The sequence below is a fragment of the Caretta caretta genome, chromosome 24, assembly GCF_965140235.1.
Source record: "Caretta caretta isolate rCarCar2 chromosome 24, rCarCar1.hap1, whole genome shotgun sequence".
Lineage (NCBI taxonomy): Eukaryota > Metazoa > Chordata > Testudines > Cheloniidae > Caretta > Caretta caretta.
The window spans coordinates 17,146,274-17,211,881 of record NC_134229.1 but is presented as its reverse complement, the minus strand read 5'-3'; the positions used below and the strand labels follow the sequence as shown (position 1 = coordinate 17,211,881).

The window sequence follows — 65,608 nt, the reverse complement described above, 5'->3', positions numbered from 1 at the left end:
TTTATGGGCATCTCAGGTGACCTCCTGTATAACACTGACCAGAGAACCACACCCAATAATTCCTACTTCAAGCCCAGACTTTCTGTTTGATCTAGGGCACAATTTATAAGCTGAATGAGTCAAAAAGCCCTTCACTCCAGACTGACTGGCACCTGGAACCAACAGCATCCTGCAGGGGATTAGAACTATTGTTGCATTGAATGAAGCTAGAATGAAGAAATTGTGCTGAGAATAAAGATATTTAGCCAGAATGAACCCTGTATTCAGAATCTCGATGTCTTGTGTTAATATGGAATCTAGAAGAAGTCACACTGTCAAAGAAAAATCCCATGTTCTAGACCATCTGGAAAGTGGAATCTATGTCATTCAGAGGGGGCTAGGCTTAATCTAGAATATAGATGTCTCGCTGCTCTAAAAGAAAGATTTTTATATTCTAGGTCATATGAAATCTTGGAACCATGTCATTCAGAAGGGGATTAGAACCACTGACAGCTTGGATTGATTTAGAATCTAGGAACTCCCCAGCTCCACGAGAAACACCCTGCATACTGGATCAAAATGACCACTACAGCCCACATTGTTCCGCAGAACAACAAAATCCCATGTCTTGCATTACTCTAGATGTCAGCCATCTTCGAAAGCAAACTGCAGATGGTTCTAAATTCTAGATGCTTTCAGTGGATATTTACAACATTTCTGGAACCTGTTTGATTACTGAAGATCACTTTAGCGGGGTGGTCATCCCACTCCGGCCCTGAAGGGGTTAAAACAGCCCCGAGAAACCACTAGGAAAAGCAGCCCTGGAGATGGCTGCAGCTGGGGGAAGAGGACTGAGTCGCTGACCACAGGTGTGGCCAGCTCAATTAGGGCCCAGCTGGCCCTAACGAGGGGGCTGTGGGCCAGGAGCTGGAGGAGTCTCCCTCTAGCCCTGGAGTGGGAAGGGCTGGCTGCCTGCCTGGGAGTGAGGTACCTGAACCGGAGCTGGGGAAGGGCAGAGGGAACTGGGGAGCTCCAGCCTGGTAAACCCCCAGGCTGCAGGCCTTGGTGAAGGCCTACATAAGTCCTGGGGTTGCAGAGGGGCAGCCCGCAGATAGGCAAAGGCAGTAGGTCCTAACCTCTTGCCAATGATGAGTGGCCATTACACTGCAGTCTGCCCCAGTGAGTGGGGGGCTAGATGAGGACTGGCAGTAGCCACTGAGGCAAGGTGGGTTTAGAGGGTTGGGGGTTCCCCTGGGAGGGGAGCCCCAGAGAGCAGGGGTACTGCTGGGGCAGAACCCTGAGGTAAAGGGCACAGGGGTCCAGGAGGGACATGGGGCCTGAGGCAGGATGCTCCGGGTTGGAATCGAGCTAATTCCCAGGATCACCAGCAGGAGGCACCATGCCGGTGAGTCATCGCACCGCTACAGTCACAGACAATCCAGAACATAAATTGTCTTAGCACTAGTTACTCCTCATCCAGATTAGTTTTTATCTCTGTACTTAGGTTTGGAGTTTATCAGGAGTTTTTGGCTACAATCTCTCCTGCAATTGTCTCTCCTCAAATCTGGATCATCTAGAATGCTAAAGAGGGTCCCAGTCGCAGCTGTTCTTCAAAGTGGTCCTGTACCAGTTTTAGAGAGAGACGCTGTCTAAAACTGGGGGAGTTCAATTGTCATGGAGAAGCTTCTAGATACATAAGAAGAGGTTGCTTTTGTAAAAGAAGCTCTTGGCTCTGGCTCCAAAATTGTCAAGAGGTCTAGACCCCACAGCCAGCTACAGACTGGCAGGTGGAAATCTAGAACCCATGGGATGTTGCTGGGTTTGAAAGCACTCAGAGAGCCGGCACCTGTGAAATTCTAGACTCAATAAGGAATCTGGCACCTAGAAGTTCACCTCATGATGTTAAAAAGGAGAGAGATCTAGACCCATGGAACCAGCTAGGAGTCTAGCACACATGGGGTCTGTGACGCATGGCTAGAAAGGGTTAAACAGCCTGCAAAATAAATAACCCACAGAAGACATGTGGGGAGATGATTACGTTGTCCACCCTACTCATTCATCAATAGTCCCTGTCTGTGCTGTATTCTGATCATTCAGAGGTCAAAAGACCATCCTAGCATGTAAATGAATTGTAAACATGGGATATCTCAGTATTCATCTCTCTTTGAACTGTACTGTGAATGGTGGAGAAACAAGCAAATGGCCTTGTGTTAATTCATATAGCTAAGTACCACTGATGGACCTCCTTCAAAGTCATCCTAATGACCTTTTGTTCCCTGAGGAACTCCAACTTGTCAAAGGACATGAAATTGTATAAAAGATCCTTGGCTCCTGGTTCTGTCACCTCAGATCTGCTTAAGCTTCTTCAGGGGAAATTTGAGTCACAAGATTGAGATCCCAGTTATGCTGGTATGCGCAGAGTATGAGATTTGGACTATGACCTATGATCTGAATTCTAAAGGAAGATTTTGTAACTACAAAGCTCTGCTGTGAATCTGAACCTCAATGGATTGAACTCATCTCTGTAGGTACATTGATCTTTTAACCAGACTCTCTCTTGTTTGTTAATAGAGTTTAGCTTAGTTAATAAGAACTGGCTGTAGTGTGTATCTGGGTGAGATCTGAAACATTTGTTAACCTGGGAGGTGACGTGTCCGATCCTTTGGGGTTGGTAGAACCTGTTCTTTTATACGATGAAATACGATTTACAAAAATTTTCATCATATTTGATGTGGGTACCTGGATGGAGGCCTGAGGCTGGATCACTTTAAGGGAACTGTGTTGTTTGCACTTCTGAGTAACCAGTAAGGTAATAAAGAAGCTCTTTTATGCTGGCTTGGTGAATCTAAGAATTGGAATATCCCCCAGCTTTATGGAGAATGGCTGCCCCATTCTTTGCAGTTCACCCTAATTGAGTGACCATAGTTGGCTCCCCACTGGGACCCCGGTCACAGTGGCGTAGTCGTGCTTGGATACACATTACAACAGGGTAATTGGCTTTTTGGATCAGAACCACACGCTTGTCAAAATTTAATTTTGATATTGGAGAGTTTACGGGTTAAAAATCTATTAGAGTGAGTGGCCTGTGATCGAGATCCTGAAAGAAAAAGCCTGGAAGAACTGTGCTTACAGAGAAGGCTGTATTTTAAGCAAAAGGCCCCAGAGCACGAACTGAAAAATCTGTTAATTGCCAGCAATAAGGAAGCAGACCCAGGGAAATGTTTGCAGTGAGAAACCAGCAGCTCGAACTTGAACAAAAGCAAAAACTTGCTGATATGGCAGGAGAAGCTGCTGAAAGAGAACACCTGTGTTTTGAACACGAACAGAGAATGGCATATATTCGATTGCAGGAACTAGAAGCTAAGGCAAAAGTGGACAGACTTAAGCTCCAACTCCTGAGAATAAAGGAACAGGAACTGTATCATTCTGAAAAGCCAGCTCCTCTCAACAAAGATGGGGAAAGACTCTATCCAGTTTGTAACAATGTTGGTATGATGTTTGACTCTAAGCAGCTGTCTGTGTGTAACCAAATTTACCCCAACACTATCACCTTCTATGTAAATGTTTTTACTGTGAGCTCAGGTGAAGGTAACCCCATAACTTGTGCAGAGAATGTAAAAGTCAATGGGAAAAGCTGTTTAGGGCAAATGACAGCTTCTAACATCACTCTTGTTAAAACATATTTTGTCAAAGAGGAAGATTATTTACCAAATCAGAGTGTGAATATTGTAATCCTCTGAGTTTACTGTAAGTGTGCCTTTAGCCAGAATCCATCTAAAATGGAATGGTGTTAAACATGAAGTTATCACTGATGTAAGGAAGTTATTGCCTAAGGATCTTTTGATTGGGGATGATGTTAAACCTTTGTTCGGTCAAGTTGATGACATAAACCAGCACAAGAAAGAAATAATCCTGAACCTGTGTCTCCGAGGGCAAGGATTTGCCTATGGAGGGTTTCTCCAAATGTTTGTCGGAGGAAGATGGCTGTTCGTCTCTCCAAAGAAGCACTGCACATGTGGGAAAAATTCCTAATTGCCTGTCTGGTATTTCAAAAGTGAATCTGGCATTAGATCATAGAATCATAGAATCATAGAATATAAGGGTTGGAAGGGACCCCAGAAGGTCATCTAGTCCAACCCCCTGCTCAAAGCAGGACCAATTCCCAGTTAAATCATCCCAGCCAGTGCTTTGTCAAGCCTGACCTTAAAAACCTCTAAGGAAGGAGATTCTACCACCTCCCTAGGTAACGCATTCCAGTGTTTCACCACCCTCATAGTGAAAAAGTTTTTCCTAATATCCAATCTAAACCTCCCCCAATGTAACTTGAGACCATTACTCCTCGTTCTGTCATCTGCTACCATTGAGAACAGATAAGGCTCAGGAAAAGATTTCTCTGGAGCAAATTAAAGTTGGTGATTAGGTTAAAGCCCTGATTGAGGAAGAAACGAGTAAATTTTTTATGGGTGATGGAATGTTGGCTAGTAAAGCTTGGGAAAGTAAGCCTGGCCCAGGTAAAAGTGATGTGCTTTAAGTAGCTTAGTGTAATAAGACACTATTTGTGGGAAACAGCAGTTTATCTGTTAAGGGAGGGGAAGGCAAAGAAAGTTTGGGTGAGCCTAGGCAGCCTTCTGAGCTGATGGCTTTGTCTAATCACCAGTTTGGGAAGGCAAGGTCAGTCGAATGTGAGTATCCCTACACCTTACCTGGTACCAGTGTGGAGAACTGTGACAGTGACGGAAATGTTTCTGTGTCTGTCAGGGGTAATGACTTGCCCATGCAGGGAGCTACCTCAGTCTCCGAGCAATTGTCCGTGAACAGCCATGTGTGCTGGGACAAGGGAAAGGATATCCCAAGCTGTGTGTCTGTTAAAAGGGAATGTTTCTCCAACTCTTTTCTGTCTGTAAAGCAGACAGAAGAAGCCTGTCAGCCTATTATGGTTGAAAATTTATTAATTGACCCAGAGCTGATTCTGGATACAACTAAAGCCCAGGAAGGAAGTGGTCCTGAATTTGTGTCTGCTAGGGATGATGACATTGTAACTAGGTTTCATCCAATTAATGTCATAAATAACTCCCAGAGACCAAGCGATTCTGGTGCTTCTATTTTGCCTGTTGCTAGTGTGTTGCTAGGTAAAGATATGACAACCTTGTCTGATCACAATAATATAGCCAGGGCACAAGGAAAGCATGAAGGTGATTTGACTGTTACCCACTGACAGTGTGGAAACTTGTAACAAGGAAGAGAATGCTTCTAATCTTGTGACTATGAATTCTAGCAGTTTACCTGAAACGGGGGGTTGTGAAAATCCTCCTGATGGGACAGAGGTGATTCTGGATTTAAGTGAAACCCAGAGTCTGTTCTTGCTCAGGAAAATGTTCCTTTAGTGCAAGCCCAAGGTGAACTAAACTGGGAGGAGAGGTAGATATGCTGGAGGGTAGGGATAGGATACAGAGGGACCTAGACAAATTGGAGGATTGGGCCAAAAGAAATCTGATGCGGTTCAACAAGGACAAGTGCAGAGTCCTGCACTCAGGATGGAAGAACACAATGCACCGCTACAGTCTGGGGACCGAATGGCTAGGCAGCAGTTCTGCAGAAAAGGACCTAGGGGTTACAGTGGATGAGAAGCTGGATATGAGTCAACAGTGTGCCCTTGTTGCCAAGAAGGCCAAGGGCATTTTGGGATGTATAAGTAGGGGCGTTGTCAGCAGATCGAGGGACATGATCGTTCCCCTCTATTCGACACTGGTGAGGCCTCATCTGGAGTACTGTGTCCAGTTTTGGGCCCCACACTACAAGAAGGATGTGGATAAATTGGAAAGAGTCCAGCGAAGGGCAACAAAAATGATTAGGGATCTGGAACACATGACTTATGGGGAGAGGCTGAGAGAGCTGGGATTGTTTAGTCTGCAGAAGAGAAGAACGAGGGGGGATTTGATAGCTGCTTTCAACTACCTGAAAGGGGGTTCCAAAGAGGATGGTTCTAGACTATTCTCAGTGGTAGAAGAGGACAGGATAAGGAGTAATGGTCTCAAGTTGCAGTGGGGGAGGTCTAGGTTGGATATTAGGAAAAACTTTTTCACTAAGAGGGTGGTGAAACTCTGGAATGCGTAACCTAGGGAGGTGGTAGAATCTCCTTCCTTAGAAGTTTTTAAGGTCAGGCTTGACAAAGCCCTGGCTGGGATGATTTAATTGGGGATCGGCCCTGCTTTGAGCAGGGGGTTGGACTAGATGACCTTCTGAGGTCACTTCCAACCCTGATATTCTATGATTCTATGAAAAGGGTAAGGGCAGAATTTCTGTGGAAAAAAGTTGTTGGTTAGAAAGATTCCTAAAGAGAAAAATCTTCAGAGTAGTTTTTGCAAGCAGTTTGCTGCAACTGATGGGTGTGGAAGTGATTTGATCAAGTTAACTCAGGATGAATCACTGTATCCAGAAATCAACAGTTTGTTTGGGAGACTTGTTCCAGTTCCTAACTGCCAGAGTCTTTCTGAGGTGTGTAGATCCACTGACTTTGCTTTAGAAAGACCCAGAGTGGATAGCTTTGAAAAGGCTTCAAATGGAATTAAAATGGTTAGGGAATTTAAACAGCACCCACGGAGTCAGCCCCCACCCCCACCCCAGCTCACCTCCGCCTCCTCCCCTGAGCGCACCGCTGGGTCCTGCTTCTCCCCGCTCCCTCCCAGCGCTTGCACCGCGAAACAGCTGTTTCGTGCGGCAAGCCTTGCGGGGGGGGGGGAACAGTGCACGCTTGTGGGAGGAGGCGGGGCCAGGGTGGGGATTTGGGGAGGGATCCAATAGGGTCAGGGAGGGAGGAGTTGGGGCGGGGCTGGGAGGGTGCGAGCACCCACTTGCACCGACAAAAGTTGGCACCTGTGGCCATTAGCAAAGAGGACGCACTCAGCCAGCCAATGCATTCTGTTACACAAAAGAGTTCAGATTTTGACCCTCCAGAATAGGGAGAAAGGGAAAAAGTTGATCATGTAAATAAAAGCCACAGGTTAACCCTCAAATACCCAAACCCCAAGGAAGTGGTTAAACTGAAAGCCGGTGTTAAGGAAGACCCTGAGGTCAAGAAAAAGCTACAAAAGTTCAAGAAGTGACCCGGAACAAGCTGACCTAAGGAATGGTTTGTCAAACCCAAAGGCTTGGCGTGACAAAACTGATTGTAGATGTTCACATGTGATAGACCTGATGTCATTGCTAATGACTGTAACTAACTTGTCGCTGATACCAAAACCTGTACAAATGTACAGTGTGCAGGGGTTTGGGAAAATCCCTTGAACGTGCTGGGGGTGATACATAAGAATTCATTATGTTGTACAAGTCTGCATGGGTTAGACTCTTTCATGAGATGACAACACAAACTACATTAAAAGGCCTGGTGATGCTGATATTCCACAGTTAGTGCCTGTATCTAAACTTCAAATTGTACACATCAGAAAAGCCACTGCAAGCTTGAACAGCTGTGCACAAAGGGAAACTGAGGTACCACACCTCACAGCCTTCATGGCTGAATGCCGGAGTAAGTGCCCTCTGAAGAACATTAATGACTAGGTTAAGTTAACACAGAGACCAAACCCTGGAATCTCGAAAGTGTTTCTCAAAGTATGGGCTAAGTTTTTAACTTTAACATGTCTTCTGTGGGTTATTTATTTTGCAGGATGGTTAACCCTTTCTAGCCATGCATCACACCCCCAACATGAGACTGGTGTGGAAGGGTGAAATGAGAGCTCCTGTATACACCTTACATGCATCAATAATTTGGCCTCACTAAGAATTCAATATAAACACAGCTCATATCAATGTTGTAAGGTCCTTAAGGTGTATACAGGAGCTCTCATTTCACCCTTCCACACCAGTCTCATGTTGGGGGTGTGATGCATGGCTAGAAAGGGTTAACCATCCTGCAAAATAAATAACCCACAGAAGACATGTGGGGAGATGATGTATGAGTAGGGTGGACAATGTAATCAACAGTCCCTGTCTGTGCTGTATTCTGATCATTCAGAGGTCAAAAGAACATCCTAGCATAAAAGTGAATTGTAAACACAGGACATTTCAGTGTTCATCTCTCTTTGAACTGTACTATGAATGGTGGAGAAATAAGCAAACGGCCTTATGTTAATTCGTATAGCTAAGTACCAGTGATGGACCTCCTTCAAAGTCATCTTAATTACCATTTGTTCCCTGAGGAATTAATTCCAACTTGTCAAAAGATATGAAATTGTATAAAAGATCCTTGTGTCCTGATTCTGTCATCTCAGATCTGCTTAGACTTAATCAGGGGAAGTTTGAGTTGCAAGACTGAGGTCCCAGTTAAGCTGGCTCAGCCCAAATATGAGATTCGGACATCGGACTATGACCTATGAACTGAATTCTAAAGGAACTCTTTGCAACTACGAAGCTCCCCATCTCTGCTGTGAATCTGAACCTCCAATGGATTGAACTCATATCTGTAGGTATATTGATCTTTTAACCTTACTCTCTCTCTTGTTTGTTAATAGAGTTTAGTTTAGTTAATAAGAATTGGCGGGAGCATGTATCTGGGTGAGATCTGAAACATTCGTTAACCTGGAAGGTGATGTGTCCGATCCTTTGGGGTTGGTAGAACCTGTTCTTTTATACGATGAAATACGTTTTACAAAAAGTTTCATCATATTTAATGTGGGTACCTGGATGGAGGCCTGAGGCTGGATCCTTTAAGGGAACTGTGTTGTTTGGACACCTGAGTAACCGGTGAGGTAATAAAGAGCTGGTTTATGCTGGTTTGGTGAATCTAGGTATTGGAACATCCACCAGCTTTTTGGGGTTTGGCTGCCCCTTCTTTGCAGTTCACCCTAATTGAGTGACCACAGCTGACTCCCCACTAGGACCCTGGTCACAGGGTCACACCAGGGTTTTAAAGGGTGAGTGATCTAGAATCCATGTACTTCTAGACTGAACTAGGAACCCTTGAGTTATTGAGTATTGTGAGATCTGGGACATGCACATGTCACGGGGTCCCTGGGCGATGCTCTAGAACTGCTCCCCACGAAGCCAGTCAGGACTCTGGGGAAGTCTCCTTTCTGGGAGCAGCCTGTCTGCAGGACACACGCATCCTCTGCCCCTCCGGGCGCTTCCCACAGTAAGTTCACTCAGGCGGGGTTCCTGGGGAAGCCAGAGGATCCTGCACCCCAACTTCGGCAGTCAGACATGACTCTCAGCCAGCCAGTAAAACAGAGGTTTATTAGACGACAGGAACATGGTCTAAAACAGAGCTTGTAGGTGCAGAGAACAGAACCCCTCAGCTGGGTCCATTTTGGGGGGCAGTGAGCCAGACAACCACGTCTGCCCTTCACTCCATGTCCCAGCCAGCCCCAAACTGAAACTCCCTCCAGCCCTTCCTCCTCTGGGCTTTCCCCTTTCCCGGGCCAGGAGGGCACTTGATTCCTTTGTTCTCCAGCCCTTTAGCTCTCACCTTGCAGGGGGGATGGGCCCAGGCCATCAGTTGCCAGGAAACAGGGTGTCGGCCATTGTCTGTGTCCAGACCCCTGCACACACCTGCCCTCTAGGGCTCTGCAATGATCATACACCCTTATCCCACCCCCTAGATACTTAAGAACTGCCAAGGGGAAACTGAGGCACCCGCACACTATTCAGAGGAAACATTAAGAACAGTCCCACTTCGTCACATCTCTCCCCCCTTCGAGATCGAACTGAGCGGGGTCACTTTAGCCGGTGACCTGGGGAAGTTCGAAGCCACCAACGTTCCCATGGATGCCCCAGCATCTCTCCCATTCCTTGGTAGGAGTTACACCAGGCCCTTCCAGTTTCACGCCCTCCTTTAGGTCGGGGGTGGTCAATAGCACTCGCAAGCTGCATGTGGGAAGGTTTCTGCGGCCTGTGCCCTTTGGCCACCCCAAAACCCCAGGGGGTCAAACTGGGATTGGGTCTTTTCTATGCAACAATTCACCCCTCACAGAAATTCTGCTCTTACCCTCTTCACCGAGGGCTTGCTCTAGAGGAACACTTTCCTGAGCAACAACAGACTCTTTCTGGGTCTCCCTTACATCCAGAATTACCTCTGGCCCATCCAGCGGATTCCTCCACAATCCCCTTTCAGGTAAACTGACAAACTTCCTAGAGAAAAGGTCAGAAGCATTCTCCTTCCCTTTGCCACCCACAAGTTCAGGAATCTTTTCCTTTTTGCTACAGGTTTCCACACCCTCAGTAGGTAACACAATCACATCACCTTCATGCTCTCCTTGTGCCCTGGCTAGGATCTCACCCTGATTAGACAGAGTTGCTACGCCCTTTCCCAACAACACACTAGCAACGGGCAAAATACAAGCACCAGAATTGTCTGCTCTCTGGGATTTTACATAGACCCTAACTGGATGCGACCTAGTTACAGGGCCATTCTCCCGAGCAGACACAAACTTAGGACCCTTCCCTTCCTGGGCTTTAGCTGAATCCAGAACCAGCTCTGAGACAACTGCACGACCCTCAACCATCACAGGCTGAAAGGCCCCTTCTGTCTGCTCCACAGACAAAGAAGAGCCGGACACACTTTCTCCTTTCCCAGACACACAGCTTGGGACCTCTCTCCCCTTGTCCCAGCACACAAGGCTGGTCACAGACAACTGCTTGGAGATCAGGGTAGCTCCCTCATTAGGCAAGTCAACACCCCTGACAGACACAGGCACGTTTCCTTCACTATCACACTTCTCCACCCAGCTAACAGGTAAGGTCCAGGGACACAGACTAGGGACCGACTGGCTAGGCAGCAGTTCTGCGGAAAAGGACCTACGGGTGACAGTGGACGAGAAGCTGGATATGAGTCAGCAGTTTGCCCTTGTTGCCAAGAAGGCCAATGGCACTTTGGGATGTATAAGTAGGGGCATTGCCAGCAGATCGAGGGACGTGATCGTTCCCCTCTATTCGACATTGGTGAGGCCTCCTCTGGAGTACTGTGTCCAGTTTTGGGCCCCACACTTCAAGAAGGATGTGGATAAATTGGAGAGAGTCCAGCGAAGGGCAACAAAAATGATTAGGGGACTGGAACACATGAGTTATGAGGAGAGGCTGAGGGAGCTGGGATTGTTTAGCCTGCAGAAGAGAAGAATGAGGGGGGATTTGATAGCTGCTTTCAACTACCTGAAAGGGGGCTCCAAAGAGGATGGCTCTAGACTGTTCTCAATGGTAGCAGATGACAGAACGAGGAGTAATGGTCTCAAGTTGCAGTGGGGGAGGTTTAGATTGGATATTAGGAAAAACTTTTTCACTAGGAGGGTGGTAAAACACTGGAATGCGTTACCTAGGGAGGTGGTAGAATCTCCTTCCTTAGAGGTTTTTAAGGTCAGGCTTGACAAAGCCCTGGCTGGGATGATTTAACTGGGAATTGGTCCTGCTTCGAGCAGGGGGTTGGACTAGATGACCTTCTGGGGTCCCTTCCAACCCTGATATTCTATGATTCTATGATTCTATGACACTCATCTGCCACTCTCCTCGCCTTCCCACACTGCTGCCTAGACGCAGCCATCAGCTCACAAGGCTGCCTAGGCTCATCCAGACTTTCCTTACCAAGCACTTTGCCGCTCCCCACAGATCCCCTGCCCTGCCTGTGTCTCCCCCCACTCAGCTGGGGTCAGCGCTGCCCTTGATGTCCCAGTGGGGGTAGGCAGCGAACTCGCTGCTTTCCTCACTGCATCAGAGCCAGTGTGAGCCCCCACTCTGGTGTGCAAGTGGGGTGGGGAGCCCCAGGGCTCTGGTTACAGGCAGGCAGCTCTAGCCTGAGCCTAGCCGCTCCTCCCTGCTGCCAGCCAGGTCATCTGCCTTTTCACTGACCATTTCCCTCTCCGCCGATTGGTTCCCTGGATTCAAATTCAAACCCTTGGCAGTTACCGGAGGAAGGCCTGGATCCTGCCCCAAAGAGACACAGTCACCCCACAACAGGGTCTCGCAGCCGGTGTCCTGGAGACCCCAACGACCAGCCAGCCCGACCCCTCCTGGGTCTGCACAGGGATCTGGGCCATAGGCAGGGCGAGGGGCTTCGTCCCTGGGACCCTCACCCAGCTCACACAGCCCCTCAGCATCTGAGGCTGCACCACCCAGGGCCTGACACCAGTTCTCTCTGTCCCAGGATCTCGCCACCCCAGGAATGTCTCCCCATTGACCATCCCCTTCCGCTCCCACTGGGGGTCCGAGGGGCCTGGCCCCAGGAAACTCCACACAGACAGATAGGTTGGGGTCAGGAGTGGGAGCGTGTCCACCTCCCCACCCATCTGGCTGACGGAGTCTATGGCCTTGGGACCCAGCAAGGGAGCTAGACACCGGGGCTTTTCCGCAGGGTCCCCCTGGTTCAAATCTCCAGCCTGCTCAAAGGCAGTGAGGTGGCATCCACATCCCCCCCCCACCCCCCTCCTTAACCAGGGGCAGCAATTTAGTCTCGAGGTTCCCTGTGGAACTGGCCCCCCAAGGTCTAGCCCCACTCGCCCCTGGGAGGTGCCCTAGGCCTCTCCGCTCCACCACCGCCAGTTCATGCTGCTTCTGCAGCTCTTTCTCGGGCTCTCGCTGTCTCTCACAGTCCTCTTGCTCTCTCGGACTCAGCTTCAATCCCGTCCGTCTCCGATCCCCCGATGGGGAACCCGATCGTGAAGACCCCCGTCTGGTCGGGGACAGGAGTCTTGGCGATGCCTGGCTCCCGCTCCAGCTGCTCCCAGATCCTGCTATAGCCCCAGTTGGGGTCAGGAATCTGCTCCTGAGAGCCGTCATCCTCCTCCAGCTGCACAATGAACTGTGCCTTGGTGAACTTTCCAACGCTCAACCCTCTCTTTCTGCACAGGGTTACAATGTCCTTCTTAAGGAGACGGTGACAGGCCGTCACTCCGCTCTTCCCAAGTTGTTGTGGACTCACAGGCCTTTGTGCTCACAGCTCCCCACGCATTCAGGGAGAACCCCTAGTTTGCCAGCCCTTCTCCAGGTCACCACCTCTTTGCCAGGGTGTAGCTGCAGGCTCCTTCGCCCCTGAGACAGCTCACCGCCGTCCCCAGGGGGACCCCATTACTGCACAGTCCTTCTCGCTGGTCACACACTCCCAGGCGTCAACCACCCCCCGAAACCGCTCCTCTCTGAGCCTTCAGCACACCTGGTCCTCGTCAATCCCCCTTCGTTTTACTGCTCCCCCGTCACTTACTGCAGGAAGTGCCATCCGCGGGGTGCAGTACATCCCACCGCTGCCACCAGTTGTCACGGGGTCCCCGGGCGATGCTCTAGAATGGCTCCCTACGAAGCCAGTCAGGACTCTGGGGAAGTCTCCTTTCTGGGAGCAGCCCGTCTGCAGGACACACAGCTCACACAACTTCCACCTTCCTGGGTCTGACCTCGGAGCATTCAGCATCCTCTGCCCCTCCGTGCGCTTCCCACAGCGAGTCCGCCCGCGCGGGGTCCTGGGGAAGCCAGAGGGTCCTGCCCCTCAACTCCACAGTCAGACGTGACTCTCAGCCAGCCAGTAAAACAGAGGTTTATTAGACGACAGGAACATGGTCTAAAACAGAGCTTGTAGGTGCAGAGAACCGGACCCCTCAGCTGGGTCCATTTTGGGGGGCAGTGAGCCAGACAATCACGTCTGTCTTTCACTCCATGTCCCAGCCAGCCCCAAACTGAAACTCCTTCCAGCCCCTCCTCCTCTGGGCTTTGTCCCTTTCCCGGGCCAGGAGGGCACCTGATTCCTTTGTTCTCCAATCCTTTAGCTCTCACCTTGCAGGAGGGAAGGGCCCAGGCCATCAGTTGCCAGGAAACAGGGTGTCGGCCATTCTCTGTGTCCAGACCCCTGCACTCACCTGCCCTGTAGGGCTCTATAATGATCATACACCCTTACCCCACCACCTAGAGACTTAAGAACTGCATAGGGGAAACTTAGGCACCCCACACTATTCAGAGGAAACATTAAGAACAGTCCCACTTCGTCACAGCACACTTCTAAGAAACGGTCAGGAATCCATAACCAATTAGATAACATCTGGGTTTTAAAGCATGAGTGACCTAGAACCCATTAGACCAATCATAAAACTAGAACATACAGAGAAACTGTGGTTTTTAGATGAGCTAAAATAGGTCAGGAACTCATGAAGCTATATGGCAAAACAGGAAGCTAGAGCATACAGGGCTATATCAGGAGTTTAAAGGAGGAGATATCTAGAACCCACTCTGTTATAGAACACACTGAGAATTTAGAACATGCAAAATCACACCAGGGGCTTGAAGGGGGATGATCGAGAACCCATGATGTTCTTGACTCAGTCAAGAACCTTTTGGATTTTTGTTAAAGCATCAAGAAATCTGGAACCCGTGACATTTTAGAACATACCGTTATTCTAGAACCTGCCACATCACACCAGACTTTCTGATGCCGGGAGAGCTAGAGGCCATTAACCTCTCCATCAATTAATCTAGAACCCTGGGTTCTAAGCTCCCTGACCCTGAATCCAGAGGCCCCGTAACTTGGTCAGGCAGCTCCCATTTGCAGGCTGCTACCCCGGAGCTCTCATGGGAGATAGCGCCGTTGCCACTGAGGTCGTCAGCAAAAGTCTCCCGAAGCAGAGCAAGCAGGGATGTCTTGAGCACCTGCTGGAACCGCCGCCCGACGAAGAGGTAGAGGACAGGGGTGAAGCAGGCGTTGAAGCAGGAGGTGAGAGTGTAAATGACAAGGATGCTGTCCAGCTCCCACCCGTCTTTGAAGAACTTCAGGCCATGATAGAGATGGTAAGGCAGCCAGCTGAGGAAGAAGGAAACCACCGCGGCCCCCATGACTTTGAAGGGCTTCCTGCTCCGCGCCAGCCCCTTCTCCTTCATCTCCAGCCCCACGCAGCCGTAGCATCCCGCGATGGTGCAGAAGGGCAGCAGGAAGCCCAGAAGGAACCGGACCATGAAGACGGCCAGGCGGACCCATCTGCCCAGGTCCTGCATCTCGACTCCATTCCAGTCTCTGGAGAAGTTGTAATTGTTGATGCAGATGATTCTGCCCCCGTCCAACATGCGGGTCTCCCGGAAAGCCAGGTAGGGAGCACTGAGAGCTAAGGAGACCAGCCACACACCCACAACCAGCTTCCTGACCTGGGGCACGGTGCGGTGATGCCGGCACCAGATGGGATGGTGAGTGAGGATGTAGCGGTCCAGGCTGATGAGGGTGAGAAGGAAGACCGAAGTGAACATGCCCAGAGAGATGCAGGCATTCAGGAGTTTGCACATGGCCGTGCCAAATACCCAGTGGAAATCCAGGAGGACATAGACAGCAAAAAAGGGGATCAACAGGGTGAAAAGAAGGTAGCAGGAGACCAGGTGCAGGAACAAGAGCGTGGTCACTGTCATCCTCATCTTCAGCCCCAGCACCCACAGATACAGCCCGTTCCCCACCACACCCACCAGGAAGGTAATGAAGAGCAACACGGCTGCGGCGAGGTGAGAGGCGATCACAGGTGCTGGGATCTGGCTGGAATTTGCCCCAGCGGTTGGTTGGAGAGTCGTGTTGCCTTGGTCCATGGTGCCCTGGGGAGAGACAGAAGAGGGGTTAGAAGGGACAACAGACTAGGGTAAAAGGGAGAGTGGACGACAAGGAAGGAAGAAATACCAGAGAGTTAGGAACGTACCATTGGAGAGGACCTCTCTGGGCACCCTCTGGTCCTCCAGACTATCCAGGCTGGGTATTCTCAGAGCAACTGGGAAATGGCCAGTGGAACTCACTGCTACAAGACAGAGCTATGGGCCACCCCTTGCACTGAGCGTTCTGTGCCCAGGATTTCTGCAGTATCAGCACCCTCGTACGGCCCTTTCCTTCCTAAGTGGGAGCAAGGACCCTGGCGTAATAGGGAAATGGATGGAGCCAGTTGGACATGTCAGCCATTTATCACCAGGAATTGCAAACCAGGTCAGGTTCCTTTTCAAAAATTGAATGCAATTTTTGTTGTTGTTAATGGAAAAAGTAGAAACTGGATTTTTTCAGGTTTCAGAAACTGACTGGGGTCAAAATTTAGGAGTTTCAGTAAATGTTTTGGGGGATGGATAAAAAATGGCAGTTCTGGTAAGAAAAAACGTGGGGTTTGAGTCAAATGTTCAGTTTTTATAAACTCTTTTAAGCCCAAATCTCGGGTTTTGAAAATGGATTTTTGGTAAGGGAAAAAAACCCAATCAGGTTCCAATAACTGTATTTGTGGTTTGATTCAAACCATCAGTTTTGATGAAAACCATTCGGAGGCTTCGTAAACGTCTTGAGTTTACAGAAAACAGCTTTTAGCACAAGCTTCGATTTTTGAAAACTGGTTTTCGGGGGGAAAAAACAGTGATTTTTATGTTTTAAAAAATCCACTTGCCAGGCTGGCTGTTTGGTTAAAAACAGAACAAGTTCAAGGTTTTTTAAAAAACGATTCTTTTTAAACTGCAAACTCAACACTTTTACCCCCCAAATTTAAAAGTTTGTACATTTTAGGTCAGATGTTAGGAAACACTTTCTAATTCTCATGGGGGAGAAGCTCTAGAATTGGCTTCCAGGGGTGGTTTTGGGATCCCCATCACTGGAGGGTTTTAAGAACAGCTGGACAAACACCTGGTGGCTTTTCCGGAAGATGCTTTTGGCAAATGAGAATGATTGGGCTCAGTATGGGGGGACTAATTGAGAACTCCTAGCCTGGGCTGTGCCGGAGACGAGACTGGAATGATCTAGGGGCCCGTCTGGCTTCCAGACAGACGGATTTATGAATTAGCAGCGGCAGGAGGCTGAGAGTTCAGAGCAACTTTGCCCTCAGGTCAGAGCCCTCTCCACTGGGTTCTCTTCTCTCTGGGGATAAATGCGTGTGACATCTGGCCAGCCAGATCCCCGGCACAGATCTGAGTGTAACTGACACACGTGAGGCTCGGGAGGCTGGGGGCAGGCAACGGGAAGGGGAACTGCCGTCTGGCTGATGCAGAAAACCTCAAAAGCTGAAGTGGTTTCACAAATACACACTCCTAACCCAGCAGGAGAAAGTGCCGTGCTTCTGTGCCTGGAAGGGGCTTTCCACCTGGCAGCCTTGGGCCTTCTTAAGGGCTGGGACTCAGGACCCCTGGGTTCTATTCCTGCCTCGGGGGATGGGGTCCAGTGGCTAAAGCTGGAATGCCCAAGGACAGAGAAACTGCTCAACGGGCCCATCTACCCCGGCGTCCTGTCTCTAGCAAAGCCCAGCTGCTTCCGAGGAAGGTGCAAGACACCCCCTAGTGGATGAGGATGGAATAATCTCCCTGTGGGGGAAATTCTCTGCCAGCCCCTAATGCCTCGGGGTTGGTTCCTGGTCTAAGCAGGTAGGTCTAACCCCTTTCCAAGCATCTTGCTCCGAGTTTTAACTCCTGGCTCTAAAGGCTCCGCTTGTCCTCATTACTCATAGGTAAGGCCCAAGGTTTAGTCAGGGGTATATAGTAAAAGTCATGGACAGGTCACGGGCAGTAAACAAAAATTCAGGGCCTGTCCATGACTTACTATATACCCCTGACTAAACCTTGGGCTTAGGGTGCTCGGGGGGGGGGGTGTGCAGCAGGTGCTCAGGAGTGGCCCAGGACCCCCACTAGCGCTGGGGGGTGGGGTTGGCGGGGCTGGCAGTCCACTGAGCTCCCTGGCCTCTCTGCCTAGGAGCTGCAGGGACATGCCGGGGGGAGGCCCCCCACCAGGTAAGCACTACCCTGCACCCCAACTGCCTGCCCCAGCCTTGAGCCTCCTCCCATACCCAAGCTGCTGCTGCTGCTGGCCCAGGGGTTGTCTGGCCCGGGCAGCCCCTGAGCCAGCACCTGTGGCTGCAGAAGTGACGGAGGTCACGGAAAGTCATGGAACCTGTGACTTCCCTGACCTCTGACAGACACGCAGCTGGCCTCATAGGAACACCTCTTGCTTTCTTCTGCGCTGTGACTGGCAATGAGTTTCCTGTGGCACAGAGTCCCCCAGGCCACCGCTTTAATTCCAGGCATTCCCTGTCGTCTGACCCAACATCCTTTCCTTTGGCTGAGCAATTGGCCATGGCAGCATCCAGCGGCAAGGTGTTCCACAGGTCGATGGTCTCGAAATTGGATTTGATTGGTGTCAGATTTGCCACATGTCAATCACACCCCCTGGCCCTTCCTGCTTGGGTCATGGATTTGATTGGGGGGGCATGAGGCTGGGAGTCCGGACTTTTGGGTTCTATTCCTGTTCTGATCATCCCATCTGACCTCTTGCGTAGCCGAGGCCAGAGAACCAGGGACTCCTCCATCCAGCCCATATCTGATGGTTGAGCTTGCCGCAAGAGACACCTGCTCTCGATGGAAAGCACAAGAATGGAGAATCTGCCTGTCCCTGGGACAGTCGCTCCAAGGATCTGTTCCCCACTCTGGGGAAAATCTGCCCCTTATTTCCAGTCTTGATTCGTCTGGCCTCACACCCCAGCCATCGACTCTCGCTCTGCCTGGCCCAGCTGGGCTAACCAGCCCTCTACTCCCTGAAATCTTCTCCCCAGGGAGAAGCTGACAGACCGGGATCTAGTCCCCTCTGAGCCGTCTCTGGGACAAACTCCACAGATCGAACTCCTTCAGTCTCTGCTCTCAGACAGGTTTTCCAGCCCTCGGATTGTCCCCGTTGCTCTTCTCTGAGCCCTCCATGATTTCCTGACTACCTGTTTGATGTGTGGCCCCCCATAGCTGGGCGCAGTCTCCAGTCATAGCGTTCCCCCATACTGTATCCAGAGAGGACCCCACCTCCTGGCTCCCACTCGCTATTCACCGGCTTCTCCAGCTGAGGAGTGTGCTCGCCCTCTTAGCCACAGCATTGCTGGGGGAGCTCATGGGCCGTTGGTGCCCCAGGACTCCTGGGTCCTTCCCAGCCGGGAGATGCGGGGAATCAGCCTTCTTGGAGCCATGAGACATGGGTGGCGGTTTTCACGCCCACCCCTGCACCCGCCTTTTCTTTGCCTCCCTGTCCCCCCGCCACCCAACCCAGTCCGCCTGTCTCTTGCCAGGCTTCGAGCCTTCCTACCACCCACCCAGGAACCTGCCGGCCGGACTCACCTCCAGCCAGGCGGTGGGAGATCAGGGCCCTTGGATCTGTCCCTGCCTGACCCAGCTCTGCAGCTGCGGCCCCAAGCAAGGCCTGGGAAGATGTGAGGAACCGGAGTCCAGGTTCCCCCTTTGCTGTAACTTGAAACTGAAAGTGAGCTAAGGGGCTGGCAGGAGCAGGGCTGGGGCTAGGAAACAGCTGGCCTGGGCTCTGGGGCTGGGGGTGGGAGTGTCCTTTAAACAGGGCCTGTGAGAGGCAATAGGTTTGGTTCTGGCAGTCACACCGCGTAATGCCCCCCACTCCTGCCCCGCAGCCCCCGGCTAGCCCAGCCCTGGGCTCCCCCACCCAGCTCTGCCGGTGCCCCTCACTCCCGACCTGTAGCCCCCTGCCAGCCCAGCCCTGGGCTCCCCCCTCCCCCCAGCTCTGCCGGTGCCCCTCACTCCCAACCCGCAGCCCCCCGCCAGCCCAGCCCTGGGCTCCGCCCCCCAGCTCTGCCGGTGCCCCTCACTCCTGACCCACAGCCCCCTGCTATTCCTGCAGGGGTACCTGAGCCTGGGGTCTGAGAGGTATAACCTGGCCGTGTGTGTGTGTGTGTGTGTGGCACTCCCGCACCTCACAACCCCCCCCCCACCTCAACCCCATGACTCCCCCCTCCCCAAGTCAATCACCCCAGGGCTTCCAGTCAAGATGAAACCAGCACGGCGATGCTCCCAATTATTCCTGGTTGTTTATATTTGCTGTTTGTGGGTAATAAACGTAATTGAATTGAGTGCCGCAACGGGAGACAGAATGGATCTGAGCTGGGGGCGGGCTGGAAGCCAGGACTCCTGGGTTCTATCCCTGGCTCTGAGAGGGGAGTGGGGGCTAGTGGGTTAGAGGATTGGGGGCTGGGAGCCAGGACTCCTGGGTTCTATCCCTGGCTCTGAGAGGGGAGTGGGGGCTAGTGGGTTAGAGGATTGGGGGCTGGGAGCCAGGACTCCTGGGTTCTATCCCTGAGAGAGGAGTGGGGGCTAGTGGTTACAGTCACAGGGAGCCAGGACTCCTGCATTCTGTCCACAGCTTTGGGGAGGGAGTGGGGTCTAGTGGTTGGAGCAAGTGGGAGCTAGGCATCAGGACTTCTGGGTTCCCTTTGGGGCTCCTTGGGTGACCTGCAGCAATTGCTTCCCTTTTCTGTGCCTCCAGTTCCTCAGCTCTAGGAGGGGGAGGCTGGGTTCAGTCCTGCCTGGTGACTGAGCCCCCCCCCCGGTGCCAGGATGCCGGGAGCTGCCGGGCCACCTGCCGAGGCCCATTTCTCATCTGGGTCAGAGAAATAGTCAGGGCCGAAAACTGGAGCAGGGAAGCTGAACACGCACCATGGCTGTTAGGGGAACAAAAGCTGGTGGAACTGCTGCACAGAACTGGGGCTAGAACCCAGGAGTCCTGGCCCCCAGCCCGCCCGCCTGTCTGCTCTAACCACTAGACCCCACTCCCCTCCCAGTTCCCGGTGCTGTTGTGTACCCTGTGGTTGGGGGGCTGTTTTCCCAGGAGCATTGGGGTCCTGTTGGGGGTCGCAGGGTCCCAGCCCCAAGGCTGGGGTCTGGGTAACAGACCCGCCGGGGAGAGCCAAGAATTACTGGGACAGTTAAACTAGAAAGGGAAGTGGTAGCAGTTCCATAAAGTCCTTCACCAAGGGACTTACCATGAACATGTAGGTGAAATAAGAATCCTCACTTCTCCTTAGCTCTAACCACTACCCTCCGCCCCGTTCCCAGAGCTGGGGAATGAACCCAGGTATCCTGACTCCCAGCCCTCCCCTGCTCTAGCCTACTAGACCCCACTCTGCGGCCAAGCCAGGATAGAACCCAGGAGTCCTAGCTCCCTGCCCCCCACCCCAGTATGGGTAACCGACTTCCCCCTACGGCAGGACATCTGATTACCCTGCCTCCATCATTAGCCTTGTTGCCATGGTAACAAATGTTATTAACGGTCACAAAATTGGACTCCCTGACCCACTGCAGCTGCTGGGAGGGGCGGGGGGTCTAGTGGTTAGAACAGGGGGTCTAGGAGCCAGGGCTCATGGATTTTATCCCAGCCAGGGAAGGGGAGAGGAGTGGGGTTTAGGAGCCAGGACTCCTGGGTTCTATTCCTGACCACGGGAAGGGAGTGGGGTCTGGGAGCCAGGACTCCTGGGTTCTACTGCTGTCTCCTCCACAGACTTTTTGTGTGACCTTGGCAGATCACAGCATCACTCTGTGCCTCAGTTTCCCCACCCATAACGCAGGGAGCATACTCCTGCCTCTTTCTATTTGGGGGCTGGCTCTCGCTCTGTCTGAGCAGCATCCTACATAGGGGGCCCGATCTCAGCTGGGGCAGGGTCTGTCTCTGGCCCAATGGGGCCCCAGCACCACAGGGCCCAATCGCGTTGGCAGGGCTACTGTAATACACCTAGTAAACAGGACAGTTAAAATCTTCCAGCCTGCATCCTCCTGGGAAACATTCACCCCTCATCAGTGTGTGGAAGTTGCCCCTCTTGAGGATCCTCTGCCCATCCCCCTGGCCTCCCGGCTCAGGAGCGGGGTTAGGAGGCGGAGTTAAACCCCAGGTAATTAGCATCGCCAGCCCCCGCGTAGGCAGAGAAAGAACAATCAATATGCTCCCCTGGCAGTCAGCCCCTGGTCTCCGGGGGGTGCCGCAGGGGGCGAGGTGTGGGGGGACGATGCTGCAGGGGGCCTGGTGGGGCGAGGGGGGCAGTCAGCCCCTGGTCTCCGGGGGGGGGGTTCCGCAGGGGGCGAGGTGGGGGGGGCAGTCAGTCCCTGAGCGGCGGTGTGGGGGGGGGGGGACGAGGATGGCGCAGGGGGCGAGGTGGGGCGGGGGGCAGTCAGTCCCTGAGCGGTGTGGGGGGGGGGGGACGAGGATGGCGCAGGGGGCGAGGTGGGGCGGGGGGCAGTCAGTCCCTGAGCGGCGGGGGCTGGGGGGCGATGGTGCAGGGGATGTGGTGGGGGGGCAGTCAGCCCCTGGTCGCCGGGAGGGGGGGTTCCGCAGGGGGCGAGGTGGGGGGGCAGTCAGCCCCTGGGGGGCGGGGGCGCTGTGTGGCAGGGGGTGGGGGGGGCTCTCCCCTAGCAGTCAGGGCTGGCCCCCATGCCCGGGGGGGGCGCTATGCTGCGGTGGGGGGGAGAAGAGGCTGGAGGGGGCAATGAGGTTCCCCCCAGCCCCTGTGACGCTGGGGCTGGCGATGGGGGGAGGGGCTGCGGGGGGGGATCCCAGGTGCGGGGAGCTCCCCCGGCCCCTCCCCCCAGCAGTGCTGCAGTAACAAAGAACGCCTCATAAATCAGCGCCCCCCCCGGCCCCCCCCGGCTTCTCCCCTCTCCCATTGGTCCACTCCTCTGGCTTCATTTGCGTGCCTGGCCCCGCCCCTCCTGCTCCTGGCCCCTGATTGGTCGCTCCCCCTCGATCAGCTGTCTGTTAACATTCCAGCCATTCCCCCCCTCCCCCCCGCAGCCCCGGATTTGGTGCGCCAGGGCTGGTGGGCTGGACCCCGCGGGCCCGTCCCGTCCCGTCCCGTCCCGTCCTGCCGCATCCCCGGGGCCGGGGCCGGAGCCGGAGCCGGAGCCGGAGCGCGCGAGGGGGAGCCGCCGGCGCGATGAGCGGGGGCGCCTGGCCGGGCTGGCTGCTCTGCAGGCTGGGGCTGGTCCTGCTCTGCCGAGGTACCGCAGTGCCCGGCCCGGAGGGGGGGAGTGTGTGTGCGGCCCCCTGCCGCCCCCTGCTGGAGGGGCTGCGCCCTGCGGGGGGGGTATGTGTGTCCCTGCCGCCCCCTGCTGGAGGGGCTGCGCCCTGCGGGGGGGGGGTGTGACCCTGCCGCCCCCTGCTGGAGGGGCTGCGCCCTACGGGGGGGGGTATGTGTGTCCCTGCCGCCCCCTGCTGGAGGGGCTGCGCCCTGCGGGGGGGTGTGACCCTGCCGCCCCCTGCTGGAGGGGCTGCGCCCTGCGGGGGGGGGTATGTGTGTCCCTGCCGCCCCCTGCTGGAGGGGCTGCGCCCTGCGGGGGGGTGTGACCCTGCCGCCCCCTGCTGGAGGGGCTGCGCCCTGCGGGGGGGGGGTATGTGTGTCCCTGCCGCCCCCTGCTGGAGGGGCTGCGCCCTGCGGGGGGGGTATGTGTGTCCCTGCCGCCCCCTGCTGGAGGGGCTGCGCCCTGCGGGGGGGGTATGTGTGTCCCTGCCGCCCCCTGCTGGAGGGGCTGCGCCCTGCGGGGGGGGTGATGTGTCCCCCTGCCGCCCCCTGCTGGAGGGGCTGTGCCCTGCGGGGGGGGTATGTGTGTCCCTGCCGCCCCCTGCTGGAGGGGCTGTGCCCTGCGGGGGGGGGGTATGTGTGTCCCTGCCGCCCCCTGCTGGAGGGGCTGCGCCCTGCGGGGGGGGTTGTGTGACCCTGCCGCCCCCTGCTGGAGGGGCTGCGCCCTGCGGGGGGGGTATGTGTCCCCCTGCCGCCCCCTGCTGGAGGGGCTGTGCCCTGCGGGGGGGGGTGACCCTGCCACCCCCTGCTGGAGGGGCTGTGCCGTGCAGGGTGTGTGTGTGTACACACCTTGGGGGTGTACCTCTGGGTGCACATTTTGCTCTGGGTATGAAACACTAGGTGCACAATCTGATCTCTGTGTGTGTGTGAAAGAGAGACACTGGGATGCGCAATTTGGTGGGTGGGTGTGCGCCTCTGGGGTGCACAGTTTGCTCCCGGTGTGTCTCAGACAGAGGGATACACAATTTTCTCTCTTTGACTGCACGTATCCAAGGGGGATGCACAGTCTGATCTGGGTTTGCAAATGGGATACACAATTTGATGTGTGTGTGTCTGTGTGTGTGTCCCTGCTGCCTCCTGCTGGAGGGAATGAGCCCTGCTCTGTGTGTCTGTGTGTGAGCACCTCTGGAATGCAGAATTTTTTGTTTTGCTGTGTGTATATCTCTGGAGTAGCGTCTCTGTGTGTGTGTGTGTACCTTTGGGATGCACAATTTGATCTGTGTGTCTTTCATCAGAATACACAATTTGATGTGTGTGTATTTAACACTGAGACACACATTTGATCTGTGTGTGTTTTGCCACTGGGAAAATGATATTTTATCTCCATGTCCATTTATATCTCTGGTAGACACAATTTGTGTGTGGGGGGGGGGGGCACGCTACTGGAATATTGACGAATTTTCTACCACTATGCATACCTATCTCTGGAACAGGCAGTTTGGATCTATTACCCTATATCACTGGCCCACACAATGGGTGTGTGTACACGAGTGAATTAGAATTGTGGAGTGTTTGTGTTTCTCTGAAATCATCGAATTTTCTCCTCTATGTGTGTGTGTCTCTGGGATCCAGACCCGCCCCCCCCGCGGCGCTTTCTCTACCTCTTGGCATACAAACTAGTCCCTCTGTGAGTGCGTCCGTGTGGACGCACATGCACTGCAGGGGGGAGTGTGTGGCTCTGGTGTGGGGGGACGGGGAGGCAGCCCGCTGGCTGTGGAAGGGGTGGGTCGGGTGATGGATAGAAGGAGAGAACGACTCAGGAAGAGAGAGACGCAGGGACCCTGGTGTATGGCCCTGGAAGAACAGGAAGGAGGGGGAGATGTGTTAGACAGAGGTGGGGGGGTGGATGCATAGATAGGGGTGCAGGGGCATAGAAAGGTGGCTGGATGGATAGAGAGATGGGGGGTTGGGGGAACGCGTGGATGGGTAGAGAGAGGGCTGTGGGGGATGGATGGGTCGAGAGGTGCGTAAGGGCACAGGTAGATGGGGGGGATGGATAGGGGGCTGTGGGGGTTGATGGATGGATAGAGAGGTGCGTACAGGGATAGGTAGATGGTGGGGGGGATGGATGGGTGGGTCGAGAGGTGCATACAGGGACAGATGGATGGAGGGGGAGATGGATGGGGGCTGTCGGGGGATGGATGGGTGGGTAGAGAGGTGCATTGGGGACAGGTAGATGCAGAGGGGGCATGGATAGGGGGCTGTGGGGGGGGTGGATGGATGGGTAGAGAGGTGTGTCCAGGGACAGGTAGATGGGGGGGATGGATGGTGGCTGTGCGGGGATGGATGGGTCGAGAGGTGCATACGGGGACAGGTAGATGCGGGGGGGGGATGGGTAGAGAGGTGCATTGGGGGCAGGTAGATGCGGGGGGGTGGATAGGGGACTGTGGGGGGATGGATGGGTAGAGAGGTGCGTACAAGGACAGGTGGATGGAGGGAGTAGATGGATAGGGGGCTGTGGGAGGATGGATGGGTAGAGAGGTGCATTGGGGGCAGATAGATGCGGGGGGGGGGATGGATGGGGGCTGTGGGGGGATGGATTGATGGGTAGAGAGGTGCGTCCGGGGACAGGTAGATGTGGGGGGGAATAGATAGGGGGCTGTGGGCGGTGGATGGATGGGTTGCGAGGTGCGTACGGGGACAGGTAGATGGAGGGGGGGATGGATGGGGGCTGTGGGGGGTGGATGGATGGGTCGAGAGGTGCGTACAGGGATAGGTAGATGCGGGGGGGGGGTGGATAGGGGGCTGTCGGGGTTTGGATGGGTGGGTAGAGAGGTGCATTGGGGGCAGGTAGAGGCAGAGGGGGATGGATAGGGGGCTGTGGGGGGTGGATGGTGTCACGGCGTCCCCGGTTGATGCTCTGGAACTGCTCCCCATGAAGCCAGGCAGGACTCTGGGGGAGTCTCCTCTCGGGGAGCAGCCTGTCTGCAGGACACACAGCTCCCCCGGCTCCACCTTCCTGGGTCTGACCTCGGAGCATTCAGCATCCTCTGCCCCTCCCTGCGCTTCCCACAGCCAGTCCGCCCAGGCGGGGTCCTGGGGGGGCCAGAGGGTCCTGCCCCCCAACTTCGCAGTCAGACGTGACTCTCAGCCAGCCAGTAACACAGACGTTTATTAGACGACAGGGACATGGTCTAACACAGAGCTTGTAGGTGCAGAGAACGGGACCCCTCAGCTGGGTCCATTTTGGGGGGCAGGGAGTCAGACAACCACGTCTGCCCTTCACTCCATGTCTCCAGCCGCCCCAAACTGAAACTCGCTCCAGACCCCCTCCTCTGGGCTTTGTCCCTTTCCCCTGGACACCGGATTCCTTTGTTCTCCAACCCTTTAGCTCTCACCTCCCAGGGGGGAAGGGCCCAGGCCATCAGTGGCCAGGAAACAGGGTGTCGGCCATTCTCTGTGTCCAGACCCCTGCACACACCTGCCCTCTAGGGCTCTGCAATGATCATACACCCTTATCCCACCCCCTAGATACTTAAGAACTGCCAAGGGGAAACTGAGGCACCCGCACACTATTCAGAGGAAACATTAAGAACAGTCCCACTTCGTCACATCTCTCCCCCCTTCGAGATCGAACTGAGCGGGGTCACTTTAGCCAGTGACCTGGGGAAGTTTCAAGCCACCAAAGTTCCCATGGATGCCCCAGCATCTCTCCCATTCCTTGGTAGGAGTTACACCAGGCCCTTCCAGTTTCACGCCCTTCCTTAGGTCGGGGGTGGTCGATAGCACTCGCAAGCCGCATGTGGGAAGGTTTCTGCGGCCCGTGCCCTTTGGCCACTCCAAAACCCCAGGGGGTCAAACTGGGATCGGGTCTTCTCCCCAACATGGTGGCCAAACACAGCCACTTGGTTATAGGACTGTTTAACTTTCTTAACAGCTTTCACTTCATCTGAGACCTTCTCAAAGCTCTCCACACTGGATCTTTCAACAGGAAAGTCAGTGGATCCATTTACAACAGAAAATTTCTGGCTGTTAGGAACTGAAACTTTCTTGATTAAATCACTTTCACACCCTTCAGTTGCAGTAAACTGCTTGCAAAGACTCCATGAGGATTCCTTTCCCTAGGGCTTTTCTAGGCAACAATTCACCCCTCCCAGAAATTCTGCTCTTACCCTCTTTACCTAGGGCTTGCTCTAGGGGAACACTTTCCTGAGCAACTACAGACTCTTTCTGGGTCTCCCTTACATCCAGAATCACCTCTGGCCCATCCGGCGGATTCCTCCACAATCCCCTTTCAGGCAAACTCACAGACTTCCTAGAGAAAAGGTCAGAAGCCTTCTCCTTCCCTTTGCCACCCAAAGCTCAGGAATCTTTTCCTTCTTGCGACAGGTTTCCTGGATTCAAATTCAAACCCTTGGCCATTACAGGAGCAAGGCCTGGATCCTGCCCCAAAGAGACACAGTCACCCCACAACAGGGTCTCGCAGCTGGTATCCTGGAGAACCCCAACGACCAGCCAGCCCCACCCCTCCTGGGTCTGCACAGGGATCTGGGCCATAGGCAGGGCGAGGGGCTTCGTCCCTGGGACCCTCACCCAGCTCACACAGCCCCTCAGCATCTGAGGCTGCACCACCCAGGGTCTGACAACAGTCCTCTCTGTCCCAGGATCTCGCCACCCCAGGAATGTCTCCCCATCGACCATCACCTTCCGCTCCCACTGGGGGTCCGAGGGGCCTGGCCCCAGGAAACTCCACACAGACAGATAGGTTGGGGTCAGGAGTGGGAGCCTGTCCACCTCCCCACCCATCTGGCTGACGGAGTCTATGGCCTTGGGACCCAGCAAGGGAGCTAGACACCGGGGCTTTTCTGCAGGGTCCCCCTGGTTCAAAACTCCAGCCTGCTCAAAGACAGTGAGGTGGCATCCACATGCCCCAACCCCCCGCTCCTTAACCAGGGGCAGCAATTTAGTCTCGAGGTTCCCTGCAGAACTGGCCCCCCGGGGTCTATCCCCACTCGCCCCTGGGAGGTCCCCTAGGCCTCTCCGCTCCCCCATCGCCAGTTCATGCTGCTGCTTCTGCAGCTCTTTCTCGGGCTCTCGCTGTCTCTCACAGTCCTCTTGCTCTCTCGGACTCAGCTCCAATCCCGTCCGTCTCGATCCCCCGATGGGGAACCCGATCGTGAAGACCCTCGTCTGGTCGGGGACAGAAGTCTTGGGGGTGCCTGGCTCCCGCTCCAGCTGCTCCCAGATCCTGCTATAGCCCCATTTGGGGTCAGGAATCTGTTCCTTAGAGTGGTCATCCTCCTCCAGCTGCACGATGAACTGTGCCTTGGTGAACTTTCCAATGCTCAACCCTCTCTTTCTGCACAGGGTGACAATGTCCTTCTTCGGGAGACGGTGACAGGCCATCACTCCGCTCCTCCCAAGTTGTTGTGGACTCACAGGCCTGTGTGCTCGCAGCTCCCCACGGTTTCCAGGGAGAACCCCTAGTGTGCCAGCCCTTCTCGAGGTCACCCCCTCTTTGCCAGGGTCGAGCGGCAGACTCCTCCCCCCTGGGACTGCTCGCTGCAATCCCCCGGGGGACCCTGTTACTGCAAAAGTCCTTCTCTCTCCCAGGGCCAAGACGCAGGCTCTTCCACCCCTGAGACTGCTCACCGCAGTCCCCAGGGGTACCCCATGACTGCGCAGTCCTTCTTGCTGGTCACACACTCCCAGGGGTTAACTGCCCCCCAAAACCGCTCCCCTCTGAGCCTTCAGCACGCCTGCTCCTCGTCAGTCCCCCTTTGTTTTACTGCTCCCCCATCACTTACTGCAGGAAGCGCCACCCACCCACGGGGTGCAGGACATCCCACCGCTCCCACCAGTTGTCATGGAGTGTGGGGGAGTCCAGGCCCTGCACCCCTCTTCCTGGGATTCACTGAGACTCTCAGCCGGCCAGTAAAACAGAAGGTTTATTGGACAACAGGAACACAGTCCACAACAGAGCTTGTGGGTACAACCAGGACCCCTCAATCACGTCCTTCTGGGGGAGCAGGGAGCTTAGACCCCAGCCCTGGGGTTCCCTGTGTTCCTCTCCCCAGCCTCCCAAACTGCCAACTAACCCCACCCAGCAGGTTCCCTGCTGCAGCCTCTGTTCACATTCCTGGTCAGAGGTGTCACCTCCCCCTCCCCCTCCTGGCTCAGGTGACAGGCTCTCAGGTCTCCCATCCCCAGGGCACATTCCCAGGTCAACACTCCCCCCTCCCCGCTGCCTCACATCGTCACAGATGGGTCGGAAGGTGCGTATGGGGGCAGGGGGATGCGGGGGGATGGAGAGGGGGCTGTGGGGGGTGGATGGGTGGATCGTGAGGTGCGTACGGGGGCAGGGGGATGTGGGGGGGATGGAGGGGGGCTGTGGGGGGTGGATGGGTGGGTCGCGAGGTGCGTCCGGGGGCAGGGGGATGGGGGGATGGAGAGGGGGCTGTGGGGGGTGGATGGGTGGGTCATGAGGTGCGTACGGGGGCAGGGGGATGGGGGGGATGGAGAGGGGGCTGTGGGGGGTGGATGGGTGGGTCGCGAGGTGCGTCCGGGGGCAGGGGGATGGGGGGATGGAGAGGGGGCTCTGGGGGGTGGATGGGTGGGTCGTGAGGTGGTACGGGGGCAGGGGGATGCGGGGGGGATGGAGAGGGGGCTGTGGGGGTGGATGGGTGGGTCGCGAGGTGCGTACGGGGGCAGGGGGATGGGGGGGATGGAGAGGGGGCTGTGGGGGGTGGATGGGTGGGTCGCGAGGTGCGTCCGGGGGCAGGGGGATGGGGGGATGGAGAGGGGGCTCTGGGGGGTGGATGGGTGGGTCGTGAGGTGGTACGGGGGCAGGGGGATGCGGGGGGGATGGAGAGGGGGCTGTGGGGGGTGGATGCGTGGGTCGTGAGGTGCGTACGGGGGCAGGGGGATGCGGGTGGGATGGAGAGAGGGCTGTGGGGGGTGGATGGGTGGGTCGCGAGGTGCGTACGGGGGCAGGGGGATGGGGGGGGGTGGTCTGCTGAAAGCGGCTCGGGGTCCAGGCCGACCGTGGCGTTGAAATCCGCCGTCCAGAGCCGGGGGGCCGGGGGGCCGGGGGGCCGCCGTCGTGCAGGGGGCGTTAGCGACAAGCCCGTGGTGGGATTGGAAGCGCTGGGATCTGTGGGACTGACGTGCTGGCGATGGGATTTGTGGGGCACCTGTTGCTGGTGTGGGCGGGTTGATATTACGGGTGTTGGAAGGATGGGGTTGGTGTTGGTCACTTGGTGGGAAGAGAGTCGGGGGGTCAGTTGGCGGGATGGGGATCAGGATGGTCAGTTGGCAGGATGGGGATCGGGGGGGTCGGTTGGTGGGATGGGGGTTGGGGGGATCGGTTGGTGGGATGGGGGTCGGGGGGGTTAGTTGGTGGGATGGGGGTCAGTCGGCAGGATGGGGGTCGAGGGGATCGGTCGGCAGGATGGGGGTTAGAGGCTCAGTTGGCAGGATGGGGGTTGGGGGGTCGGTTGGCGGGATGGGGTTCGGGGGGATCAGTTGGAGGGATGGGGTCGGGTTGGTTGGTGGGATGGGGGTCGGTCGGCAGGATGGGGGTCGGGGGGGTCGGTCGGCAGGATGGGGGTCGGTCGGCAGGATGGGGGTCGGGGGGGTCGGTCTGCAGGATGGGGGTCGGTCGGCAGGATGGGGGTCGGGGGGTCGGTCTGCAGGATGGGGGTCGGTCGGCAGGATGGGGGTCGGGGGGGTCCGTCTGCAGGATGGGGGTCGGTCTGCAGGATGGGGGTCGGTCGGCAGGATAGGGGTCGGGGGGGTCGGTCTGCAGGATGGGGATCGGTCGGCAGGATGGGGATCGGGGGGTCGGTTGGCAGGATGGGGGTCGGGGGGGTCGGTTGGCAGGATGGGGGTCGGTCGGCAGGATGGGGGTCAGAGGCTCAGTCGGGAGGGTTGGGGGAGCTGGCTCTGTTGAGATGGGTGATTGAAGTTCTTGCAGAGGTGACGTTATGGGGTTGGTGAGACGCAGTTTTGGGTCGGGGCTGCGGTTACTGGGGTCAGAGCATGGGCGCGATTGGGGTCGGTGGGGTCCAATGGTGCGATTACGGTGGTGGGATTGGCTGCCATTATCGGGGTCGGTGAGATGAGCTGATTGGATCGGTGGTGTTGGCGTTCTGTGGTTGGGGAAATGGCGCGATTGGGGTCGGCGGGTTGAGCCGATGGTGGTCGGTGGGCCCCGTCGGCGCGGGTGGGGCCGGCGGGTTGAGCCGACGGGGGTCGGTGGGCCCTGTCAGTGTGGGCGGGGTCGGCGGGTTGAGCCGATGGGGGTCGGTGGGCCCCGTCGGCGTGGGTGGGGCCGGCGGGTTGAGCCGACGGGGGTCGGTGGGCCCCGTCGGCGTGGGCGGGGCCGGCGGGTTGAGCCGACGGGGGTCGGTGGGCCCCGTCGGCGTGGGCGGGGCCGGCGGGTTGAGCCGACGGGGGTCGGTGGGCCCCGTCGGCGCGGGCGGGGTCGGCGGGTTGAGCCGATGGGGGTCGGTGGGCCCCGTCGGCGCGAGTGGGGCCGGCGGGTTGAGCCGACGGGGGTCGGTGGGCCCCGTCGGCGCGGGTGAGGCCAGCGGGTTGAGCCGATGGGGATCGGTGGGCCCTGTCAGTGTGGGCGGGGTCGGCGGGTTGAGCCGACGGGGGTCGGTGGGCCCCGTCGGCGCGAGTGGGGCCGGCGGGTTGAGCCGACGGGGGTCGGTGGGCCCCGTCGGCGCGAGTGGGGCCGGCGGGTTGAGCCGATGGGGGTCGGTGGGCCCCGTCGGCGCGGGCGGGGTCGGCGGGTTGAGCCGATGGGGGTCGGTGGGCCCCGTCGGCGCGAGTGGGGCCGGCGGGTTGAGCCGACGGGGGTCGGTGGGCCCCGTCGGCGCGGGTGAGGCCAGCGGGTTGAGCCGATGGGGATCGGTGGGCCCTGTCAGTGTGGGCGGGGTCGGCGGGTTGAGCCGACGGGGGTCGGTGGGCCCCGTCGGCGCGAGTGGGGCCGGCGGGTTGAGCCGACGGGGGTCGGTGGGCCCCGTCGGCGCGAGTGGGGCCGGCGGGTTGAGCCGATGGGGGTCGGTGGGCCCCGTCGGCGCGGGCGGGGTCGGCGGGTTGAGCCGATGGGGGTCGGTGGGCCCCGTCGGCGCGAGTGGGGCCGGCGGGTTGAGCCGACGGGGGTCGGTGGGCCCCGTCGGCGCGGGTGGGGCCGGCAGCGTTGCCGTGACTGGGTCGGGGGCTCTGATGCCGAGGGAGGGTGGGCCAGAGCTTTGGCTTCCGGCGTGAAGTGCAGGCTCCCGTGGTGAGATCTCGCTCCACCACGGATTGCTGGGTGACTTGGGCCAGTCGCTTCGTCCCTCTGTGCCTCAATTTCCCAGCTGTCAAACTGGGATATTTCTGCTTCCCGAGGCGCCGGGGATCCTGGAGGGGAGACGGGCGCCCTGGGATAAAACCCACCCACTGAAACGCCCTGGAGCGACGCCCTCGGGACCGGTTTGCTCACGGGGGGCTTTGGGGGTTGGTGTTCTCGGTGTGGGTCTGGTTGATACGGTTACAATTAATAATGAAACTCGGGGCTCAGAGGGGACGGGGAACGCTCAGTGTCTGCCCTGGCCTCTGAATCATGAAATCAAACGTGCGGCGTCTCCGGGGGCCGTCGCGCCAGCCAGGGGGACTCCGGTTGGTGCAATGACTCCGGACATCTTGGCGGGCCAACCCTGCGACTCTGAGTCACGGGGCAGCGCCAGACAGGCTCGGGGCGGGCGCCCCTTCGCCCGTCGAGGGAGAGTTTCAGCTCGCCTTGTGCCGGGGTGGCTTAGCCCGTCCTGCCGCTCGGGAAAGCAGGGAGCCACGGCCAGATCCCGGCGTTTTGCACCACATCCCGCCCCTTGCTGCCCAGGACCCGTCGCTGACGGTGCCTCTGGGATCCTTTAAACCAGCCTCTGAGGACTGGGTCAATTCTTGATCTTTCTGACTGAAGTTTGTGTTACCATCGCACCACCAGTGCCTGTTGTTGTCCAGGACGCCACTGCGCCAGGCGCTGTACGGACCCAGAACAAAAAGCCCCCCAGTGTCTGTCCCAGACGGAGCCCAGGCGGCGTGTACCACAAGAGAGAACAGGCGGATTCGGAAGTGTTGCCATCGAAGCGATCGGTGGAATGGGGTGGGCGACGGTCGGTGCGATGTTGTTCCCCTGCCTCCCTCCCCCCGGCACAGCGACGTTGGGTCTGACAGCAGTGTGGCCTCGCCGGGTGTTTGCACGTTTGTGTGAGTTGAAGGTGTGTGGTGTTCGTGGATCTCTGAGCTCAGGAGAAGGTGTGCGGTTTTCTGGCTGTGTTTGTGTGAGTCACAGCGCTTGTGAGAAGGTGTGTGGTTGTGTTGTGTGATTGTGCGTGTGACTGTGGTTGTGTAAGTCTGTGTGTTGGTGAGACTGTGTGTGGTTGTGTGTGACTGAGAGTGTGTGTTTGGAGGACTCTTATCAGGTGCATGCGTCTGAGACAGTGCACGTTTGTGTGAGCACGGGCATCTGGGTGGCGTTTGTGTTTGTGTGAGTGTCTTGGTGTGGTTGTGTTGTTGTGATGGAGCGTTCCTGTGCATGAGTGTGTTTGTGGATAGGTTGTGTGTGTGTATTCGCCCATTTGTGTGTGTTTGTGTTTGTGTGTTAGGGTTAGAGGGACATGCTAACAGGTACTAAGTGCAGGTGTAGAGGAGAAATCAGGGTTAATTTCAGTGCACATCTAACTATCCACCCCCGTCCACCCCCTGCATCCATCCGTCTATCTAGATACGTATCCACCCCCATATACCCCCATCTATCTATCCACCCCCATATACCCCCATCTATCTATCCACCCCCATATACCCCCCATCTATCTATCTATCCCCATATACCCCCCATCTATCTATCCATCCCCATATACCCCCATCTATCTATCCATCCCCATATACCCCCCATCTATCTATCCACCCCCATATACCCCCATCTATCTATCCATCCCCATATACCCCCCATCTATCTATCCATCCCCATATACCCCCCATCTATCTATCCATCCCCATATACCCCCCATCTATCTATCCACCCCCATATACCCCCCATCTATCTATCCATCCCCATATACCCCCATCTATCTATCCACCCCCATATACCCCCCATCTATCTATCCATCCCCATATACCCCCCATCTATCTATCCACCCCCATATACCCCCATCTATCTATCCACCCCCATATACCCCCCATCTATCTATCCACCCCCATATACCCCCCATCTATCTATCCATCCCCATATACCCCCCATCTATCTATCCACCCCCATATACCCCCATCTATCTATCCATCCCCATATACCCCCCATCTATCTATCCATCCCCATATACCCCCCATCTATCTATCCACCCCCATATACCCCCATCTATCTATCCACCCCCATATACCCCCCATCTATCTATCCACCCCCATATACCCCCCATCTATCTATCCATCCCCATATACCCCCTATCTATCTATCCACCCCCATATACCCCCCATCTATCTATCCATCCCCATATACCCCCCATCTATCTATCCACCCCCATATACCCCCATCTATCTATCCATCCCCATATACCCCCCATCTATCTATCCACCCCCATATACCCCCCATCTATCTATCCATCGCCATATACCCCCCATCTATCTATCCATCGCCATATACCCCCCATCTATCTATCTATCCCCATATACCCCCCCATCTATCTATCCATCCCCATATACCCCCTATCTATCTATCCACCCCCATATACCCCCCATCTATCTATCCACCCCCATATACCCCCCATCTATCTATCCACCCCCATATACCCCCCATCTATCTATCCATCCCCATATACCCCCTATCTATCTATCCACCCCCATATACCCCCCATCTATCTATCTGTCCCCATATACCCCCCATCTATCTATCCATCCCCATATACCCCCCCATCTATCTATCCATCCCCATATACCCCCCCATCTATCTATCCACCCCCATATACCCCCCATCTATCTATCCATCCCCATATACCCCCCATCTATCTATCTATCCCCATATACCCCCCCATCTATCTATCCATCCCCATATACCCCCCCATCTATCTATCCACCCCCATATACCCCCATCTATCTATCTATCCCCATATACCCCCCATCTATCTATCCACCCCCATATACCCCCCATCTATCTATCTATCTATCCCCATATACCCCCATCTATCTATCCATCCCCATATAACCCCTATCTATCTATCTATCCATCCCCATATACCCCCCATCTATCTATCCATCCTCATATACCCCCCATCTATCTATCCACCCCCATATACCCCCCATCTATCTATCTATCCCCATATACCCCCATCTATCTATCCATCCCCATATACCCCCCCATCTATCTATCCATCCTCATATACCCCCCATCTATCTATCCACCCCCATATACCCCCCATCTATCTATCCATCTCCATATACCCCCATCTATCTATCCCCATATACCCTCCATCTATCTATCCACCCCCATATACCCCCATCTATCTATCCACCCCCATATACCCCCATCTATCTATCCATCCCCATATACCCCCCATCTATCTATCCATCCTCATATACCCCCATCTATCTATCTATCCCCATATACCCCCCCATCTATCTATCCACCCCCATATACCCCCCGTCTGTCTATCTATCCCCATATACCCCCATCTATCTATCCCCATATACCCCCATCTATCTATCCATCCCCATATACCCCCCCATCTATCTATCCATCCTCATATACCCCCCGTCTGTCTATCCATCCCCATATACCCCCCTATCTATCTATCTATCTATCTATCTATCTATCTATCTATCTATCTATCCATCCCCATATACCCCCTCTATCTAGATCTGTCTGTCTATCTATCCCCATACACCCCATCTATCTATCTATCCCCAGACCCCCCCCAACCCCCTCTCACCTCTTCAGTCTCGTAGCTGAACCCTCGGAGGCCCCTCCTGCCACCCCGATGGGGTTTGGCCCCTTCCCTGGCTGCGCCCGGCAGGTTGGGGCTCTGACCACAGCGGGGAAGGGGCAGCAAACCTGACGGGACGGGGAGCCCAGGGCCCTCCAAGTACCCACTGACCCTCGGGGTTGATGCCGGGGGGTGATGGGGCGGCGTTATGATGGAGCCACAAACCAGTCCATCAGCTTCCCCTCTGTGGAGTCCCATGGCCCAACGGGCCGGTCCACGGGCCTTGTCCCCGGTGGGCAGAGACATAATCTGGGGGGTAAGGAGAGAGAAACAGAGCGGGTGGGTGGGTGCAAGGAGGGGGAAGAGGTGATGGATGAAGAGCGAAGGCAGAGGGAGGGTGGCTAGACAGGCCAGGGAGGATGGCTGGCTACAGACAGTGGCGAGCGATCTGGAAGGGAGGACCAGAGAAAGAAAGGGTGGACAACTAGATAAAAAGTGAGGGTGGATTAATAGCTAGATCTCTCTTGGGGGGACACAGCTGGGGGATCCCACCTGCCCCACTGGATGGCCGTGGGGAGGGGAGGGGCCAGGCATCTGGGGGCAGGACAGATACCCTGGTTATGGTCGGGTCACTTGGCAGGGCTGCATTTTCCACTGCGTGCAGCCGATGAAGTGAGCTGTAGCCCACGATAGACTGGTTAGTCTCTAGGTGCCACAAGTCCCCCTGTTCCTATTGTTATTGTGGTTTCTCTCAGAACCTGTGGGGCTGTGCGCTGGAGGGTCGCCCTCTTCTCCGCTGCCGGGATCCCTCCCCAATCCTCCCCATTCCCACCAGTCCCCGAAATGAGCCTCAATTGGGTGGACTGGGGGTGGCGGGGGGGTTCTGTCCCCAGCTCCGGAAGGGGAGTGGGGTATAGTGGTTAGAGTGGGGGAGGGGCTGGGAGCCAGGACTCCTGGGTTCTCTCCCCAGCTCTGGGAGGGAAGTGGGGTGTAGTGGTTAGATGGGGGGTTGGGAGCCAGGAGTCCTGGGTTCTCTCCCCAGCAGCAGGGACACACACACTGTTCATAGTCCCTGGGATTGCAGCTCCAGGCAGGCGCTTTCCCGCAGGGCCATGAGGTCCCCTTTGCTGCCCCCTGTAGTGATGGGACCCCCCCCCACAGAAATGGGGAGGGGGGACGGGGAAGCGAACTGAGAAATAAGCACCAAGGGAGTTCTGCCACCTTGGGCTTCGGGGTTCTCAGGCCAGCTGCCTCTGGAAGGGCCGGGTGGGGGTGGGGAGGCTGAGATCTCGGCATCGAAACAAAGGAACTGAGGACAATGGTCCAGAGAGATAAAGGAGACACAGAGAGAGAGAGAGAGAGATTAACACTGCATCATCCATCCATCCGTTCCCTTACACAGCTGTCTATCTATCCGCTCCACTCCCTCCCTCTATCTATCTATCTATCTATCTATCTATCTATCTATCTATCTATCCAGATACACCCCCCCATCCCCATACACCCCCTCTATCTATCTATCCCCCCATACACCCCCCTCTATCTATCTATCTATCTCTCTATCTATCCCCCCATACACCCCTATCTATCTATCTATCTATCTATCTATCTATCTATCTATCCCCCCATACACCCCTATCTATCTATCTATCTATCTATCTATCTATCTATCTATCCAGATACACCCCCCCATCCCCATACACCCCCTCTATCTATCTATCCCCCCATACACCCCCCTCTATCTATCTATCTATCTCTCTATCTATCTCCCCATACACCCCTATCTATCTATCTATCTATCTATCTATCCCCCCATACACCCCTATCTATCTATCTATCTATCTATCTATCTATCTATCCAGATACACCCCCCCATCCCCATACACCCCCTCTATCTATCTATCCCCCCATACACCCCTATCATCTATCTATCTATCTATCTATCTATCCCCCCATACACGCTTTCTATCTATCTATCTCTCTATCTATCCCCCCATACACCCCTATCTATCTATCTATCTATCTATCTATCCCCCCATACACGCCTTCTATCTATCTCTCTATCTATCCCCTCCACCCCCTCTATCTATCCTGTACAGTAGTGAACTGTCTGCTTCATGTCTTCATCACACCTCAATACAGGTGAGTTGTTTCAAGACGTGACTCCCCCTGGAGTCTGTGAATTTCGGCGTAGCTGAGCTCATGAAATTTGTCCGTTGCCATCTCCCGTGGTCGGGGAGGAAAGGGTGAAGATGTGATTTTTTCTCCCCCAGGGGCGAGGAACCCAGCAGGCAAATAAAGACCCCACATGTATGATGGTTTAAAACCTTGTGTCTTGACGGCAGTTGTGATTTCGAGGGCCGGCGTTGTGATTTGGGTGCAGTCTCTGGCCTCGGGGGGATCGTTAGGATTTCGGTGCCATCTCCGGATTTTGACGGGAAATTTGCTATTTTGGGGGAGCATCTCCTGCTCTCCGTGACGCTGGTACGATTTAGCGGGGCAGTTGGGGGGCTCTGAGGCGAGCCCGTGGTTTTGACAGTAAGCCTGTGACTCTTGCGGGGCAGTGGCTGGGTTTGAAGGTGGGCTGGTGATTTGGGGGGCACAGTCCCGCGGCTGTGAGGGCATGGTCATGATTTATGGCAGGAGTCTCCTGATTCTCAAGGCCGTGACCCGACGTGGGGGGCAGGCCCGCAGTGGGGAAGGCGGTGTTGTGGGTTTTATGGTGATCTCCCAGTCGGGGGGGGGTCACCAGGGCCAAGACACACAGGCTGAGACACCGACATGACACCCCGTCTGAGCAAGCGATTCAGAAAGAGCTTATTGATTTTGAAAAGGCCACTGGGACGGGAAGCAGCCCTGCCAGCTCCCATCAGCGTCCTCCGGCTTCGGAGGCAGACAACAATTTCCTCCCCCCGTGCCCGGTTCTTTGCACCCAATTCCAGAATTGTTTCCCCGCCCCCCTCCCCAGCCCCACCCAGCTGGGATCCCACCGCAGCACGCGAGGGACTGAAGAACCCGGAGCAATCCCTCGACTGGGGAAAAGCCAGTGAGAGAGGAGGGATGGGAGGGGAAACTGAGGCTCCCAGTCTTGACCGCCTCGTTGTCCCCTTCCCCCCAAATGGGGAACACACAGCCAGGCAGGTGAGAAGCGTAGGGGTGGGGCGAGGGGATGGGAAGGATCTATCAGGTAGCTTGGGGGAGGGGATGGGGAGGGGTGGGTGAATACATACATACCTTCTCTCTCCTGCCCCGTCCATCTGTTTGCAGACACCCCCTCTCGCTAGCTTATCGAAATCCGGCCCTGTCCCCGGTGCGGTCAGAGGGTGACTCCGGACTAACATCAGAACTCACCCCCTGAAAATGCCCAAAGGAGAAGTGGGAAACCTACTGGCCCACTCACTGCCTCAGTTTCCCTGGGGGGTGACAGTGGGGTAGTGTGTGGCCCTGAGCTGGTTTCAGGGAGGCAGGGGGACAACTGCCTCCCCCACGTCTAGGCTGAGCTGAGCACCCCATTTCTGTGCTGGACTGAGACGGGGAGGGGAGGGGCGGCATTTAAATGGGGTTCCCCTGCCCGCGGGAAGCGTGTGTGTGTGTGTGTCCCTGCTGGAGGGGCTGGGCCCCGGGGTGTGTGTGTCCCTGCGGCAGGGGACGAGCCCTGCTGGGGGGGCGATCGGGGCATGGGTGCAGCATGTAACACAGGGCAGCAGGGACACCCCCCACCCCCCCACACACAGTCACAGCTGCCTAACGACACCCTGAGGATCATCATTACAAACACGGTCTCCATTTTTATTTGCTGCATTGTCTTACCAGCTCGAGGCCTTGCCTCAGATCATTGTACGGACCCCCCTCCCTGAGGCGGGAGAGAACCCAGGAGTCCTGGCTTCCAGCCCACCCCCTGCCCCCTACCCGCTCCTGCACTTAGACCTCGCTGCACCTCAGTGTGCATCCTGGCCAGGCTCCATAAATCACCTGAATTAGCCAAAGCTGGGGGGGGGGGGGGTCCGTGGGTGTTATTAGTCAAGCAGCGAGAGAGAGCCGCTTTAATACCCCAGTAAGAGCTGGGCTTGCAGGGTCAGGAGTGAGGGGCAGAGCGGGGTGCGGGGGGCTGGGCTAGCAGGGGCTGTGGATCGGGAGGGAGGGGGCTGGCAGGGCTGGGGCTGGGGGCTGGAGGGGGTGGGCAGGAGCCTGGCAGGGGTAGGGAGCTAGAGGGGCTGGCAGGGCTGGGGTTGGGGGGGCAGGGGGCTGGCAGGCAGGGCTGGGGAGGGGGGAGCTGGAGGGGGGCAGGGGGCTGGCGGGCAGGGCTGGGGAGGGGGGAGTTGGCGGGGGGCAGGGGGCTGGCGGGCAGGGCTGGGGAGGGGGGAGTTGGCGGGGGGCAGGGGGCTGGCGGGCAGGGCTGGGGAGGGGGGAGTTGGCGGGGGGCAGGGGGCTGGCGGGCAGGGCTGGGGAGGGGGGAGCTGGCGGGGGGCAGGGGGCTGGCGGGCAGGGCTGGGGAGGGGGGAGCTGGCGGGGGGCAGGGGGCTGGCGGGCAGGGCTGGGGAGGGGGGAGTTGGCGGGGGGCAGGGGGCTGGCGGGCAGGGCTGGGGAGGGGGGAGTTGGCGGGGGGCAGGGGGCTGGCGGGCAGGGCTGGGGAGGGGGGAGCTGGCGGGGGGCAGGGGGCTGGCGGGCAGGGCTGGGGAGGGGGGAGTTGGCGGGGGGCAGGGGGCTGGCGGGCAGGGCTGGGGAGGGGGGAGTTGGCGGGGGGCAGGGGGCTGGCGGGCAGGGCTGGGGAGGGGGGAGTTGGCGGGGGGCAGGGGGCTGGCGGGCAGGGCTGGGGAGGGGGGAGCTGGCGGGGGGCAGGGGGCTGGCGGGCAGGGCTGGGGAGGGGGGAGCTGGCGGGGGGCAGGGGGCTGGCGGGCAGGGCTGGGGAGGGGGGAGCTGGCGGGGGGCAGGGGGCTGGCGGGCAGGGCTGGGGAGGGGGGAGTTGGCGGGGGGCAGGGGGCTGGCGGGCAGGGCTGGGGAGGGGGGAGCTGGCGGGGGGCAGGGGGCTGGCGGGCAGGGCTGGGGAGGGGGGAGCTGGCGGGGGGCAGGGGGCTGGCGGGCAGGGCTGGGGAGGGGGGAGTTGGAGGGGGCAGGGAGCTGGCAGGGCTGGGGGGGGCTGCCGGGCTGCCGGCTGCGATGATCGATCGCTGTCTGTGCCCGTCTTCCCCTGTCACCTTGTCGCGGGCTCTGAATGCAAAGTGACAGACCCCCCCTCCTGTCCCCCCCCCAGCCTGTCCGGCCCCATCCCCCAGCCACTTCGTCAGGCAGCTCCCCCCGCCCCCCACCGGTGCCCCTCAGTCCCAACCGGCAGCCCCCTTCTGCCCCAGCCCTGCCCCCCATCACACCCCGGGGCAGGGCGGGTCACGGGGGGGGCTCCTCTCCGGCTTCGGTTAGTTGCGTCCCTGCTGCAGCTCTGAGCCCGGCCCAGGGGTGTCTCACCCCACCCCCCGGACCCCCCTTCTACCCGGGGCAATAGCCGGTTCACCCCATGGGCCCAGCCCCCCGCCACTGGAGTCACGTCCCTGCTGAGCCTGGGGGACATGTGGCCGAGGGTCCGTATCGCCCTGGGGGAGCCGGGAAGGGAAAAGAGCCTCTGACCCCCGGTTCCCCGACCCACAGCCCCCCATGATCTCAGCCCCCCCCCCCCCCAGCCCTGCCGGTGCCTCCCACTCCTGGCCTGCAGCCCCCCGTGATCCCCGCACTGCTCCTCCCGCCCTGCCGGTGCCCCCCACTCCTGGCCCACAGCCCCCCGTGATCCAAGCCCTGGGCTCCCCTGTGGTTGTTACATGGTGTGGGGAGGGGGGGCAGTGAAGAGGAGGGGTTGAAATGAGACAAGCAGGAGGGGCTCTTGGCCTCTGACTCCGTGTCCCGGGGAGGCGGGAGAGGAGGATCCATCACCGAAATCCCCCTGACGGAGCCAGACAGGTGCTGGGCGATGGAACAAACAGCCCCGGGGCTGGGATCAGAACTCGGACGCCTGGGTTCTCTCCCCGGTTCTGGGAGGGGAGTGGGGTCTAGTGGTTAGAGGGCGGGGGGCTGGGAGCCCGGACTCCTGGGGTATCTGTATGTTCCTGCTGTTTAGTGGGGAGGATCTTTGGGGCTTTTAAAATCCCCCAGCGCCAGCTCTGCCCCACTAAGACCAGAGCGGCCTGCGCGTCGGGGGCCGAGTCCTGTGAGCGCCCCCTGCTGGGCTCAGCTGAATTCACTTCCAGGGGGGTTGAGCGACTGCGTTATAATCCCCTCTGTCCCCAAAGCGAACGACTGCTAGGGGGCGCTGTGCTGGGGGGGGGGGCTCCCCTGGCTGTCATGGCTGGCCCCGATGCCCCAGGGTGGCACTAGGGGGCGCTCCCAGAGGTCCTAGCATTTCCTCCAAGAGGCTGGGCTTGAACCCGTGGATCTGGGCCAAACCCCAGCTGGGGCGATTCCATTCAGCTTCCCTAAATCCTCAAACTGCGATTTTCATTCACTTCCCATCTGAAATCGCACGGAATTGTGAATTAACCAGCCGCTGTGTCCCCACCCCAGAGGTGGCTGCATGTCAGCACCAGGTGAACCAGCCCCGTGTGTTGTGATGTGCGGCTGTTACCCAGTTGCCCCACCCCAGAGGTGGCTCCATCTCAGCCCTGGGCAAGCCGCCCCCCTGCATTATCTTATCCATTCTCTCTTTCTGCCCTCAGGGCTGCTGGTGCAGAGCCTGGAGTATAACCAGCCAGCCGACAACTACACTGTGTGTCAAGGGGACAACGCCACGCTAAGGTGAGACCCTGCCAGAGCGGCCCCCACGCTGGGAGGGTGTGGCTGGGTGTCTCTGTCCCTGCTGACCCCTGCTGGAGGGGCCCCACCCCGCTCCCTGCAGCAGGGCCCCCCCCAATGCCACTCACCCCACGTCTCACCACATCCCTGCGTTGCTTGGTGTTTGCCAGCACCCTACAATAACAGGCGTGAGCCACATTAGGGCTCTGATGAGAGACCCGGTGGTGATCAATTGTGCTTGAGAGACCCTAACGATAACGGCCAAGAGACCCCACAGGGGCAAACCACACTGGGGAGACTCGACCGTAAGAGCTGAGCGCGGCAGTGTTGGGACGAGAGACCCGACGATAACAAAGCCGGGTGGTGGGTGGGTGTCCCCTTCTGGGCATCAGTAAGGGATGTGAAAAGTTGTGATCTATTGATCTATCCCCATCCACCCCCTCTGTCTATCTATCCCCCCATACACCTCCCACTATCTATCTATCCCCACACACCCCCTCTATCTATCTGTCTATCCCCCCATACTCCCCCCACTATCTATCTATCTGTCTATCTATCTACCTATCTATCTATCTATCTATCCCCATCTACCCCTTCTATCTATCTATCTATCTATCTATCTATCTATCTATCTATCTATCTATCTATCCCCCCATACACCCCTTCTATCTATCTATCCCCATCCACCCCCTCTATCTATCTATCTATCCATCCCCCCATACACCCCTTCTATCTATCTATCTATCTATCTATCTATCTATCTATCTATCTATCTATCCCCCCATACACCCCTTCTATCTATCTATCTATCTATCTATCTATCTATCTATCTATCTATCTATCTATCCCCCCATACACCCCTTCTATCTATCTATCTATCTATCTATCTATCTATCTATCTATCCCCCCATACACCCCTTCTATCTATCTATCTATCTATCTATCTATCTATCTATCTATCTATCCCCCCATACACCCCTTCTATCTATCTATCTATCTATCTATCTATCTATCTATCTATCCCCCCATACACCCCTTCTATCTATCTATCTATCTATCTATCTATCTATCTATCTATCTATCTATCTATCTATCTATCCCCCCATACACCCCTTCTATCTATCTATCTATCTATCTATCTATCTATCCATCCCCCCATACACCCCTTCTATCTATCTATCTCCATCCTCCCCCTCTATCTCTCTATCTCTCTCTCTAGCCCCACACCACCTTGTCTCTCTCTCTCCCCCGCTCCCTCCTGCAATGCACCAGCCAGCCTGAGTCATGCTCAGCCTGACCTAGATCCGGCTTCCCCCGCCCCGCGCCGCAGCCCTCCAGCGGCTCTGCCCGGGGGCGATGGGGCTGGGCTGACCTAGACACTGGGGGTAAGTGGGTTGGGGGCCGGCTGGGAGTGGGGCTGTGCGGTGGGTGCTGAAGGGAAAGGGGGAGCCCACACAGGCCCCCCGCAGGGCCCTCCTACCCCATATCTTCTTCTCAAAAGCCCTGCCCCCCTCTCCACCCCGCCAGGCTGGTTTCCAGGCCCCTAACATCGTCTATGACTTCCCCACCCCGACCGACACTGAGCCAGTCACAGGCAGGCTGGGTGCCTCACCCACCCAGCCGGGGGCGCTCCCAGACCCCCTCCCTCGCCTGCCCCGCACAGATCTTGGAACAAGACCCCCCACCCTGCCCCCTAGTGCCGCCTGGGGCATGGGGCCAGCCCTGCCTGCCAGGGGAGAGCCCCCACCCTGCTCCGCCGAGCGCTGATCCATCCGCGTCCTGCAGCTGCCGGATGCTGGTGCCTGGAGCTCCTGACACCTGGAATTATTCAGTGACTGTGGCATTAACAGAGAGAAAACAGCCCCCCCGATTCAATCTCACTCTGCTGATCGGGGGACTCACAGGCAGGAGTGAGCAGGAATGGCAGGGAGCTGCGGGTCGGGAGTGAGGGGCACTGGCAGAGCTGGGGGGGCAGGGCTGGGCTAGCAGGGGCTGCGGGTCGGGAGTGAGGGGCACCGGCAGAGCAGGCCCGGTTTTGGGACATGCCCACGTAGGGATTCAATTGACAGGCTGCTGTTTCTTTCCAAGCTTTGCTGATCCCTCTGTCCCAGGTCTGGGAGCTGATCATGTGTTTTCGGGGTGGGGGGCAGAGGGATAAAATGAGCTGTAGAAGCTCCGACATCTCGCCTTCCTTGGGTCTGGGGACACAACTGCTCGGGAGCTGGGAAGAGAACCCAGGAGTCCTGGCTCCCAGCTCCAATGACTCTTTCAAGGTTCTTTATCCAGCTGGTGCTGAGATGCAGCCACCTCTGGGGGGAGCTGGTTCACAGCCGCACCGTAGCAGAGCTGAGAGGCAAAGCTGGACACCGGCTCCTCCAGCCACTGCAGGGGAGGTTTCCAGGAGGTAGAATGGAAATGGCCTTTGGGCCAGGAACCAGGGTGCATGGGACAGCAGGAGGGCAAAGACTGGAGGGGGAAAGTGCTGGCCTGGGCGACCCCCCCAGCCCTGCCGGTGCCCGTCACTCCCGACCCGCAGCCCCCTGCCAGCCCAGCCCTGCCGGTGCCCCTCACTCCCGACCCGCAGCCCCCTGCCAGCCCAGCCCTGCCGGTGCCCCTCACTCCTGACCCGCAGCGCCCTGCCAACCCAGCCCTGGGCTCCCCGGCGCCCCTCACTCCCGACCCGCAGCCCCCTGCCAGCCCAGCCCTGCCGGTGCCCCTCACTCCCGACCCGCAGCCCCCTGCCAGCCCAGCCCTGCCGGTGCCCCTCACTCCCGACCCGCAGCCCCCTGCCAGCCCAGCCCCGGGCTCCCCGGCGCCCCTCACTCCCGACCCGCAGCCCCCTGCCAGCCCAGCCCCGGGTTCCCCGGCGCCCCTCACTCCCGACCCGCAGCCCCCTGCCAGCCCAGCCCCGGGCTCCCCGGCGCCCCTCACTCCCGACCCGCAGCCCCCTGCCAGCCCAGCCCCGGGCTCCCCAGCGCCCCTCACTCCCGACCCGCAGCCCCCTGCCAGCCCAGCCCTGGGCTCCCCGGTGCCCCTCACTCCTGACCCACAGACCCCTGCCAGCCCAGCCCCGGGCTCCCCGGCGCCCCTCACTCCCGACCCGCAGCCCCTGGTAGCCCAGCCCTGCCCCCCCCAGCCCTGCCAGTGCCCCTCACTCCCGACCTGCAGCCCCGTGCCAGCCCAGCCCTGCCTCCCCCAGCCCTGCCGGCGCCCCTCACTCCCGACCCGCAGCCCCCTGCCAGCCCAGCCCCGGGCTCCCCGGCGCCCCTCACTCCCGACCCGCAGCCCCCTGCCAGCCCAGCCCCGGGTTCCCCGGCGCCCCTCACTCCTGACCCGCAGCCCCCTGCCAGCCCAGCCCCGGGCTCCCCGGCGCCCCTCACTCCTGACCCGCAGCCCCCGCTGTCTCTGCCCCCAGCTGTTACATCGACGAGCAGGTGACCCGGGTGGCCTGGCTCAACCGCTCCAACATCCTGTTTGCGGGGAACGACAAGTGGTCCATCGACCCGCGGGTCCGGCTCCTCACCAACAGCCCGGCCGAGTTCAGCATCCTCGTGGCCCAGGTGGACGTGTGGGACGAGGGGCTGTACACCTGCTCCTTCCAGACCCAGGCCAGGCCCCACACGGCCCAGGTCTACCTCATCGTGCATGGTACGGGCCGGGGGAGGGCTGCGCCCGAGGGGGGGATGGGCAGGGACAGGGCGAGGAGGGTGAGGGCCCTGGGGGCTGGGCTGGTGGGATGAGGATGTGGGGCTGGGCTGGGGCAGAGAGGCGTAGGGGGCTGGGCAGCGACTGGGCGGGGGGCTGGGCCCGAGGGGGGACTGGCATGGGGGGGGTGAGGGGATGGGTAGTGACTGGGGTGGGGGGATGGGCAGAGATGGAGGAGCAGGGGGCAGAGCTGGGCAGTGACTGGGCCCGAGGAGGGGGATGGGATGGGATGGGGCAGAGAGGGGTGGGGGGCTGGGCAGTGGTGGGGGTGGGGTTATGGGGAGGCAGGGACAGGGGGAGGAGGGTGGGGGCCCTGGGGGTAGGGGAATGGGCTGGGATGGGGAGGGGGGATGGGCAGTGACTGGGGTGGGGGGATGGGCAGAGATGGAGGAGCAAAGACCAGTGGGGGCAGAGGACAGGGAGGGGGCTGGGTCATCATGCAGGGAGTGGGGGGGGAGTCAGTGCAGGCATGCATGGCTGAGAGGGGAGGGGGGATTGGGGGCTGGGGGAGGGGGCAGGTGCATGTGGTGGGGGATGGGAGCTGGGGGGCTGGGCCATGAGGAGGGGCTGCACAGAGATCTATGGCCAGTTCGGGGGGGCAGCGGGGGCAGGGCTGTCTCCTGCTGTAGGGCTTGTGCTGGACCCATGTGTGCGTCCATCCCTAGTGCCTGCGACCCCCCCGAATTTCCCCCCCCACGCCCTGCCCAGGGCCCTGTGACTTGGGGCTAAGTTTGCGATTTTAGCTCCCCCCGTGCCCTGCCCCAGAGGTGGCCGCATGTCAGGCCCGGGCCAGGGGGCCCTGGATACCCAGCCCCCCGTGCCCTGCCCCAGAGGTGGCCGCATGTCGGGCCCGGGCCGGGGGGCCCTGGATACCCAGCTCCAGAGCTGGCTGCATGTCAGGCTTGGGCCAGGGGGCCCTGGATACCCAGCCCCCCGTGCCGCGCCCCAGAGGTGGCTGCATGTCTGGCCCGGGCCGGGGGGCCCTGGATACCCAGCCCCCGTGCCGCGCCCCAGAGGTGGCCACATGTCAGGCCCGGGCCAGGGGGCCCTGGATACCCAGCCCCAGAGGTGGCCGCATGTCAGGCCCAGGCCAAGGGGCCCTGGATACCCAGCCCCCCATGCCGTGCCACAGAGGTGGCCGCATGTCAGGCCTGGGCCGGGGGGCCCTGGATACCCAGCCCCCCATGCCGCACCCCAGAGGTGGCCGCATGTCGGGCCCGGGGGCCCTGGATACCCAGCCCCAGAGCTGGCTGCATGTCAGGCTCGGGCCAGGGGGCCCTGGATACCCAGCCCCCCATGCCGCGCCCCAGAGGTGGCCGCATGTCAGGCCCGGGCCAGGGGGCCGGCACGGGGCACGTGATTGGAGCCAGGAACCGAGGAGATTTTGCCGTCTCAGCCGCCCCCCCCCCAGGTGTCCGCGGCGCCAGGAAGTGGGGACAATGGGCCCTGATTGGCTCTGGGGGGACAATTGCGGGGTCCCTGCTGCAGCTGTTCGCCGCTTTGCCCTGATTGGCTGCGGCCCTCGTCGTTCGGCCAATCAGCTCGCACAATGGGCCTTGTTAGCGGGGCTGGGGGAGACTCGCGTCAAGGGGTGGCTTTTTTTGGCTTTTCCACCAAATTGTCCCACGGGGGGGGGGGAGGGTGAGTCCAATGTTAACACCCCGTGCGCTGCCTGCCACTGAGATGCGGCCACCTCTGGGGTGGGGCGTGGGGAGTTTGTTATACGGGGACCCCTCACCCAGCCCTGGGATGCAGCCACCTCTGGGGTGGGGCGTGGGGAGTTTGTTATACGGGGACCCCTCACCCAGCCCTGGGATGCAGCCACCTCTGGGGTGGGGGCTGGTTATATGGGGACTCCTCGCCTGGCTCTGAGATGTGGCCACCTCTGAGGTGGGGCGTCTGGGTACCAACCCCACTCGGTCAACCCCTAGCACCAGGCATGGGGGGCTCAGAGGGGAGGGCGCCCCTCGGGGGACAGAGGCTGACGCTGCTCTCCGCCTCCCGCCCACAGTGCCAGCTCGGATCACGAACATCTCCTCGGCCGTGACGGTGAACGAAGGGAGCGACGTGAATTTGCTGTGCGTGGCCACGGGCAAACCGGAGCCCACCGTGACCTGGAGACAGCTGAGAGGTAAGAGGGAGCGGGCCGGGGAGGGGGCGATTTGCAGATGGGGGCGGAAGGCGAGAGTGGGAGGGAAGGAGGAGGAGGCAGGGAATGATTTGGGGAAGGGACAGTTGGGGGGTGGATCAAGGTAGGGGGATATTGAGGGGGATTTGCCGGGATATGGGGGGAGGGAGGTTGGTCGGGCTGAGGAAAAGGGGGATCTGGATAGAGTTGGGGGCTGGAGGGTCTGGAGCTGTCATGGAGGAATCAGACAGGAGCCTGACCTGCTGCCCCTCACTCCCGACCCACAGCCCCCTGGGCACCCCAACACCCTGCAGCTTGGCCGGTGCCCCTCACTCCCGACCCGCAGCCCCCTGGGCACCCCAACACCCTGCAGCTTGGCCAGTGCCCCTCACTCCCGACCCGCAGCCCCCTGGGCACCCCAACACCCTGCAGCTTGGCCAGTGCCCCTCACTCCCGACCCGCAGCCCCCTGGGCACCCCAACACCCTGCAGCTTGGCCAGTGCCCCTCACTCCCGACCCGCAGCCTCCTGCTGGCCCAGCCCTGGCAGGCGGTGGCCGTACCTCAGGAGGTGTTTGTAACTGTTGTGTTGTTGTGTGTCTTTTCTCTCGTGTGTAAGTCTGTGTTTGTGTCTGTCTCCCCCCTGCTCCACACCTCCTCCCCACACACAGACGGGTTCACCAGTGAAGGGGAATATCTGGAAATCACCGAGATCAACAGACAGCAGGCTGGGGAGTATGAGTGTGTCACGGCCAACGGAGTCTCTGTGGCCGACAGCAAGAGGGTCCTGATCACAGTCAACTGTGAGTCAACCTTTGGGCTTCCCACTCTAGGGGGCGCCGGCTCCCATCCAGCCTCAGGGCAGGGACTGGCTGGCTCAGTGGGGCAGGCAATGGAATATGGGGCCTTTCCCCTCTAGGGGGCGCCAACTCCTCTCCTTTTTTCCTTTGCTTTCTCCTCTCAGATCCTCCCACCATCAAGGACGTGAAGGACGCCTATCCCACCATGGGGAAGCCGGCACTACTGAGATGTGAGGCCATGGCCGTGCCACCTGCCGAATTTGAGTGGTTCAAGGATGACAAGCAGTGAGTGACCCTCCTAACCGGCCCCACCCACCCCTCCAGGAACGGGCCCCTTTGCCCTGCCCTGGAGTGACTGACGTCCAATCAGCGACCCTCTGACCTCTCATTGGCCATGCAGTGTCATGTGATCTGTGGTAGACTGGATGTCACATTTCCCCTCCCAGTGAGATCTGAGCTGTGACGGTCTCCTCCAGGACAGATTTAATCCCCTTTCCGGGGCTCTCTGTCGTTGCTGGGGGTTTGTGTTGGTTGTTGGATGATTGTTGCTACGCTGGGTGATGGATGGTTTGTGGAGTCGGTTGAAGGGTTGATCATTGGTGTTAATTTGTTGGGGCTGTTGATTTGTAGGGTTGGTCGTTGGGCTGGTTGACGGATGGTTTGTGTCGTTAGTCGGTTGTTGGCTGGTTGCTGGTTTGCGGGGCTCGTTGTTGAGTTAGTTAATTGATGGTGTCAGGCTGACTCCCCACTCTGGCACTTCGAGGGCAGGAAGTGGGGCCCGCAAGGGTTCTAAGCGTTAATACCGGCCACTCCGGGCTTGTATTGAACTCCCACGGTGCCAGCTTCTCTCGGACCTTGGCTTGGCAAAAAAGACGTGATCAGTGCAAAAAACTGGATTTTGGGCTTGGTCCCACTGGAAGCGATGCAGGGATGGGGGTGTCTCGTCGGCTGTGACCCGCTCGCCGCGGGTGCGCTAGAGGGCGGTTCGGGCTCCGGTTGAGCCTCTCGCGCCGGTTTAGCTGCGGCTGCAGGGGCGGCCTCTGTGGCCCCCTTTGGTGCTGGCTCCCCTGACTCGGGTGGGGTTGCAAGCATGGGCTCTGGTGCTGGCTGCTCCACCCGTTCCGATCCTTGGGCGGGTTCTGGCTGGGTCCCAGGAACCGGATCTACAACCGCTGTCATAGACTCTGGTCTGGGGTCTGGTTCCACCACCTCTGGCTGGGTCCCTGTAGGAGGCTCAGGAATGGGGTTAGGTGTGGAGGCCTGTTTAGCCTGGCTGCGGGTGACCATCCCCACCCGTTTTGTTACCCTCACATGGTTGGCTAAGTCTTCTCCCAGCAGCATGGGAATGGGATAATCGTCATAGACGGCAAAAGTCCATATCCCTGACCAGCCCTTGTACTGGACAGGCAACCTGGCTGTAGACAAGTTAAAAGAGTTGGCCTTAGAGGGTTGCACCATCACGTGGGCCTCTGGGTCAATGAATTTGGGATCCACCAGGGATTGGTGCATGCTGAGTGTCTCGCCTCGCAGTAATCTTCCTCCCACCCACACTCACAGTGTCCCTTTGCTCTGGAGGTGTTTGCAAGACATCTGGGCCTGAAGGCTCTTGATGAGACTCTGGGGTGATGAGTTGCAGTCGGCTGGTGCTCTTGGGGCAGTTGGCCTTCCCATGCCCCAGCTCATTACATTTAAAGCACCACCCAGCTGTCTGTGGGCTGGGACAAGGTGAGTGGTTGGAGAGTGGGGTGGTAGGGCGAGAGGGCAGCTGGGAACTCCCTGGCTGTGTGGAGGGCTCCTCCTCGCGAGGTGGGGCCTTGGGCTGACTTCGATGGTGGGGTGTCGTCTCGGGTTGCCCCTTGTGGTATCCCCGCCAACTGCTACTGGCCTTCTTCTTCTCCGCCACCTCCACCCATTTGGTTACAATCTGCCCCACCTCGATTACAGTTTTGGGCTTCCCATCTGGGGTGCACCTTTCTATTTCCTCAGGAACACGCTCTAAGAACTGCTCCATTTGCATTGGGAGAGACCGATCTTCCCGAGATTTAACACTTGCTCCTGATAGCCAGGCACCCCAATGTTTCACAGTGTGGTGGGCGTCTTGGGAAAATGCCACGTCTGGTTTCCACCTTAAGGCCCTGAACTGCCGACGGGCCTGCTCGGGTGTTAGCCCCATTCTGATTCTGGCCTTTTGTGTAAAAAGTTGGTACTCGTCCATGTGTTCTCTGGGCATTTCAGCTGCCACCTCTGCTGAGGGTCCACTGAGCTGCGGCCTCAGCTCCACCGTACACTGGTCTGGAGGGGCGTTGGACCCCGTTCGAAATTTTCTAAGGCCTCTGTATCATCGCCTGCCTCGTATGTGGGGGATTTCTTGGAATGGGGAGCGGGACCCGGAGAAGGACTGTACCTGGTGGACCCAGCTTAGCCCTTTCCAGCTCTAAGCGCTTCAGCTTTGACATCGCCTCCAAGGGCTTCGCTCCTCTTTTGTCCTCCGCTTCCAAGCACATCATCTGTCGAAAGAAATCCCTGTCTTCCGCAGTCAGAACTCGGTTCAGCTTAAAGGTTACAAGCAAATAAAAGCATCTGGGGTTTAGCACAGAGGAGTCCAGGAGCCAAAATAAAGAAATAAACCTGATCACGTCTCTTTAAACATTCCCTGTCCCAGTGATTCCTTCCAGGTATGGGAAATAATTTTTCAGACTTGGTTCACACCTCACGCAGCGTTCCTGCCTCTCGCAGGGCTGCTCCCTGTCCCTGCAGCTCAGAGAACAACAGACAAAGGGAAAGTTTCTTTCCCCATTTTAAAAAAAGTTCTCGCCTTCCCATTAGCTCTTTTGGCCAGGTGCCCACTTTCTTTCTTGACCTCGGGGACTTTTTAATCCTTTACAGGTAAAGCAAGTCGAGAACAGCTACCAAGAGGGATTTTACAGCTAACTGGCTGGGTGGGTGTCCATCAAAGGAGCTACCCACCCCCCTTCATTTATCACAGATGGTTTGTTGAGTTGGTTGTTGGTGTGCTGGGTTGGTTGTTGGGTTAGTGAATTGGTGGTTTGTTGAGTTGGTTGTTGGTGTGCTGGGTTGGTTGTTGGGTTAGTGAATTGGTGGTTTGTTGAGTTGGTTGTTGGTGCGTTGGGTTAGTGAATTGGTGGTTTGTTGAGTTCGTTGTTGGTGTGCTGGGTTGGTTGTTGGGTTAGTGAATTGGTGGTTTGTTGAGTTGGTGGTTGGTGTGTTGGGTTGGTTATTGGGTTAGTGAATTGGTGGTTTGTTGAGTTGGTTGTTGGTGTGTTGGGTTGGTTGTTGGGTTAGTGAATTGGTGGTTTGTTGAGTTGGTTGTTGGTGTGGTTATTGGGTTGATGGTTGGTGTGTTGGGTCGGTTGATTGTTGGTTTATTCAGATTGCTCGTTGGCAGGTGGGTTGATTGTTGGTTTGTAGGCTACAATTGTTGTTTGACACCTGAGTTTCTTGTCGATTGGTTAGTTGGCTCTTTGATATCAGGGTTCTTGGTGGTTGCAGGTTTAATGGTTGGTTGGTCTATTGGGTTGCTGGGGGCTTCCTGGTTTTGTTTGGCGCATCGGTTGTTGGCAGTTTGGGTTGGTTGCTGGGTCTATTGTTTGTTGATTGGTTAGGTTGGTTCTTGGGCTGATTGTTGGTGTGTTGGGTCAGTTGTTGGGATGGTTGTTTGGTGGGTTGTTACTTTATCAGGTCGGTTGTCAGTTGCCCCTCACTCCTGACCCACTTCCCCCTGCTAGCCCAGCCCTGCGTTCCCCCAGATCTGCTGGTGACCCTCATTCCCGACCCACAGCCCCTACTAACCCAGCCAGTTCTGTAGTTTGTCGTGTTTCATGCTGGTTTGCTGATAAACTCCCTACCAGGTGTGAAACTGTGAGATCTTGTAATGCTCCCCCATCTTTGCAGACTCTTTGGGGGCCTCGAGGGGCTGCAGATCCAGAACGAGCGCACACGCTCCATGCTGCTCATCGACAACGTCACCGCTCGGCATTATGGGAACTACAGCTGCCTGGCCTCCAACAAGCTGGGAGTCTCCAACGCAAGCCTGCGGCTGATACGTACGTCCCCCCGCCCCGTGCAACAGCTTGCCCCGCCCACTGCCCCACCCTCTGTCCTTCACCGCTGGCCCCGCCCACCATTCCCCTCAGAACCGCCCACTCTCCTTCACCACTGGCCCTGCCCACCGTTCCCAACAGCCCCGCCCATAATTCACAGCTGGCCCTGCCCCCTGTCTTTGAAGACTGGCCCAGCCACAAACCCCAAAGAGGTATAGTAACATTTAGATAGAATGTCCTGGCTCCAAGCACCCCTCTGCTCCAACCCATAGACCCCACTCCCCTCCCAGACCAGGGATAGAACCCAGGAGTCCTGGCTCCCAGCCCCCCCAGCAATCTAAACCAACCTTCTCTAAAATGCTGAAGGCCAGTGAGGTACTCTAAATGCTTCTGAAAATCACCCGTGGTGCCCCCAGTCCCTTGAAAGTCTAGTCCCTGGCTTTGAAATCCTCTTTCTTCTCTTGCCAGGACCCGGTTCTCTGGAAAACATAGCAGTGCCCGGGATGGAGTCCCCCTTGTTCCTGGGCTTGCTGTCGTCTGCCTTTGTGACTCTCTTGTTTAAGATCTAGTGTGTTCGGCGGACGCAGTGGAAGGAGAGGAGGCTCGGGCAGAGAGGGAGAGCGCGCGAGAGAGACCTTCTCCTTTCCGGGAGAGACGAAGAGAAAAAACAAAGAAACAAATCTTATCGAGAACCCCAGCACTGTGAGGGAAATGTGAAAAAAGAAAAAAAGAAAAACGACAAAAAAAATATGCATTTCTTTCTACGGCCATTTTCCGTCACTTTCCATCCCAGACACTTCCAGCCGGACTTGTTCTAAAGGGACAAACAAACTGACCTGCAAAGACACAGGGCTTTAAAGGGTTAACGGCCAGTGCTTCTGTGCCCCATGGGGGCCCCCGCAATAGGGCTTGTGGTGAGGGGTTGTTCCCCTTCTCTGGGAGAGTTTGGGGTTCTCAGCTGCCATGAAAGACGAGCTTCGGTGGCTTTCGCAAATGTGGGGGGCTGGGCCTTTCTGTAGCACATGGAGTTTTTGAGTGGGGAATTTCCCTAGTTTGGGGCTGAAAAATTCCTCAGCAAACAAAGTTTCTTGGGCTGAGAATGACCCTTGTTTACACAGGTTTTGGACTCTGAATTTCCTGATTTCATGAAGCTTTCCTGGCTGAGATTTTCCTTCGCTCACAAAGTTTTCCGAGCTGAGAATTCCTTTGGTTTACACAGGTCTGAGGCTGAAAATTTCCTTCCTTCACAAAGTTTTTTGGGGCTGAGAATTACCCTGGTTTGCACAGGTCTGAGGCTGAAAATACCCTTAATTCACAAAGGTTTTTGGGCTGAAAATATCCTTAATTCACAAAAAAAATTGGGCTGAGAATGAGCCTTGTTTACACAGGTTTGAGACTGTGAATTTCCCTAGTTCGCAACCTTTTGGGGGCTGAGAATGGCTCTGATTGACAAAGGTTTGAAGCTGGAAATGTCCTTAGTTCACAGAATTTTGTGGGCTGAGATTTATCCTAATTTACACTGGGTTTGGCTTGAGAGTTTCCTTAGTTCACAAAGGTTTTAGGGGCTCAGAATTTCCCTAGTTTATGCACGTTTCAGGCTTTCTTAGTTCACAGGGTTTTGTGGGCTGAAAATTACCCCAGTTCTGGGGTGCAGATTTATTTCGTTCACAAAGTTTTCTGGGGTAAGAATTTCCCTGGTTTACTGAGTTTTCAGGTGAGCCTTTCCTTTATCCAGTGAGTTTTTTGTGAATTTCCTTAGTGAACAAACCAAACCAAAATATACCCCCCTTTTAGCTGTCAGTTGCCTCACTTAATCCAGCGATTTGCCCCAGTGGGAATTTTTTCACCTAACAAATTCTTTGCCTGGTAATTTTCATCGTTCATGAAGTTTTGTGGCCTGCAAATTGCCTTCAGTCGGTGCCAGTTTTGCCTGGGAATTCCCCAGGATCACAAAGTTTTGGGGGCTGAGAATGTTCTTCATTTTTCAATCGTTTCCCCACCCCCTGGCTCGGAGAAGACAGAACTGGAAGCTGGCTGCTGCCTGGGGATTTGGATTCGGCACCTTGATTCTGCTACTTCTCTGCACTCTGGACACGAGGGGGCTCACATGCCCTGCTCAGATGTCCGGCTTCCCAGCTTTGGACGGAGGAAGGCTCATAGCTGAGCATTGGAACCGCCCGTCTCTTCGGCTGAGGAGCTCCCCTTCCCTCTCTCCGTGCATGGGGGCGCAGCTGGTCAGGTCCGAGACGTCTCATCTGCTGCTCTCCATCCCCACCGAGCCAGAGTGAGTCAACCGGGAGGGGACTGACTGGGGTGGGCTTCACAGGGGGGCGGCTCAGGCTTCAAGCAGTTGCCGGGGGGCGGGGAGTAGGGGGGGCAGGCTTCTCCTGGAGCCTGACAAACATTTGCAAAGTTGGTGTCGTTGTTCACAAAGTGGGGACCTGGCGGCAGGAGACCAGGAGACCCTACAATAACAAAGGGGCCCACTCAGTCCCTGCTGCTGCAATGACGCACCGGTTTGCCGATCCCCTCTGCTTGTGGGAGCTGTTAGAGTAACAGAATGGGAATGCAGGCCTGGCATTTATGAGAGACCCTGCAATAACATCCAGCATGTGTGCAGCCTTGTCCTGCCCAAGAGACCCTACAATAACAGCCAGCATGTTTACAGCCCTCCCCCTCCCCAAAGACCCTACAATAACCACTGGTATGCGTACAGCTCCACCCCTCCTGAGAGACCCTACAATAACAAACCAGCATGTATACAGCCCTACCTGTCCTGAGAGTATCAACTTTCCTGAGAGACCCTACAATAACAGATGGGTATTTATCACCTTAATGAAATTAAGTTAATGAACCCGACTAAGGAATTTCCTTCATCCTTTGTCACAAGGATTTGGGCTGGCTGGGAGGCATGACACACTGGTTTGTTATCGCAGGGTCTCCTTGGAGTGCTGGAGGTTGCTCGCTTGTCTTGTTATTATTTGGCCTCCTGGGAATGGCTGGGCTGTATAGACTTGGTATATTATTGTAGGGTCTCCTGAGAACGCCAGGAGTTGTGCAGGCTTGACGTATTATTGCAATGTCTTCTGGGAGGGCTGTGGGGCGGTGCAGGCTTGTCTTATTATTGTAGGGTCCTTTGGGATGGCTGGGGGTTGTGCAAATTAGGATTATTATTGTAGGGTCGCCAGGAAGTGCTCGGGACTGTGCTTGCTTGACTTATTATTGTAGGGTCTCCTGGGAGCCAGGGCCTATGCAGGCTTGGTTTGTTATTGTAGGGCCTCCTGGGAGAGGGGTGTGTGTGCATAAACCATGAGGGTGGAGCTCCTTCCAGGCATATTACCTGGTAAACGTCTCCTTTGCTGATCCTCTAAGGTCCTAGGACGATGGGTTATTCCATGGGCTCATCTAGATGTGTAAGCAGCTCACTCCATGCGACCCCAGATCAGACCCCTGGGCCCATCGAGGCCGGTATCCCGCCTCCCTCCCAGTGGATCAGCTCGGAGGGGTGGGCATGTCTCCCACAGGAAGCTGCCGTTTCAGAGAACGGAGCAAAAGACCCCGCAGTTCTGGGATCGCCGGGTGGGAATCGGATCCTCCATTTTTGCAGGACAATCCACAATTTTTGAAACTCCCGAAATGGAAGCAAACGAAATTTGAAACTTTCTGTGAAATGAAATTCTGGAAGGGGACGGGGTCATTTTGGGTCGATCACCTCGTTCTGATCCCATTTTGGTACATAAATATTTTTTAACTTTGTTTTTCCACACTATATTTTTGCTATATACTCCCCACTGTATTTTCCACTGCATGCAGCCGAGGAAGTGAGCTGCAGCTCACGAAAGCTTCTGCTCAAATAAATGTGCGAGCCTCGAAGGTGCCACAAGTCCTCCTGTTCTTTTTGCGGCTCCAGACTAACACGGCTGCTCCTCTGAAACCGTGCTACAAAAGCAAAAAATCTTTAAATGAAAAAAGAGAAAGTTCCACTTGAGAATTTCCATCTGCTCGGGGGGACACCCTGAAACCCCAGTGGGAGTTTTCCCCCTGCCGGATTTTTTCTCAGCACAGAACAGGAGTAAAACCGTCATCAGATCAGACACGTGGGGTGGGGCTGGGTTGACAAAGAGACTCTTGGTCACCTCGAGTGAGGTGTGAACAAATGTCCCCAGGTTTTTGGCCTGGGAGTTTCCTTCGTTTTGGGGGTTTTTTAAAACAATGGCAAATGTCTTTTGTTCCGAGTGTGTCTGTCCGAGTGCCGGGAGCTTGCCCGGGCGCCAGATTCAGCGACGTTCTTTTTTTTATTTTATTTGTTTTCATGGTACCAGCAAACATAGCTTTGCGTAACGAAGACGATTCGCTCAATAGCGGCCATTATTATGGATTAGGTCGGTGACAGTCATGCCCAGAACCCGCCATCATGGACCAAAGCCCCATCACACCAGGCACTGTACGAACGAGGGCCATTTATTGGGTGTGTTACGGTAACACCCAGGCCCTGCAGTCATGGCCTAGGACCCAAGGGTGCTATTTATTAGGTGTATTACGGTGTCAGCCAGAACCCCAGCTAGAGAGGGAAGGTGCGTGGGCCTCCGGACACCTGGGTCCTATTTCTGGCTCTGCCAAAGATTTCCTGGGCCACCTTGGGCAAGTCGCACCCTGCCTCAGTTTCTAGGCCCGGCACTGGGGGCGCTGTGCTGCAGGGAGTGGGGTGGGGGGCTCTCCCCCGGCAGACAGGGCTGGCCCCGATGTCCCAGTGTGGCACTAGGGGGCGCTGTGTTGCAGAGGGCAGGATACCGGGCTCGATTGTCAGGCCGCTCGCTGGGGCTGGGGGTGGCAGGAATCAACGGGCGGTGCTGACGCGCCAGCTGCTGCGTGCCCAGAAACCACGAGCCTCTCACTGCTCATGGGTCCTGTTAACCCCTTCCGCCCACAGAGCTGGGGGGCAGGCGGCAGGGCTGGGCTAGCAGGGGGCTGCGGGTCGGGAGTGAGGGGCACTGGCAGAGCTGGGGAGGGGGGAGCCCAGGCCTGGGATCGCTGGGGGCTGTAGGTCGGGAGTGAGGGGCACGGCAGAGCTGGGGAGGGGGGAGCCCAGGGCTGGGCTGGCAGGGGGCTGCGGGTCGGGAGTGAGGGGCACCGGCAGAGCTGGGGAGGGGGGAGCCCAGGCCTGGGATCCCTGGGGGCTGCGGGTCGGGAGTGAGGGGCACCGGCAGAGCTGGGGAGGGGGGAGCCCAGGGCTGGGCTGGCAGGGGGCTGCGGGTCGGGAGTGAGGGGCACCGGCAGAGCTGGGGAGGGGGGAGCCCAGGGCTGGGATCGCTGGGGGCTGCGGGTCGGGAGTGAGGGGCACCGGCAGAGCTGGGGAGGGGGGAGCCCAGGGCAGGGCTGGCAGGGGGCTGCGGGTCGGGAGTGAGGGGCATCAGCAGAGCTGGGGGGAGGGGAGCCCAGGGCTGGGCTGGCAGGGGGCTGCGGGTCGGGAGTGAGGGGCACGGCAGAGCTGGGGAGGGGGGAGCCCAGGGCTGGGCTGGCAGGGGGCTGCGGGTCGGGAGTGAGGGGCACGGCAGAGCTGGGGAGGGGGGAGCCCAGGGCTGGGATCGCTGGGGGCTGCGGGTCAAGACACTAGGTCTAGAATCTCCCATCGTTCCAGTTTCTGTTCACGAATTTCACGTCTCCCCCCCCCCAGAGAAATTCCCCCACCCCCGACCTTCCGCGATCAGCCCTAGGGGGACCCTGCTCCCTTCCTCGTGTGTGTGGCCCCCTTGGGCCAGCTTCAGATCTTGCTGTATATAGGTGTAATGCATCCCTCCATCCATGCTCCATATGCCCCCATCCCCCAATCCATCCCCCCCACACCACATCCATCCCTCCCACGCATCCATCCATCTCTCCAGGCCCCCCCCCCCACCCCTCCTTTCATCCACAGATACACCCCTCTGTCCGTCCGTCCCGCCCTCCATCCCCATACACCTCCTCCATCCTTCCATCCCCCCTCCCCCCTCCTCTCCCCCCGCCATCGGTCGGGCAGGATAATCTAGGCAAAGCAAGGGGCCGGGGGGGGGGGGGGTCACTGGAGTCGTAAACGTCTGCAGGACCGTCCTGTCAATGGTGTTCGCTCTGCGGCCGGCGGAGGGGGGGACACTCCCTCCGCTGCCCCCCCCCGGCTCCGTGGCCGGCGGGTGGTGGCAGGTTTGCTAACACCCTGTCGTCGGCAATGGGGCGAGCTGGGTATCGCTGGAAAGCCCCCTCTTCCCTGAACCCAGGGTGCCCCCGAGGCCCCGCCCCCATCTCCGCCCCTTCCCCCGAGGCCCCGTCTACGATCTGCCGCTTCCCGCCCCTGCTCCGCCGCCTCCCCCAAGAGCCTCCCGCCGAACAGCCGTGGCTGGTGGGTGCTTCAGCCCTGGAGCACCCACGGAGCCGGCTTCTCCCCGAGCCGGTCCCCCGCCTGGTCACTTGCCCTCTCGCCAGCGGGGGCAACCGCTCCCCCCGTCCGCCGCACGACCGTCTCCGCCGTCCCGAGAGAGACGCCGGGGCCCGACTCCAAGCGGCCTTACCCCGGTGCTCGGCAGACCTCCATTTGCGGCCCCCATCGGCGTAACCCGCAGAGCCCGGGTTGAAAACGGCTGCGTCACGCCACGCGCCAGCCGAATTCTCCAGGCGACAAGTCCCACGGTGGAGCCGCCGTCCTGCCAGATCCGAGGGGACGCCGCCTCGGCGCGAGTCTTCGCTGGGCCGCTGGGGACCTTCGCGGCGTCACCGACTCCGGACCGGGCAGGGGCCGCACCGCGGAGTCTCTTCTCTCGGGGAGCAGTTTCCACTGATCGCTCTGCATCCGCGTCAAAGGCGCGGCGGGTTTCGTCCTCGGGCCAGGGTTTTCCCTGGCGCCTCGTAGCAGACAAATCTCGGCTGGCGTTAGCAGTTCCTGGTTTGCCGAGCGCTTGTCCCTCACCCGGACCGTCCACGACGGCCCCGCGGAAAGGGCTCGGCGGGAATAAGGTACCGTCCGCGGTGCGGGTGTCGGACGTTTTCCACCCGGCAGCCACGACATTGTCCGTCACAGCAAGCGTGGCGCCCTGGAGAACTCGTCCTGTCCCAACGTCGCATCTCGCCAAGCTGTGGGCACGACCGGCAAACGCCGACCCGTCTGCAGTTAGCTCTGGCCCCCACCACCGTCTTCTTTGCACTCGAGCTCAGCGTGACTCTGTCCTTCCTGCCCGGAGAGCGACGGAGCCCGGGATAATTCTCCGGGGTTTGGGTCATGACCCACAGTGCCCATTGGACTGGCATCTGGAGCGAGCTCCTCGCCGCTTCTCTCCTGATCTTCCCGGGCCCTTCAAATCGCCCCAGCACATCACGAATCCGGGTGCCGCTCCATTCGCTCTCGGGGCGTCTTCCCGGCCAGGTTCGCTGGAAAGTCGGCGGTGCTCTTGCGTGGTCAGGAGAAAGCGGGGCAGAGCGTTTGGACGCTGTGTCCCGCCCGCCAGCCCCCGGCGGCCGTCGCGGCTCCGTTTCCTGCGCTGGGGCTTCGTCCGAAGCAGGCCCCCCCCGCCCCCCCGAGGGGACCGCGGGCCGGGGAGCTGGCGGAAGGGGAAACTCGCTGCTCCGAGTACTTCCCGTCCCGCCTTGCGTCCCGTGGCAGGGAAGGGGCCACCGCGCGATGTGCTTGCCCGGCCCCGCCGCGGTGGGGTGTCCCAGAGCGTCGGCCGCTCGGCGACGCTCGGCCCCTCCGCATCGCACCCCCCAAGGGACCCCCGAGGCGTCTGGAATCGGCTCCTCTGGGAGTGCGATTCGTTCTGGCTGCCGCCCACCCGTGGTGGCCCCGCCTCTTCCCGCCCCTGCTCCGCCCCTTCCCCGAGACCCCCCCCCCCGCCCTGCCTGTCTGAGCCGCTCTCCTCCATCCTACCCACCTCCGCAGCTCCCTGCCGCTCGCCTGGTCCCGCCTCTCCTCAACCCCTCCCCCACGAGCGCCCTCGCCCGGCACTCGCCGCATCCCGGGGGGGGCTTGCGGGAGAGGGGGGAGGGGGGGGCTGAGCGGGGAGGGGGACACACGGGGGCCGGGCCTGGGGTGGAGTGTGGGCAGGGTGCTGGGGCAGAGCGGGTGGGATGTGGGCGGGGCCTGGGGCAGAGCAGGGGTGGGATGTGGGCGGGGCCTGGGGCAGAGCAGGGGTGGGGTATGGGCAGGGTCTGGGGCGGAGTGGGGCTGGCATGTGGGCGGGGCCAGAGAGGCAGGACAGGGAGCTAAGCTTCACCCTACCCAGATACCCCATCCATCCCCACACACACCCCTCCCTCCCTCCCACACACGCCCCTCGGTCTGTTGGTCCATCCATCCATCCCCACTCAACCCCGTCCTCCATCCCTCCATCCATCCCCAGACACTACTCTGTCTGTCTATCCATTCATCGATCTGCATACGTACTCCTCCATCCATCCATCCTCCCCACACCCCGCCATCCATTCCACACAAACCCCTCCAACCATCCCCAAATACCCCTCCATCCATCCACCTGCATACACCCCCTGCATCCATCCATCCATAGATCTAGCCCTCTGTCTGTCCATCCATCCCCATACACACCCCTCCATCCCTCTAGCCACAGATCCACCCCTCCATCCACCCCCATGCTCCTCGGTCCATCCTTCCTTCCTCCGTCCCATCCCGTCGGGCCTGTCTCAAGCCAGGTAGGCAACCGAGGCCTTGCACTTGGGAGGAGCTGAGATCTGGCTCCTGGCAATGGGGGCTCTTCCTCTGAGGCAGGGGAGCAGATTTGAACCTACTTCGGGTGTGTAAATGGGTTCAGTCGCCAGCCTGAAGGCTCGTACTGCTTGCATGGCATTATGGGATCAAAACATGGCTTCCTCCGCCCAGGACAGTGTGGGAATGATCAAAGCCCAAGTTACAAGAGGGTTCAGAGCTCAGGCTGGATTCGGATCTTAGCTTCCCTCAGGGGAATCTGGAGTCACTCCACATAACTTGGCAACATTCCTGTGTCTTTGGGGCACTAGCATGTAGACCAGAATACAGCTTCTGAATTCTTTCCCTGGCACCTGGGTTCTGACCCTTTGTTATTTCCGTTGCTAAAAGCCCTTGGTGTTAATATTGAGTTTACATGAATGAAGTAACTATTTATATCATCTTTGCGAGGTTGTTAACTTGCTTTACACACGTTTACCTTGTGTTTACAGCGAAACTAGCTGCTTAGTTTGTAAGCGTGTGCAAGCCACATGAAAGTGCTGGCTAACGTACTGGCAAACAGTGTCAAACTGTCTACGATCAATTTGTAAAGCATATGTAAGCGATGAGTGAATCATGTAACCAATGAGTAAACCATATGTGAAGCATGAGTGAACAGTGTGCAAAGCATATGGAAGCTATGAGTAAATCATGTGTAAACAATGCAAAGCACTTGCAAGCAATGAATAAGATCTAAGTACATGTATGCTATGAGTAAACCATGTGCAAACAATGTGTAAAGTGTGGGTAAACCATGAGTAAATCACGTGTAGACTAGTAAACCACCTGCAAACAATGAGTGAGCAGTGTGTAAAATCATATGCAAAGCATGTGTAATTCATGAGTGAACCATATGTGCAAGACACATGCTAATCATGAGTAAGCCATATGCAAACCATGAGTAAACACAGTGCAAAACACAAATAAACTATGTGCAAACTTCGTGCAAATCATGGGTAAGCCACTGTGTAAAGCATGAGCAAAGCATGCATTAACCATGAGTGAAGCGTGTTAACTGTGTGGAAATCACATGTAAACAATATGTCAGCCACAGCCATGCACAGAGATCATAGAATCATAGAATATCAGGGTTGGAAGGGACCTCAGGAGGTCATCTAGTCCAACCCCCTGCTCAAAGCAGGACCAACCCCAGCTAAATCATCCCAGCCAGGGCTTTGTCAAGCCGGGCCTTAAAAACTTCTAAGGAAGGAGATTCCTAGGGATGGAGCTCGTGTGTACTAACACATGCTAAGCACGTGAGCTCCATGTGCCAGCTATAGATAGTAAATATGCACATCTGTGCAAACCATGTGCCGTACGGTATCACGTAACATGACGAATCACATGTAGTACATGTCCGTGCTAGTCCTTATAGACCCATGTGAGCCAGCGGCTGCTTTCAGTGGGAGTGTGGAGTGACTCCATCGGGGTTACGCTCTATTTACACCCTGTTGTGAGTGAGTGCAGAGTTTGGTGGGTGTTACAGCACATGGATGTTGTGAATTTGATTTACAGCTGTTCATGTGGGACTCAGGAAGTGCTCACAGCCATGAACCAGGTGTCAAGCCTGTGCAAACAAGGAGCAAACTCTGCGCAATGGAGGTGCAAGCAATGTGTAACCATGGCATAAGTTGTCTGTAAAGCAGGGGTGAACAAGGTGTAAACTGCATGCAAACAAGGTGTAAACTACAGGTCAAACCTAGGTAAACAAGGTGCAAACTCTGAGTAACTTAAGTGCAAACAATGGGGGAGCAAGGCCTAACTTCTGCGTATACCAGCTTATGTACAGGGCATGCAGTATCACTGTAAAGCGTGTGTACATTCAGTGTAAAGCAGATGCAAATACGTGTAAATGAGTTGTACAGTCTGTGTAAAGCATGAGTCAGTTACATGCAAGCCAAATGTAAGTGCTGTGTAAAGCACGTGCAAGCAGCGTGGGAGCTAGTGGCAAAAAAAAACAAAAAAACACATACCTAAACCCTGGCTAAAGCATGTGAAACAGGGTGTACACACTTTGTGACCATCATCTAAACAGGGTTGAAACCACATGCACAAGAGCATGTAAACATGAGTAAACCAAGTGTAAGCCACACGTAAACATGGTGTATGTTTCGGGTACAGTACGTGCAAGCCAAATGATAATTTTGTGCAAACTACTTGTCAACTCTGTGTAAACGAGGTATAGAACAGCACCCACAGAACGTGTGAACATGTAAAACTGGGTGTAAAGGTTTTGCAACCTGCATGTAAGCCAGGTGTAAAGTGTCAGCCACAGGTAAACTGTGCAAGGCCGGTGCAGGGAGTGTGTCTATTCTGTGCAAAATACATGTCACGCCCTGTTTTCAAAGCACAGGTAAACGGCATGGCCAGTACGGGTAAATGTGGTGTAAACTCTCAGCCAAGCGTATGTAAACATGCATAAAGCACATGTAAACTGAGTGTAAACCTGGGGCAAGACATCTGTAAACCTCATGTAAAGTATGTGTAAACAGCGTGTAAACATTGTGCAAAGCAAGTGTAACCATGGTGTACCGAATGTATGAACAGGTGTCAACACTGTGCAAAGCCGGTGTGATCAGGGTGTGCGGACTGTGGAAACAGAAATTAGCATTGTGCAAGCCAGGTGTTAACACCGTGCAAAACACAGATAGAGAAGGGGAAACCACCCACTTGACCCCTTTTTGGTTTGTACGCTTGGAGCTCGTGTAAAGCAGCGGCTGGCTCCTGACTTGGTTTCTCCCAGAGCCAGGGAGGTGGGCTGGTTTTGGCAAGGGGTGGGAGTAGCTGATGGGGGGGGGCAAGAGCTTTGAAGGGCTGAGTGGCTGCTGCAGGTGACCTAGATGGGGGAGTCCTTGTTCTCTCCACCTCAGGGTGTTGCTAGAATCTCAGGCCCGGGGGGGCAGGTTAAGGGTGGGAGGGCGGCTGGAGAAGCTGGGGTGCACCTTGCACTGGGAGGGGGGTGGAGAAGGAGGAAAGAGGAATGGAGGAGAGAAAGGGGAGCAGCAGGATGAAGGGAATGCAGCAGGGAGTGAAAAGAGGAATGGAGGAAGGAGAAATGGAATACGTGAGGTGGGGCAGGAGAGAGGGAACGGAGACGGGACCGGGAGGAGGAATGGGTGAAGGGGGGAGTGGAGGGGTAGCCCAGGAGAGAGGGAACAGAGAAGAGACCGGGAGGAGGAATGGAGCAAAGGAGGGAGCGGAGGGGTAGCCCAGGAGAGAGGGAACAGAGAAGAGACCGGGAGGAGGAATGGAGTGGAGGAGGGAGCGGAGGGGTAGCCCAGGAGAGAGGGAACAGAGAAGAGACCGGGAGGAGGAATGGGCGAAGGGGGGAGCGGAGGGGTAGCTCAGGAGAGAGGGAACAGAGAAGAGACCGGGAGGAGGAATGGGCGAAGGAGCGGAGGGGTAGCCCAGGAGAGAGGGAACGGAGAAGGGACCGGGAGGAGGAATGGAGCAGAGGAGGGAGAGGAGGGGTAGCCCAGGAGAGAGGGAACGGAGAAGGGACCGGGAGGAGGAATGGAGTGGAGGAGGGAGCGGAGGGGTAGCCCAGGAGAGAGGGAACGGAGAAGGGACCTGGAGGAGGAATGGGCGAAGGGGGGAGCGGAGGGGTAGCCCAGGAGAGAGGGAACAGAGAAGAGACCGGGAGGAGGAATGGAGCAGAGGAGGGAGAGGAGGGGTAGCCCAGGAGAGAGGGAACGGAGAAGGGACCGGGAGGAGGAATGGAGTGGAGGAGGGAGCGGAGGGGTAGC

General features: G+C 57.5%; 2 protein-coding genes across 2 annotated transcripts; one reads left to right on the top strand and one right to left on the bottom strand.

The window, feature by feature from the left end:
- Positions 1-14,351: 14,351 nt before the first annotated feature.
- Positions 14,352-15,504, bottom strand: LOC125625682 (putative G-protein coupled receptor 33). The gene has a single exon (XM_048828032.2). It carries the CDS (start codon positions 15,499-15,501, stop codon positions 14,407-14,409), a length of 1,095 nt encoding a protein of 364 aa, XP_048683989.2. The 5' UTR covers positions 15,502-15,504; the 3' UTR covers positions 14,352-14,406.
- A 7,026-nt stretch (positions 15,505-22,530) lies between these two features.
- IGLON5 (IgLON family member 5) lies at positions 22,531-57,017 on the top strand. Its single transcript, XM_048828018.2, has 8 exons — positions 22,531-22,692; positions 42,373-42,451; positions 45,864-46,096; positions 48,165-48,284; positions 48,951-49,082; positions 49,244-49,364; positions 52,992-53,143; positions 53,609-57,017. The coding sequence occupies exons 1-8, from the start codon at positions 22,629-22,631 to the stop codon at positions 53,707-53,709; spliced, it is 1,002 nt and encodes a 333-aa protein (XP_048683975.1). The 5' UTR covers positions 22,531-22,628; the 3' UTR covers positions 53,710-57,017.
- Positions 57,018-65,608: the final 8,591 nt, after the last annotated feature.

Coding starts and splice junctions, on each gene's coding strand:
- LOC125625682 (XM_048828032.2), bottom strand. CDS start 15,501: ATGGACCAAGGCAACACGACTCTCCAACCAACCGCTGGGGCAAATTCC.
- IGLON5 (XM_048828018.2), top strand. CDS start 22,629: ATGAGCGGGGGCGCCTGGCCGGGCTGGCTGCTCTGCAGGCTGGGGCTG. Junction 46,097..48,164: donor GGTCTACCTCATCGTGCATG/GTACGGGCCGGG, acceptor TCCCGCCCACAG/TGCCAGCTCGGATCACGAAC. Junction 49,083..49,243: donor GGTCCTGATCACAGTCAACT/GTGAGTCAACCT, acceptor TTCTCCTCTCAG/ATCCTCCCACCATCAAGGAC.